This window comes from Acipenser ruthenus, chromosome 30 (genome assembly GCF_902713425.1).
Source record: "Acipenser ruthenus chromosome 30, fAciRut3.2 maternal haplotype, whole genome shotgun sequence".
Taxonomy (NCBI): domain Eukaryota; kingdom Metazoa; phylum Chordata; class Actinopteri; order Acipenseriformes; family Acipenseridae; genus Acipenser; species Acipenser ruthenus.
This window is the reverse complement of record NC_081218.1, coordinates 422,197-494,208: the sequence shown is the minus strand read 5'-3', so window position 1 is coordinate 494,208 and position 72,012 is coordinate 422,197. Positions and strand designations below refer to the sequence as shown.

Here is a 72,012-nt window from a genome sequence, read left to right as displayed (position 1 = left end):
ATGATTTGTGGAAATCAGGTTTAGAAATTTAGGATGGTGCTATTAAGACCAGCCACTGTTTAGACCACTAATGTAAACCTTATCATATATATATATACTGTATAACATACTCTATTGCAAATCCTTGGAACATTAGCTATAGTCTTATCAATTCATTGTATTTTCCATTCTTAGCAGGGTCCAAATTAAGAGGAAAATGACACTGCTAGATTTTACAGTCAGGTTCATGTCCTGGCTGTGCAAAGTTGCAGATCTTCACTAGGGATTCCACAGGGAGCATTGCATTGGTACAGGCACTCCTGCAGGTTAAGGAGGCAAAATTGTCAGGGACTGGGTCACCTCACCTCACTGGAGCGGCTCCAGTGCAGTGAGCTGTTGGGAGGGAAAGTAATTGGACATTCTAAATTGAAAAACGGGAGGTAACATAATTACCCATTCTATATGTAATAAATAAATGTGTTTAGAGCACTGGGAATTGAATGCTGAATAAATAATAGGGTTCTATAGCTGTTTTATAGTCAATTTTAATGCCCCCCCCCCTTAATGAGTTTCCCCTCTCTCTGTGTTCTTCCCATGTTTATAGTTCAGCAGACACGCCAAACTTTTGTTCCCTCCTTCCCACTCACATTTCTCCCCAGAATGTTAAGATTCTCTCTTTCTCTGCTCCCAGAAAAGTGATATCCACAATCTCTCTGCCTCCCTGCCTCCCTCTCCATGCTCCTATCACTGCTCAGAATACTGATGCTCCCTCTCCCCCTGTCATTCTCCTCAGAATACCTAAGCTGCCTTCTCTCTCACTCACAGCGCTCACTGAATATTCATCTACTGCCAGAACCACCAGCAGACCAAGGCATTGCTGGCAATGCCAGTGCAATGGACTGGGAACTTGATATGGCACAGCGGTCTTCATACAGGACTGACATGGTACTAGAATGGATTACCATGTTCATGTTTTTGATGACAAACTTTTAGGTGAACAAAAACAAGTCATCTGTACCATTGTTATGAGCGTGAGAGAATCGTAGAATACAGCTGTGGAAAAAAAATATGAAAAAAAAATCTACTATGTGTGGTCGTGCCACTGCTGCATTACTATTGAAGATAATTAGGCGAGGACAAGTGACTGATAAACATCTAGAATTGTAATTGAAGACTGCTTGAAGGAGATGGTCAATGCAATGCTAAAAGTCTTAAGCAAGCAGGTGATGTGTTTACAGCAGGAGGGTCTTGATATAATTAGTTGGTTAGCTACAATTACTTAAACGTAAAAAAAAGGCAATAAATGAAATGGATTTTAAGACCTTGGTTTTGTCCTTGTCCGCTCTACCGTGATAAGACTCTGGATAGAAGCTGAAAATGTAACTGCAGCCATTACCTCTTTAATAAGCCTGATTGTCTGAATGTCTAATTCCTGGCTTGTGCTGGCTCTGCGCCCGTGTGCCCCCAAATTAATTAGAGTTTTAATCCTCCCAGCGCTCCGTGTAATCACCTCGCTCCACTCTCACTGCCATTGTAAATGGGCTCCGAGCGGCCAATTAATTCCAACACTACCCCCTCCCCCCCCCCAACACTGGGGTCTAATCTCCCTGCCAAACTGAATTAATCTGTGTGATATCGAGCAATCCAGACTGCAAAGATATACCCCGATTGAAATCTTTATCCATTTACTCCGTCGCATGTGTCGAATAAACCAGGATTTAGTTTCCATCTGCTGAGGGAACGAGAAAATCGATTTGAAATCGGTGCGCTGCTTCTTCTACCGATATCTCTCGTGATGGTTTTCATTCAAAATGCGTCAGCCCCTCACCCATACGCTGCATGGTGAGCACGGCACAGAAGCTGAAAATATACTTCCAAGACCAGTGGGGTTCCTTCATCAGGTAAAGGTAGATGGGAGAAGAGGTAGTGTTGATTGTGGCTGTCCAACGGAAGAATCCAGAGCAACCCAGGGTGCGATCATGCAGCGCCACAGTTTGGTTCTTTTGAAGTCTCCCATTTAAGGTGTTAGTTTGCAATCTTTAGTCTTAGTCGTAGAAGCAAATGGAGTCAAAATGCAGAAGGACTGATGTGTTTAAACATGGCAGGTGTAATGAGTATAGCACGACTGAAGCATTGGCTCTGTAAAGATTTGCGAATTTTTAGTAAAATATTTTTTGGTACCACTTTACATTAAGTGTCTCTAATTACTGTGTCTTTACACAGTAGTTACTTAGTAAAATCATGTGCACTTGCACATTATGCACAGTTCCTATGTACCCAGTGTGTAAAGCAGAAACAACAACAGAGGATGATAAAGAACCTGCATAATACAATATTATTATCAAACAACAGGAATGGGAATATCCTCACCCTGTAGATATAACACCACTTTGCAGGGTTAGTGAGCTCAAGCAGCTGTTTGACAATGCTTTTTTCACAGGGCACGTACACGCACACTCACACACAGCTCTTCTGAAACCAAAATCTCATTTCTCCTCCATCTCACTGATTGAACCTTGCGTCAGACAGACGGGCACTGCAGCCCCTCAAGTGCATAACGAGCTGCAGCATGTACCCTAACCCGCCCTGAACCCCCCTCCCAGTACAGATCACTAAATAAGAAAGGGGTCTACTGAACTGATAGGACTTTCGTATATATGACTTCCAATGTTAAATCAAGGACATTCTTCCGTGGCAGTGCAGCACAGTGGTAGCAAGGGTAGCTAAAACAGAAGACCATCGGAAGAGGAGCATCACAATGCCACTAACGGGATCACATTGGCATCATTCGTATTCACTTTCATTGGGATTCTAAAGCCTGTGACAGAACGACACAGTTTGAATAACCAGCAGTCATGACAGCACAGCAACAGGAGCCGTTCGCCAAGATGTATGACTCAGAGTGAAAGCAACACTTAACTGACTTTTATTAAAAGACTAAAACTCCTGTCATATACAGTAATAGCTATGACTGCACAGCGATTATCTCCTTCTGCACTCTATGCATCCTTTCAGTTACTGCCTACGCTGCTTTACAATACAATACAACAGAAGAAACGGCAAAAACACTAGCAAACCACATTAACATATGGGAGCCATTTATTTCTTAATTTATTTTTTGTGGCACACTATCTATGGCATCAGCGATGGAAATAAGACTCCTATTGCACAGCAGTTTCACCCATTCCAGGTTTTACTACCAGCTTGATTAGCCACAGTGTGTCTAGGTAACAAGCTCAGGTGTGTCTCGTGAAACTCATAGATCAATCTTTTCCGTGCTTCCTCATTCCGAAACAAAATTATGTGACATTGTGACCTTTCAACTCTGTTGGCCCCAACTCCTCTGTGTTTGTAGTATTGAGAAGAAAAAAAAAGAAACATGACCCCAAGAAATCTCCTAACCTGGCATTAACCCAGAGACATCTCGATACTGAGGGAAAGCACTCATATTCTCAACGAATAACAAGGGGAGAGAAAGAAAGAGGGCGAGTGAGAGGGAGAAAGCAGGGGTCAAACAGGGTGACACAGACAGGGGGGGTCAGCAAAGTGACCCCGACGCCACCTCCCCTTTCAATATGTTACCACGGTTACTGCCGCACAAACAGACATGATGTGACTGGGAGGGAGTATTGCGAGTGATGTGGGGGAGGGGCTTGAGGGCGAGTGTGTGTTTATGTAATTACAATCTCTGTTTGAGTGCAGGTACAGTGCTGTAACTATGTCCCTAGTTTGTGTTCAATGATCTGCAAGATTAAAAATGTCCAGCCATCAACAGTCCAAAGCACCTTTGGCCATTGTTCCATAGTCCACTTTCTGTGTTCTTGCACATATTTTAGCCTTTTAGTCTTGTTCCCCTTTCTTAACAGAGGTATTCTTACTGCAACACATCCTTTAAGTCCTGATTTCAAGAGTGGCCTTCGTAGTGTTGATGGATGGACAACGACACTTGAGCCTTCTGACAGTTCTGTTGCCAATTCAACGCTTGTCTTCTTTCTATTCCTTAAGGATATTATCTTCAAGTATTGCTCATCGTTGTTAGACAGCTTTTTGGGTCTTCCAGTTCAGGGTTTGTCAATTACAGATGATGTTTCTCTGTGCTTGTTGATTATGCTTCAAGATACCACACCTTGAAAATCAAGTGATGTGAGCTATTTCACTCAATGTTTTTCCTTCTTTATGCAAGTCAAGGTTGTTGTAATAGTAGAAAATACTAGTGGAGGCTTTGAGTAAATTGTTGATGCTCATAATGCATCAGAGTAGAGAAATGCAACATGTCTAATAACACTTTTGCACAGCAGTGTGTGTGTGTGTATATATATATATATATATATATATATATATATATATATATATATATATATATATATATATATATATATATATATATATTCTTTTTTTAAGGTCACAAATTCATAATTAATTCACCACATGAACAGCAGCACATGCATTAGGATTCACAGACATTATTTTAAATTTTTAAGAAGAATGAAGTACGAATTCACCCATATTTGAGTGTAAAACATGATTAGGGGACGCTGTCTGTACAGCAGCATTTGAAAAGCTTGCTCAGTGGTTTGAGAGGCTCACCGAGGTATTTCTGTCTGTCCCAAGCAGACAAGGGCTTTGGCAGGGTTAGAAAGTCATCTGCCATCGTCAAAGGATTAATTACCAGATCCCCTCAAAGACTGATTGAAGAGTTTGCCGCGATTGAAAAAGCCATTACACCCCCCTTCTCCTCAAAACAGGCTGCTAATTGGACATCGATTGCAGCTTCAATCTCTTTTGAATATCTCCCTGCTATAATTGAAATGGAATTACTTGCTATTGCTTAAAACTAAAGGGGAGAAAAGGCTACATTAAAAGAACACAATCAAGGCAAACGTAACCCTCTTGACCCTTCTACCTTCTTTAATGACGAACTACTGGCCAGACATTGCACATTTTCAACAGTTTTTCTTTTTTTTTGGTTGCAAATAAGAACTCTCTATGCATAATACGTACAACAAAAAGAATGCTTTCCTGTTCCATGAATTGAATGACAAAACTGTACTGTAATGATGTGTGTTCTTTTTTTTAAGATGCGACGTCTAGAGTAAGCAGTGTTTTATACTGCCAACAACAATCATTCTTAACAATATAGTGTGGTCGCTCCTGTTCATCAGATTAGACCAAGGTCTGCGTGCTGTTACAGACACCAACACGAAGCCCTGATCCACAAGCAGAGGAGAGCTTGAAGCAGATACGGGAGATGCTGCAAACCAACGGCAGTGCATCAGGTCTAGAAACTAAAATGCTATCCCTCTTCCGTAATTACAAGATGTGTTTACAAATGAACCCCTGGAGTTACCAATGTCCTTGTTCTACTCCTTCAGCTATTATCTCATGATAACCGCGTGCGGCATCAAAAGATTAGGGGTTACTGGAAGCGAGATAGGATTTCTGGCATGCTTCTTAACCATTACAAAATCCCAGAACTACTTAATTGTTTGGCAAATAGATTTTTTGAAAATTAAATGAAATTTTTAAGGTCTGAAAAAGATTGCCGTTAATGAAAGGACTACAGGCTGTTTGGTTAAACCAGACGCAGGCAGATCGATAAATTGACTAAACTCGTTCTCAAGGACATCGGAGTCCAAAACAAGACAATAGAAATTTGACATTATCAAGTCGGCAGCAGTGTTGTTTAAACTATAGAAGCTCAGCTCCGTGCTGAATTTCAGCATCACACCACTGGACTGGATTGTAAGCAAAGACACATTCGAAACTAGCCCCGGTAAGCATGTTATCCCACTTAAATGGAATTACAAAAATGTATCTAGATATACCGCCTGTGGTATAAAATAGAATATTAAGATGAAAATGGTACATGTACAGTATTGAGCAGCTTGGGATCACCAATACATTTCAGTATTAGGGCTTTTTCTTCTTATAAAAATGAAGGTAAAAGGAGATTTTAACCTCATTTCACTGACAGGGAATAGAATCCATAACGACAACACTGCCCCTTACACACAGATAGCACTGTCCCACCTTGGCTTTCACTCACTGTCTAAGGACTGTTCTTCCCCTCAGTATTCTATACTGCCCTTGCAGAGCAGGTTTTAATCAGCCCGGTAATCTCCCATCTGATGGGGTCTGAACTGGGGGCTCGTCCAGGGTTAGGGAGGGTAATGAGAATGGTCCCAGTGGAGCAGGAATCTTTAGTGAGTAGAGAGGAGTGAGAGAGCATGGACAGAGAGGCCTGTCAGCTTTCATGAGGGGGCTTTGTCTCACACCGACACACACACAGGCACCGAACTAGGGGCTCTTCTGGGGTTAGGGGAAAATCAGAAGGGTCCCAAAGGAGTACGAATCATTGCGAGTGCAGTGAGAGAGCTGGGGATGAGGGTGTGTCAGAATCGATTACAGGGCATCCCTTCCCACTGCAGCTGGGGGACACACGGAAAACAACCTGAGCAACACACTCGCTGCAATGCCAATACAGGAGGAGGCCATTCGGCCCGTCTGTGCTCGTCCACTTTCTAGTAGCTCATTGATCTCAAAACTTTGTAAAGTTGGGTTTTAAAGGATCCAAGTGATTCTGCCTCAACATCATGGCTAGGCAGCCCATTCCATCCCCTCACCACTCTCTGTGTGAAGAAGTGTCTCCTTCAACAACATGGCTAGGCAGCCCATTCCATCCCCTCACCACTCTCTGTGTGAAGAAGTGTCTCCTTCAACAACATGGCTAGGCAGCCCTTTCCACCCCCTCACCACTCTCTGTGGAAAAGTGTCTCCTTCCCTCTGATCTAACTCTGTCTCCACTTATTTTCCAACTGGTCCTGGTTTCTGTGCTGCACTTAATGTATTGGTTAGAGTTGTTAGATGTTGGAAAAGATGCTAATATAATATACTCTCCTTTTTGTGTCTCAAGAAAAGAGTGGATTGTTCACTGTTATTGCTGCATTTACGCTTCCTCGCTCATTCATGCACATGTGCTGGATGTCTCTGAAGTCTAACAGCAAAACTCAGGGATATCGGAATTGTTGTCTGAAAGAAATAAATTCGCATGACTAGATATTTAGAAATACCAAAAAAATTAAATGACAAACACTGTGACGAAGTGTTTTTCAATGTTTTTTTTTTTTTTTTTTTTTTTTTTAAACCGCTGGTTGTCATTGAATTTATTTCTTGTCGACGGCTACCGTTTGTCGTTGAATTTATTTATTTAGTATTTCTAAATTCAGCACTGAGTGTTTAAAAGTAATAGTTGATGCCTAGTGAAATATCCCACAACTCAGTCCCTTAATTAAAAAAAAAAAATGAAACACACAATTAAAAGGTGAGCTGCATGTTTAATTCTGCTTGCATCCTGTCAGTCTGCCTGTCTCTCCTCTGACAGTGTTTAAGGTGATCTCCGCAGGCAGATTGAAATCAGTTCAGACAGTGAACCCAGATTCAAGGGAAGGTCTGATTGACATGTTAACTGTTATTAATGCAAGGGGGCACTCCCTAATCCTGCACTGTCACTTAGCATTGCTGAGGTGGAATCTCACTGTCAAGGGGCATGGGATTGACAGAAACCGGTTTGCATCTCTATACAAGACCACATACAAATGTGCTAGTGCCAAAAAAATAAATAAATAAATAAATAGACAGAATTCTGCCCCCTCCTGGCCAGTGTGGGGCACACCGGCTTGATCCCATATTTGTCTATCAATCTCTGTTATATTTATGTTATCCCATTAAAAGCCATTGTCCTTGTTTGAGGACAGGCTACTTCATTTTTTTGGAGCATTTTTAACTGGCATCTACCTGTTATTTTCATTTTCTCTTTAACTGTAATTTCACGCCGGCTATGAAGCCCAACACATAGAAAATTGAGCTTTATCATCACGGTGGCGAGGAAAATGACAAGAAATGTATCATTTTTAGGCTTCAGTTTCTTATTTTATATTGAGGTGTCATAAAGCTACATTTAGACTCAACTCTTGTGGTTAAGGCTGCCAACACCAACAATAAGGCACGAAGCCAACAAGCAGAGGAGAACTTGAAGCAGATACGGGAGCTGCTGCAAACCAACGTCAGTACGTTAAGTGTATAAACAAAAATGCTATCCCTCTTCCTCGGGTACCTTTTTGTTTACAAATTAACCCCTGGTAATTGCAATAGATAAACCCTTGTCCTTTATGGATGGGCATGTAGATTGATCATATTCAGCTCAAGCGTCTGAGACTGTTCTACACCTCCGAACACTAACACAAGCACAGCTCTAGCAGAATCTGTTTGGAGGAGATCAGACCTGGTCTCCAGGGAGCAAGCTCAGTGCGTGTGATTGACAGCCGTGGTTGGCCTGTGTTGAGGGGGCTCCGAGCTGGGGGTGAAAGGTCAAGCAGGGTGCCATCTCCCCAATCACCTCTCACCGTCGCACAGCACAGCGACCTCGCACCCTCATCTACATTCAAGTATTCATTAGCACTGCTGAGGAAAAAATGTACAAGAACTCTTCCTAATTGCTTCCTGCTCTGGTTTCAAATCAGATGCTGTTGTCATTTATGATTGCTGCATTATACAGTTTTCAGTAATTCCCTTCAAGTGATTTTTAGCTAATAAAATACCTCCATAAATGTTACCATATGTTTCAAATGAGTTATAGCAAATATTTCTCAGTTTCCATGCCTTATTCTCGAGAAATCTGTTACACTGGTACTTCCTAGGTCATTTCACCTCAGCTACTGGCTCCAAAACATGTCAGTCAAGCCAACAGGCAGTGCAGCCTTAATGTGTGAATCTGTTTGCATGATATATGTAAACACTGTACACAATTGTATCAGAAAAGGGTTCGGTTGGGGTAAAGACAGGGTTAGCGTTAGGGTTATATCATGCAAAAAGATCTGCACATTAAGTACATGGTAACTATACTGTTGATAAGAATTGATAAAACACCATAACCACACCCAAAAAAAAAAAAAAAAAAAAAAATTTGTAGAAATTTTAAAAGTTTGTGTGAAATCTGTGGTTTGAGAAGTTGCCCTTCATGCATTATAAAATAGATATAGATAGGAAACCGAACACGGTACAATTGGGAGGCTTGGTGGTCCAGTGGTTAGAGAAAGGGGCTTGTTACTAGGAGGTTGCAAGTTCAATCCCAGCTCAGCCACTGTCTCACCATGTGTGACCTTGAGCAAGTCACTTAACCTCCTTGTGCTTTGTCCTTTGGATGAGACGTAAAACAAACGAGGTCCTATTGTAAGTGACTCTGCAGCTGCAGCAGTTGTGATGCATAATTCACCCCCTAGTCTCTGGAAGTTGCTTTGGATAAAAGCGTCTGCTAAATGATTTAGATCCACTACAATTATACACGCAGTGACTGAAGGGAATATAAAATACATGTTATTCTGTATCACTGGTAGTCAGGTAAACACACCCCATTTTATTTTATTTTAATTTTCTCTTTAACTGTATTGCTATGATAACTTACCCTCATTTTGTTAAATGTAGTGTTTCTGCAAGTATAGCCCATCTGATGCTTTTATGACCCCTTTTCCTCCCTCACTGCCTGCGTTGCTCTTCATGACATTTCCAGGAGCCGAAGGAAAGCCGTTGCCCTTGGTTACCATACGGCCAGCTTCCTGACCTCGTGAACTTTCGGTGGCCGAGTGACCTTTGCTCTGCGGACAATGTCAAGGCGCGTCTGGTCAATGATGACCTCCAGACTGCAGTAAAATAAATTTATAATATCTGTATTCAAATATCACGAAATAAATTAAGCAAAACCCAGCTGACATTCACCAGCGTAAGGAATCTAAACGGTGTATGTAATCGTGTGTGAAGGAGCGACACAAGCAGAAGTTTCCTTTATTGATGCCAATAATCAATAGTCACACTTTTACAGCTTAATCGTTATCAGTAGACACAATGACGAGGCCACGAGTTAGACGCAGAAATGAAGCAGTAATAAGTTATCTAATCGCTTGGGGGGCATCTTCTATGCCTTGCCTAAATGTGTGTGTGAAGCTAACCCTTGTTTTTGCTAGCTGAGTTTATCTTTGTGTCAGCAATGTTCCAACCCAGATTCCCACACCCCACTTGCAGCTGTGCGGAGCAGTGTGTGCAATAATATTATTATTATTTCTTAGCAGATGCCCTTATCCAGGGCGACTTACAATTGTTACAAGAGATCACATTATTTTTTACATACAATTACCCATTCATACAGTTGGGTTTTTACTGGAGCAATCTAGGTAAAGTACCTTGCTCAAGGGTACAACAGCAGTGTCCCCCACTGGGGATTGAACCCACAACCCTCCGGTCAAGAGTCCAGAGCCCTAACCACTACTCCACACTGCTGCCCTACCTATATCCCTACACTAACATTTCATGGTGCAACTCCAACACTACATGACAATGGTAAAAATAATGTCAATTTTCATAGCGTCAACAAGATAGGGGAAGCACAACTACTAATTTGAGTCGCATAGGTTAACTGCTGCTTATGAACATACTGTTCTGTACCACATGCTTTTTGTGCACTTGTATTTGAAAACTGTTTGGATGTTTTTTTTTTTAAATAAAACTATTAGACTCAGACCGCTTGCTTACTAAATGTCCTGCTACTCAAATACATTACTTTACACAAGAAATGTGGTTCTAATTGTAAAAACTAATACAAAAAGACCAATTAAAAGAATAGAGCAATTAAAGAGTCTAATAAAAGAACAAAACATTAATAGAATAATGTGATACAAACTACCTGATGCAATAATGTCAGATGGCTGTACCACATGAATATCACCTGTTATTCCTGCTCGTTGTCACTGCATTTAATTTCCTATGTAAATTCCACATTTAACTTGCTGGCATCTTATTTTCGGAGGTTACTGAATTCTCACATACCGTTATGTTTGATGATTGATACAATTTGGAAAACTACACTGTACTGTAGAAGGCAATTATTTTGACTGCATCATATGACTTCTTGCAACTTCCTGTGATATGCTGACATCTAGTGGCAAGGTGTTGTAGGGCAAAACAGATGTGTACATTTCTGTAAAGCTTAAACTGCGTTTAAATATGAAAATATATTTCTTTTTTTGCAGAGACCTTTAAAAAAATAAATAAACAAAAAAATACCCCCCCCCCCCCCCCCCCCCCCCAAGTTTTGAAACCTATTCAAAAATAAGTAATAAAACACTAAAATAATTATGATCTACATTAACCAGTGTGATGACAACTAAAATGAATCAGAAACTTCTCACCAGCAACCCCCATTCTATTCTGTCTGGGATGTTTGAATATGTTTATTAACAAAGGAGTGCTATGAGAGGTGCTTTTCATTTATGTATTTAATATTTTAATGCAGATAATATTAGCTTTTAGGGGTGTGTTCTTTCAGAATAATAATTAAAAAAAAAAAAAAAAAAAAAAAAAAAAAAAAAAAAAAAACCCACAATACTTATAGCTGGTGTTTTGTGGTCAGTAGGGTGTTTGCCATGTTTACCCTGGTAAAGCAAGTGGCAGAAAGCTTGTGGCCCTCCAGCTACAATTTGCTGTAGGTGATATAATGAAAAACTACTTGGCCTGAAGGAGCAGCACATGCAGAAAACCGTGACGTAAACAATCCATTACTGGGGGGAAAAAAGAATATCCTCAGCAAGTTTCATCACAATCAGATCAACAGTCTTCCAGGTATGTTTAAAAATTGTACATGCATATTACACACACACACACAAATTAAGGGTGTTAGTTTACATTTAATTTCTTAAAATGTGTAAACTTTAGGATTAAACCCAACATGCATCTGTGTAGAAGACTGTGTGCAGCATTTAAAATGCATACGGGGGGGGGGGGGGGGACGGGACGGGACTATGAAAAAATATTATTATGAAAATAAATTGTCTCAACTCTATGGCATTCAAGAAGTTGCCCTGTCATTACTTAAGAAAACAAAAAGCATTAAAAATAGGTATTCAAATAGGAAAAACTTGTGGTACAATTCTACACACAGGGACCGAGGGGGGTTTGGAAGCAGCCCTTCAGAAGTAAAAGGGAAGGTGAAGAGTTCACACACGTCCCGCAGTAAAAGAGGACAGTTTGGAGACATTTTTTACAAGATTGATTTATTAACTATGATACATGTCACATAAGGCCTTAATGTTTTTACACCATTCCCATTGAGACAAATTACGATACTTTTAGCAAATAATAAAACATTATTTTTTTTTGTTGTATTTTTTATTTTTTAAATGCAGAACGGTAAACACTCCCTTGCTTGTTTTGCACGCAATCATGCACTATATTGAGTTGCCCCTTAACACCATCCACAAAACTGTTAAAAAGGGTTTTGCTTTTTTTTTTTTTGTATTTATTATTATTAAAATAAAAACAGAACAAGAAAATGTTTTCTAAATCACCAAGGACTAAAGGGGAGATTGTTAGGACTCTAACATACAAAGAAACAACCATTTTAATAGTTTATTTTTCATTTAACTTAAACAGACAGACAGTCTGCCACCATTCTTGCAAAAGAAAATTGCAGTCACGTACATTGCCTAACCAAATATCACATTAATACAAGTTTTCTTTCATTGCTTTAAACCTCAAAAGGAGTAAAGTGTTAATTAATCACTGTGTATGTATGTGTGTAATTATCTATATATATATATATATATATATATATATATATATATATATATATATATATACACACACACACAGAGAGAGAGGAGAGAGAGAGAGAGAGAGAGAGAGAGAGAGAGAGAGAGAGAGAGAGAGAGAGACAGCGAGAGAACATTTTACAGGAGGAGGAAAAAAATATTACAAAGTACCAACGAAAGCTTGGATGCAGCAAATTATCTCCCCCCCCCCCACCCCACCCCCACATCATTTCAAATTCAATTTCAAACCTTTTGTTTTTTTAAAGGCAGCTAATAAAAAAAAAAAAATACAAAAAGTGGAGATAACTAGTGTTTAACTTTTAAATACATTTGTTTAATTACAAGTAGTGTCTCTCGGTTGTATAAGAGTTTAGCAGACTTGCGATTTTCAAAAGATTATAATTGACATATATAGAACAGGTAGACTTGGTTCACATGGACAGGGAAGGGGAAGGCTTGGAATGTTTGGGTCAAGCTCTAGAATGATACAGGCAATACACAGCCAAGACCTCAAACTGTTCCCAAAGATACAATTCATTCAACACAGAGGCTGACAGCATACGGCATCCTCAGATAACGTTATACACCCAAGTGCACGCCCCATAACTTTACCAAACTTAGCAGACTGGGTGGCTATTTTCTGGCTTTTTGAATTAATTGTTGGCCCCAAAACGTGAAGTGTTTATTTGGCTTACTTAATTGCCATCTCCCTCAGTTTTGGAATTTTTAACTAGACAATTCCCAGGCATTTTGTAAATGCGTTCCTTCAAATTTGAGTGCCAGACCTAGCCCAACACACTGGGGATTAACAGCTGATATGTATTTTTTTATTATTATTTTTTATTTTTTTAAGTGGGGTGTACAAACGGTTGCTCCCAGCATTTCATGAAAAATGGCTACATTTGGCATTATTCAGACTCGTTTACAATACCAGACTTCAAACGATTGGCCCTGTACCCCACGTCCTGTAAGAAAAGGGGTTCCTATTATTGTGAACCCACATGGCTTGCCTGCTTGTGTTTTACATAAACTAGGACACAACTGGCAAAACAAAAAGTACAGCATCTTCATAGCAGACCCTAAATGAATTGGCTCAATGACCCTGGACAACAATACAGGTCCCCTCTGATTTAAAAAAAAAAAAGAAATTGTGCTAAAACGAAAACCCACAATAACAAAAGTGCAGCATTCACTAGATTATCATTAAGATCTCCAGCAACAGAGTAAAAGACATCTTTAATTTTCAAGTGTTTTACGTCTATGAAAGACCCACCAAAAAAAGATGTTTTAATGAGCACACGCAATGGATCTGAGTTGATATCCCACGTTCCCCAGCCCCTCTGTGTGAGTGAGTGTGTCTGTCTGTCAGTCAGTCAGTCAGTCAGCCCATGTCAGAGCCATTGTGCACATTGAGTAAAACAGACACTCTGGCCTAGTGGTTACAAATAGAGTGCAAACGTAAAACTGAATTTATTTCACATATCGTGCCCAATTCACAAACGTCTGTTGCTGCCCGTTTAAAAAATGAGAAAATGTACTTTAAATACAACATGATTTTATCGGGTGCCACACTACATTGCACCAATGTTTTGCTAGTGTCCATTTGAATTTTGACAACGTAATGTTTTGCTCATTTTTACATTTGAGTTTCAGGTTCTCCAAAAATCTCAAGATAGCAGTTGTCAGAGCCCAGGATTACTACTGCACGGCAGTAATTGAACCTTTCTATTGTACTCGCTCATAGGGAACAGAGTGTGACTGTCAAGATAGCATTGTATAGATGATACCCTTTCTGTAAAGCCATACGCAGTTGAAACCAGACTAGATAAGTTCTTAAATACGGTCTGCCCCTTTCCAGTAACCTGCAGGGAGCCTCAACACAATAATGCAAGACAAAATACTTCACTGACATGTGAAAGCAATTGAACTCTCAACATCAGGGATCTGCAGGGATTACAGATTGTGTTGTGATAATATTCACACAAACACTAATCCCCACTTGATTCCCTCTGCGCTGGGTCCTGTCGCTAAGCCAGACAACAGAGTTTGAGTTAAAAGCTAGACTGGTCCCGGTTAAGACAGGAGATGTTTAAAAAAATAAAATAAACTGCTGGATGATATTAGGACCAGCAGTTTCCTGTGTTCCTGTGTGTCAGTTACAGTGAAGAGAATGGGCAGGTCACCTGACAGTTATTCCAAGCAATTTGGGGGACTGGGTCTGAGGCGCTTCAACACAGACTGGGAAATCCCATACTGGTTTTTAATGTTAGCGGGCAGGACTAGAGTGTTGACACACACTAGTACAGTGGTTTCAGCGAAGGCAATGGGACCGGCAAATCTAGACTTACTAGAGTTTCTCAAAATCTCCCTTGTATTGTAGCATACAGATAATCTGTCTATTACTAGTTTACAGCACCACACTCGTCTCAACTACAGCGTATGAATTTGAACTCCTGCAATTTGTTTACCCCTCCAGTTTGTCAGGCAGAGTAAATCGTCAGTCTGTAATGAAACGTCCACTCATTCAAGACAGCATACTGAACAGCAGCAATGTTCAGTTTAAAAGACCATCTTTCTTTAACAACCAAAATCAATTCTCTTCCTTTAGGAGAGAGCAACCTTATTATTGCTCCCCCTTTCACAATGATTAAAAGCTTTTGGTTCCTATCTTGCTTTATTTTTATTTTTATTTAAATGATATGCAGATGATTGAAGAGCAACGCTACAAATTAAAAAAAAAAAAAGAACAAACTTGTATGGCTGCTTCATTCTTGACCGTCCAGCACTTGCATGGGTTTGAACTGAACTCTTAATCTATAGCTTCTGCATATCTCCAATTAATGAATGAACAAAAAAGGAAAAACACATTTTCAAAGCAAGGAATTAGATTGTTACACAAGCTTTTTTTTCTTTAAGTTCTTGGTTATCAAAGTTTGAATGTGATAATACAGAAGCATCTCACGACTGACGCTGAGACTTTTCATAGTAGTATTAAATAATAAAAAAAAAAGCCTGACCGACTCCTATCAACACAATACAGACAACTACAGAAGACTAGACAATTCATAAGGCCTTTTCCCTTTAAGAAAAAGCAGTGCAATTACACATGGAATTATCAGCCAGCAGGTGGGTCTAACGGTTAAATACACCATTAACAAAAATAATAAAGCAAAAACCAAAAACGGGAAGTCATTTTGGACACAATTTCTGAATTTCAGGCACATCTATACACAACCCTCCCTCCTTCTCCCACGCGCACACACACACACATACTTTCTCTCCCCTTGCCGATTCTCTCTCAATTCTACATCACCATCTGTGCTCATCACTTTACCCACTTTAAGAAACTCTACAGTACATACAAGACAACTGGACTCCATGGGCAAACAGATTCCCAAAAGCATTCTTTTACAGTAAACCTCGGCTGCAATACCAGTTTCCAACACAAGGAGGAGGCAAAGCTCTTTGCAGCTCACAGGTCACCCGGCAGCACTCCAGCAATGCAGGCGGAGATATTTTTAATATTGTCAAGCAGGTTTTCAACCGTGAAAGCAAGGCCAACCAGTTCCACCTTGAAAGAAATCTGCATTGGGTAAATTAAAAAAAAAGTTATACTTAAAACTGTAGTATATTATTCTTATTTTTATTTATTTTTTTTAAACTCAAATTAAAATGTTAAGCTCCTACTTTAAGTGGGTTTGCCCCTTTTTTTTTAGTACAATACTTGATATAAATATATAAAGTGGCAACAAGTCAGTGAGATTAAACTACTACAAAGACATCTTACCCTTGTGGCTGCTGGTAGCCTGGGTAGAATTAGACCCATCAGTGCTGTTTTAAGTGGGATAAATATGTGCACCGCTCATCACTCAACTGGATAAAGAAAAGTGCTTCAATCTGACCACAGCTTACACAGTGTTCCCCTTGCATAGCAGTTTGATGCAGGTTTTACTGAAGGCATGCAGTAAAACCAAAACTTTCCGTTTCCACTTCTGAAAACCAGGTTCCCAGAGAGTGCTGCCCTGTGTGTGCTAATCCGATCCTCCCCCCTCCTCTCTCAGGTGCATTCTCAGTACGGACATGGATCCGTCACAACTCACTTCCCTTTTTTAGCTTCTGAATTAACAGGTTTGCAACAAAACGGGTTACTTTTATAACTGCAGGCTGAACAAGAGCTTGTCTGAGAGAGACAATGCTGGACAAACTGAACCGGAGGCTTCTATAAAACCTGCAAGGGCTTAAATTGCTGTGGGTTATTATTTATTTATTTATTTATTTATTTATTTTTTTATTCACAGCCTATGACTCCCTAGATTTAGTAGCTCTGTGGCAATATCCTTTTATATAACACAAAAATCTATTATTAGTGCTTAAATGTGGTTCAAAAGACCATGTAGTTTAAGAGGGCTGTCTGAGGATTGAATTGGTTCTAGCCGTAAAGTCAATGCAAGCCCATCCTTGCTATGCAGTATATTGTAAAATACAAAATGCATTCCATCTGCACCTAGGGAGGCAAGACGATATTAAAACCTTCTAAAAAATCTCACTAGATTTATACAGCTGGATAGCTTTAATCCAAGGATTTTAATTAATTCATGTACTGTTCTTAGCAAGTAATTAACTTTTAGTTCAATTAATTCAGAATTAGTTATTTGTATGGGGGGGGGGAGTGGAATTAAATATGAATGAAGGCAGTTCATTATTTACTGCAGCTTTCACTGTGATTGTGTGTGTAGTGTAGTGATAACACAATTCAATTTACAATAAAGCAAAGCTGTCTGTTTTATCAAAGCCAGGTCGTAGTGCTCCCAAAAATACACAGAGGTAAGAAAAAACAAAAACAAAGGTTGTCGGACAACCTGAATCCCCTAAAGATATTTTAAAAGTGTATTATGTACCTAATGAAACTTATGATTTCCTAACTTAAGAATGCAACCAGATACATTGCAGTTCAGGTCCTCACGGTACATAGCAGCAAAATTCAGGGAGGTGAAAAACAAGCAAAATAAAATAAAACAAACAAACAGTTCTGGTAGTGAAAGGTTGCCGCAGTGTATGTCAGTCCTTCTGTCCAGTTCAGTGTTCACATCAGTCATGCTAACCTAGTCCTCCAAGGTCTTATATCTAAACAAACAGGCTACTAGAGACCTCCCCTTTAAAGAATGTGTCGGCTCGCAGAAAATCGACATGCAGCACTGCACTGCAGAATTGGACAGTCTCAAAGATTTGGGAGAAAAGCGTTTGGATGGTTTTTGCAGCATTATCCAGCTACTAAGCAGTTAATGGTACACGATTATTCTCAAAAGGAGGAAGGTATTTCAACATGCACAGAGTGTAGAGGGACGTTTTTACAAGCCACCAGGGTGAGGTTCACTTTTCAAATGGTTTGCCCAGCTTGAGATCACAATATACAAATATAATGAATCTGTGGCACGGGAGACAGGGTGAAACAAAGCCATGTATTTCTAATATTATTATTGTGCCTTACTTTATCATTGATGCATGCAGAAAGCTGGGAAAACACGTTTTCAAAAGTGCCTACCCTTGCCAAACATCCCACTCATTCTCAAAGTAGTGATGAAAAATTACTCTATCCAGCACACGCCCTTCCCCAAGAACCAGGACATCCAATAACGCGTTCCGTACACGCTATAATCCAACACCGGGATAACTCCACACTCTAGACAAAAAAAAAACAACCATCAAAAACAGAAAGTCCAGCTCTATGCTGTGGATGACCCCACAAGTTATAAAGTCCAACAATGTATTTTCCAACAATCTGAACTGTTTTCCGATACAAGGAGACAAGGAAAGTTCATAGTGTTTTCAAATCCAGATTTCCCTCAGAATATCCATAGGGGGACTAGAATAATCCGGCTGGGTTTTGGAATGCGCATTGGCGATCGCAGGAACAGGGTGTCCCACTCAACACATGCTGTACGAGTTCTTTAAATCAACAGCTAAAAGGTGTTCATTTATTTGTTGTTTTAAAAACCCAGCTAACAGTTCTGCAACAGATTTCTCAGGGTCTTACGGCTCAATTGGTTCCTGCAAAAAACAACCCCCCTCCCACCCCTGACTATTTTAACACTTGAGTACCAGCGTGGATGAACCCAATCTCCTCTGTTCTCAGTACTTGACAGCCTACAACACTTCTAAAGGAAGGCAGACAGAGTGTAGGGCATTTCTCTTCTATTCCACATCCATACACTTCAAAAGAGCAGTAGCTACTACAAGATGTGGATGCACCACGGTGACACAGTGCCTCTCCACCCCCCCCCCCCACCCCCGTGTATTACCCTGCACCAGAGTTCTTTACCCTGTTATAGACAGGTAGTGTTGTCTCTCTCTCCCGTTTCCTTTCCAGTATCATCCCATTGCCACTGCTGCTGAAGGAAGAAGGTTGTCAAGTGAACAGATAAAGAATGACGATAAAAATGATCTCCCGGAAAAAAAGAAAAAAAAAAAAATGTAACAGGATACAAGATGCGTTCATATATCTTTTGAACTTGTCCCACCCACCCCAAACGCTGCCTCTCAGGAGCTTGCTCTTTGAATGGCATGTGTACAAGTCTCTCTCGCTCTCCCTCTCTCACAGTGTCTCTTGCTCAGGTGGCAGGGTGTGAGGGTGCAGGGCTGGCAGGAGAGACTGCATGGGGGAGAGGGGAGTGGCAGGGGGCGAGTGGGGTGGGGATTGCTGGTGCAGGGAGGCGGCTGGGGAGGTAGAATAAGGAGAGTAGTTGGAGCTGGTGGTCATAGTGGTGGGGGAGCCTGGCAGCCCGCTGGGGGTCTCAGCGATGGGCTGATTGTAGAAGAAGAAATCACACTGGTGGATGAAGAGCTCGATGATTGTCTGGTAGGTGCGGGTGGCGGTCAGTGCGTCCATGGTGGTGAAGTCCGGCCGCATCAGTGTCGGCCAGAAGCAGATGGACAGGTTTTCACTAGTCATCAGGTTCTGACGGCTGTGATGGCTCACCCTGCACACAGAGAGAGAGAGAGCATTATAAAAGATAAAGCCCTTGATAGTAACCCTCAGCAGGATTTAATGGGAGAAATGTAATTCGGTATGTTAACGGAACATTATTCAGCAGGTTTCATTTCGACTATGAAGCAAAATTCGTTTAATCTATATATATATGGTGATGCAGAACTTGTGACCAGAGCTTGAGTTTGCCCAACATTTTACCCCAGGGTTTTCTCCCTAAGGTCCGATTATGGTCCCTGCAATAGGGAAGGAGAATCACCTCTTTACACCCAGAAGCTCAACAGCAAATGTCGGATAAAAGCTAGCCCCGCAGGTGTCCGCTTGAGTCTGGCCAGCAGGAGTCGCTGTGGCGACTCCCCAACCTGCTCAATGCCAGAGTCAACGTGATGATCCCTGAAATCGCCAGCAAAGACTGCCAACACTGCAAAGCCAGGCCGCAACTAACACTTCGCACCTACCAAACTGTCGTGCCTTTATCAGGTGAGCCACTTGGAGGCCTCGAAAAGGTTTGTTTTTTTTCTCCTTACTACTTCAGCTGATAAAACTATTCAATTTATTACTGAGTGAAAAAAAAACACAAAAACACGTTTTCCGAATTTATTTTTACTCTATCTGTGACCTCCTGTGCTATTCTCTGTGACCTAGGTTAACTTTATCTATACAATTTACAATTTTCTGAACTTCAGTTACTGCCCTTACCCACCTCTTCCACACTGAAGAGATTGAATTCTTCAGTAAAGTGTAGCTCGCACCATTAAGTACTGGGATTTGCTTGGTTGCCCTTCGTTGTAACTTCTCAAGTGCAAGAATGCATTTTTTAGTAGCAAGTTTTCCCAAAACTGGACAAAGATGGGAAAAAAGCTTTTCCACTGGATAATTTGAAGAGCACAAACATACAATAAACCACTCTGTCGTTGTTTAATTGTAGACAATGACCAGGAATAACTGGATGAAAATCAGGGGAGTCCAAGGACCACTGGTGGTCTTAAACAAGAATTATTATACAAATTCACATTTCATTTGTATACTGAACGGCTAGTAACACATATAATAGGTAAAGCATACATCTAATTTCTTTCTTATAAGAATGCTTTGCTTTTAAGTGTCTGTGTGTGTCCACAGTCGAAATCGATGCACTGTTGCCTTTGTTTTCGTCAGCATTTTTAGCTTTCTTGAAGTTCCTAAAGCTCTTTTCATTGCATCAAGAGGACTACTGACTGAATCAGACAGCTTTGTGGGAGATGCGAGTCATGTGACTTAGCTTGCCTATTATGACAACACCACTGCTGCCTATAAAGAAAATAGTACTGGAATGGCATTCTGGCTCCACTACCCCACTGTCCATCACTACCCCATCAGCAAAAGACCCCCTTCATCCACCCAACAGTTATCAGCCCCTCTATACTCACTTGTTCAAGTGACTGATGACATATTTGAAGAGCTCCAGGTTCTCCTTGGGGAACTTCCTCAGAACGTCCTTGAGTGTGTGCAGCTTCTGCTCCCGGTCATTGATTTCTGTGAACAGGAAAGAGACAGCAAGGTTCACCCACACAGACAGTCGAATCCTTCGTCATGGCAGGAACAGCAGCAACAGCTACAATGCTCACCCACACAGCCTGTCTGCACCCAGATATACCTGCATCACTACCGTAAACCTCTTAATAGCATTTCAGTAAAACAAGACTGAAAACCAGGCCTTTACCTTTGGTGGTTTCACGTTTAGGAATATAAAAAGGGCCCGGTACGTACTGTGTGCCTCCACAAGCTCCGCCTGCATGCTGTAAGGCACCAGTGGATCAGGCAACTCGGAGAAGAAGCTCTTCATGGCTCCAGCCACCGCATTCACAGTGAAGTCCTTCTCCACCAAGTCCAGACTGTGATCTGTAAAACAGCAGCACAGCAAGGAGAAGCGTCAATGAAACCGCCAATGATCTAGGAGACAGAGGTGTCCACACCTACATCTCCAATGCAGAATATGTCTCGCAAGCGAGAACTAAACCACTGGCTCACAACTCTGGCCCTCCAGATTCATTCCAGTCCAGGTCTTCAATCCAAGCAGGTACTAAATTAGTTGAGTGAACCGGTTAAGTGTTAAATAACTAGTTTAGCAGCTGACTGGATCAAAAACCCAAGACTACATATCAAGGGCTAGAGATGTGCACCACGGGTTTAACCCTTTACTGCCCAGGGTATTTCCCCATACCTATTTAATGTCTGTTTTCTCAATGTCAAATATATTGGACACTAGGCAGCAAAGGTTTACAACTCTGATATACCAACAGTTGGAGAAACCTGCTCGGGACAAGCAGTTCCAATACCAGAATCTTCGAAAAGGTAAAACATCGCATAACTAACGTCCAACCAACATTTTGACATTTTTTTTAAACCAAGATACAGTCGTCAATAGTAAAAGTCAATTTGGTACCACGAGTCACAGTATGTGGGATGCTTCATCAAATTCAGTCAGATACCAACCCATTGTTCCCCAAGGAAAGGAGATGCTTCTCACAGTAGTGAGGGTATGGAATGGGTCACCTAGCCATGTTGTTGATGCTGAATCACTTTAAGTCTCAGCTTGCTCAATAAGCTTTTAGGAACTGGAATGAGCCTAGATGACTTCCTCTCGTTCATACATTTTCTTACGTCACCACAGTGCTTTTAAAATGCTTCCGAAAGCTTTTTATAAATTATAGGTCCCAGATCTTCATACTGGTCATCCTTCATAATGACACGTCTGCCTCCTTTTTATTTGCAGCACCCGGATAAGCGCATTGCAGAAGTCTGAACCATGGCATTGAAGCTGCCCTTACCCAGATCAAACTGCCTCTGCAAGCTCTCCATCTCTGCCTTGTTCCCACTCACTCTGTAGATTCCTTCAGTGCTAATCCCTTCAGAAAACAGCAAGAACAGCATTCGGTTAATTGCATTCTAATGTGTTGTGGGATTGAACATTACCCTTCAAAAGGTCAACTAACCAAGGTTTTAAAAACAAGCACGTCAGGGACATGTCAGGAACATGTTTTCTAAACATTTAAATTTCTATATAATGGGAATGCTGGTAATCCCTCAGAAAAGCCAGGTATGAGGCCCTAATTGAATAGTATATGGAAAAGTCTGAGAAGAAATACTGAATATAGACTACTCTATAAATTTACAGCAGAACCCATCGTAAACCACCCAGTAAGATATGATACCCTCCATTAACCGATGGATCTTTTGAATGTTTTATTTACACACACTGCTACCAACTGAATGGTACTGATGGAAACTGATCAATGCACATTTTATTAAGGGTCTATAATTCAGATCTTATCAGGACAGAATGGTTTGGGATTTCAGTTTCACCTTTTGCATGCTGTCACTTCACGGGGGGGGGGGGGGGGGGGGGAAACCCCAAAAAAACCCAAAACTGCCCAGTTTAACCATGTTCAATTAAAACAAGAGAGCAAGTTGCAATCATTTTCAATGGTTTGCTTTGTCTAGTGTACGCGCAGTACAATGCTTTGGGGTTTTAGACACAATGACGTTCCGTTCTATAACGCCCCAACGTTAATAAAACAACTAGAATGTAGTACAACGACTCCCTTTGAGATGCAATATTTTCACATATCTGATGGACCCCTGGAACCAGTTCAATCAGATATGACAGGTTCTGCTATACTGCTATGTAAACAGTGAAGCTGACACCTTTATTTGGCCTGCATATTTCTGACAAGGTTAACCGTTTACCGCTTGGCTGACGTTTAAACTCAAAACTATTAACAGCCCTGGTCAAAACAGTCTGGAAAACAAAAAGATAATCAGCAAAACGAATTGAGATCATCTAAAACTCCATCAATTCCAAATGTAAAACAATAGGAAGAACTACCCAGAGGTGTCTGTCTGTCTGTCAGTGACTGGGAGGCTCTATGTGAAACCCCAGTGGGTTCCTTTTTGCACCAGTACAGAGCAGAAGATCATTAAGCCAGTACAAGAGGTTGTCTTTCTCTGCTCCACCAGCACGTTTTTCCTGTACAGTGAAATATCTGCCCCAGGACTAAAACTAGAAAAAAAAGCTAACAAACAAACAAAATGCTGCTCCCTGCCCCCTTCCACTCCCAGAGGTCCTCAGATAAGAGCTGAAGCACTCTCCGTTTCAAAGTTGTTTGTTCGGGGGCCTGTCGATAAAGTGAAGGCTACAAGCTGTTTGAGGAAATGAGCAGCATCGCAGACAGATCAGGCCGCATTGATTTCCCTTCAGCCAATCAACTACCCTAAAAGCTTTTATATTCGTGCAAGGTAACTGCAATTGCATAGAGCCTGAAGGCTTGTAATTGCTGCCGAGGGGGGAGCAATTCACAGACTTGCATTCTCAACGGGAAACCTACCCTACCACCCTCTCCATACTGCTGGGTTTGGAGAAACTTCCGAGAAACTGGCAGGAGCCGAAGGATGCGAAGGGAGCAGTGTGGCCAAGCAGCTAGAGCTGAGGGACTCGGAAGGGAGCAGTATAGCCTACTGGTCAGAGCAGATGGACTGGGTTCCAAGCAGTATTGCTTTCTGGTTAGAGGCAAGTGACTGGTCGGGAGGAAAACAGTGCGGGAGACAGCTTGAGAGACTGTGAGCCGGCAAAACATTGTCGCCTACTGTTAAGAGCTGAGGGACTAGGAGGGAAGTGATGTGGCTCAGTGGTTACAGGTGAAGGACCGGGAGGGAAGCAGGACTTGTTACACGATAACGTGTTTGGAAATCTAAATTGTTTTGAGAGGACGGCGCTACACCACCAAAAGATCAACTGGCACTATCAAATAAAGCCTCTGCTCATGGAATAAACAAACACTTCACTGTCCCAGTATACGGGACAAGCATGCCTAAAAGATATATCTACAAATCAGCAGACAAATACCTTCCCTGATCTGGCATCTTGTTTGCAATCCAGGAATTAATAAACAGCTGGGCCTCATCACGCAGCATCTGACTATCTCCTCTTCACTACTCACCCCTCACACTCCCTCCCTCTCTCTACCTCCCCTTCAATCCCCTTCAATGGTGCGTTGATGTGGTAAACTTACTTTCTAATGACCTGTAGATTGCTCCCCAGACTGATGATACAGATAACACATCACCTCGCAACCCTGTCCCTCCCCAGACAGTACACTGAACCACAGGGCTTCCCAAACTTGTTTGGCTCAAGGTCCTTGTATGAAATCTTCCTGATAGACAGGAAGATTTCATACAAAAATCTTCCACATAAAATGGTACATGCACGCAGAAACTAGAAATGAGTGGCCAATTAGTGTACCCCCCCAATTCAATTCAGTGCAGCAACTCCCCACAGCAGCCCAGGACGACTGAAGGTCATATCCAATGTGATGCTCTCTGTGGAATTCCCTGTGAAGATCTGCAACTTCGCACAGCCTGAACCCAAACCTGGGCTTCCTGGGCTGTGTGACCCATGCGGCCGTGCCTTTGCCAGGTGAAGCACCTGGGGGATCTTTGTGTAAGCGCTGCGTCTCCACTCAAACATTCACAACAAAAAAAGGTGTTTGGGCGGATGAAAGGTAAGAACGCATTTTTCTTACAGCCTCGGTTATTTATCCCTTCAAAATTATTCTAAAAACATAAGATTAAAAAAAAAATGAAATGGCAAATCTGTAATTACTAGAACAAATGGAGAGATTATATTATATATATATATATAATTTTTTTGTTTTTTTTTTTTAAAACATGATACATGCTCCCTCCCTCCTCCTTTCCCCTGACTTTCTTATAACCCCCCCCCCCCCCCCAACCCAACAACAGTGGAAAGCATTTTCCAGGTTGTTGACGCACTGCGTTTATTCCAAATAAACCTGCAGCTAAGAACATGTGCATTGACCAATTTCAGCTTCTCAAGCCTGCTATTGATTTTTCTTTCCCTGCACTTAAATTCAGCCTCAGAGTCCTGCAACTAAATTTGTACTTTTAATTATAGTTCAGGATTCACTTTTCAACCATGTAGCAGTGGTAGTGCGGTTTTATGTTACATATTTTTTAAATGCACAAAATTAAAAAAGAAATCACACAATACTACTTACAACCGAATGCACTGCACAGCTACTTGTAAGACTACTAATAGGTCTCTTACTGTGATGTGCTTTACTGAAAGCAGAAAACCAGACAGCCTCTTGGTTTGCTGAACTGTACCCTATCGCCGTGGAATAGGGCTCATATTGCACAACAGTTTGCTCCATCAGCTTTTACAGTTTTTCCATCTTCTCTTTAAATAAGAATCTTATCACTCAGGGACATAGAGGCGGTTGTGTGTTTGTACAGTATGTATGTGTATGTATTCACGTCACACTTCACATTTGTTTCATATTAAATCTGGAAGACTTGGTATTAACATTTCGAATAAGTTCCTGAGTATCAGAATGTGGGGATATTGTCTGTACATTTGTCCATCTGTGTGACCCACTTACATTTTTTCACATTTGGAAGACTGCTTATTAAAATGTGTTTAAACTTGAGAGTATTAGACAGTGGGAGTGCCGGTACATCCGCCCATCTGCATGCCACACTCTTGTGTTCAAGTTATTCCACATACTGTAAATCAGTCACTTGTACTTTATCTTGATACTAACACCACTGTCTTACCGAAAAGCATACAGCTTTTTAACACCATCACATGCCCAATTACAATGAAGCTAGTCATTGCTATTTCTGGTTCTATACTATTCTGTACATACTAGTGCTACATGGCTTGGTCAACTCTGATCATACTTTAACTTAGAATTTCCAGCTTTGGTGTTACTGCCAATTATTTTCATTATTTCCTTGTCAGCTTTAAAGCACACAAAGGAGCAGTACACAATTATTTTCTGTACAACAGTCAACCATCAATTAAACCAATGCTTTTCTAGAACTTGCACGTATGCCCAGTACATTGAGCCCTGTGCGTATACCCAGCAATGCCTCATATACAGCTCTCATAGTGCCACTGTAAACTCATGGTGCCCTGTGTAAACTCGGCTCTGCGATACAATGGAGAGCCCAAACTGCAGCAAGTCACGGAAATGTCACAAAAAAGGGAGCCACAAAGGATGCGGGAGTGCTTGCTGTTTTGCAGCAGGGAGTCTTACAGAGAGGGTGAAACTGTCTCTGCTTCCACTAAGAACACAAAACAGAGGGTTTTGAATTGATAGCAGAGTCCAGCTATTACAGCCGCTGTATTTGTGCAAAGCCGTTTCAATTCATTTCGGTGGGTTTGAGCTTTCAAGTTATATTCAAGACAGGCTGTCCTGTTATTAAGGCATCCTGTTGAAAATGAATAATTAGATGCATTTTAGGTGAGATGTCAAAGCAAATACAGATCATTTTGGTGTGTTGTGCAGATAGCCAACGGGTTCTGGACACATGACTTAACAGAGAACATCTTAAATCAGCATAATAAATTATATTGCCTGTGATGCCTGACTTATGGGCATGCAATTAAACCTCCATCCAGCTCAAAATCCCTGTGATAAAAAGTCACTTCAATTTCAACCTTGTACATGTGAATGCTCGAGTCAAGGAGGTCCAACAACAGCCTGGGTAATACCAAAATAGCAAGAATCAAACCAGATTTAGTTTAGTTAGTACTGCAGTGGGATTAATAAAACTGCCTGGCCATCCAAGGGTACCACGAAACAGTAGACATGTCAAAAAGTGCTGGGTTTTAATCTTCGGGAATGGGAGGGGTATTTTTATTTTTTATTTTTTTTAAAAACACACCCACTGTAAGCATTTCTACACAGAATTTTATTTAAAAACAAAAACAAAGTAATCACATGTTTGCTAGACAAACGTGTCTGTGTGCGTCTTGCTGCCCGGCTTATTTGAGAGCTGGGTTAGACAAAGGCCTTACACGCACACACAGACCCAGGGATCAAGCCACTTCCTGCCCTGCCCTGCCCGAACCCTCCTTCCCCCTCACACACACTCCCTCACCCACTCTGTCTTAACACTTGCTCTCTTGTGTGCTGAGAGAGAGAGAGAGAGAGAGAGAGAGAGAGAGAGAGAGAGAGAGAGAGAGAGAGAGAGACAGCACGAGAGAGCGAGCATGAGAGAGAGAGAGAGAGCACGAACACAACAGGCATAAAAATGAAAGGAAAAAGGCCAAACAGGCAAAATAGGAGGCTAAAGGAGGCAGACAAAATGAGATACTGGAAGAAAAATGGAGAAAGAATGTAAAGCCAGTGTTTAGGTGACCAAGGGCAAAGTAAACGACAGTGTACGGGCAAAGGAAATGCAAAAAAGAAACCACCCCCTGCAACCCCCCAATATTTTTCCCCAATCAGTGCCAAATCAAATGTGCAAAGCCATCAGTGCAAGCGCTTGATAAGTCCCACTTTATGAAAAAGAAAAAAAAAACAGAAAGTTTGATTGTAATAAGGTATGCGAGAGGAACTTGAAGCAGCAGGTTGACGATCTTGGTTGGGGTCCACAGGGAGCACTGCATTGATCGTAACACAGTGTGTGTCAGGGAGGGAAATTGGCAACAGATATTTCACAAGCGTCAGCAACTCAGACACCAGACCAGTCCACATTGCACTTTAATGCTTTACATTTAAGGTTATTGTAGCTAAAAACTGAATTCCATAAATCTTACCTGTTTGGCACTTCTATTAGTTACGTAGGTCTGAAATGTCCAGCAAATGTGCTGTTCTTTAGGTTAAAGAAAGTTCTCAGTTTGCATACTATACTCTCAGAAAGTATCTTCCTGAACAAAAAGGTAAGGTTGATGGAAATATTTTGTGAGCTACAATCTAAGCTACTCTCCTGGTTGACTGTCTATTTGATGCACTGATGAATTCCAACAGTATATGAAAGAAAATAAAACATTAGGAAAAGAAACGTGACGTGGAAGAGTCAAGCAACAGAGCTTTTTTTAAAGCTATTTCTGCAATCTCTTTTTCTCCCAATAGTATTCCTAGATTTTTTTTTCTTTTTCATTGCTCTGCAGGAGGAAACCTTCTGCTGTCTGACAGCTTTGAGAAAATATTTGTGTTTGTGTGTGTGTTTTGCAGAGCGAAAAATGCAGTTTGAATAATTCCTCCACAGCAACGATTATAATGCCCTATAACAAATGTATCGGATTACCTATTCCCATGTAAAAGGTGCCCAATGAAAATTAACGTCCTCGTATCGCACCTCTGGGGCAGGTTATTTTTCTTGATATTGTGTTTAAATTTCATATCAAACAAGAGTTGGGAATGAAAAACAACAAATAAGACATCAGCTCAAATCACAAAAAGAAACATGATCAGCCACTGGGAAAAATGAACAAAGGTTTTTTTTTTTCTTCTTCTAAAAATAGTGTTAAGCTTTTCTTGTCATGTTGATAGGATCAGAAGATTAGTAAGGCACTAATCTTCACTACTACTAACAGTTTGTGTCAGCGAGTACGTAAACAAACTAGACTGTGAACTAGGTTTACCAAAAGCATAAATTATAACCAGAATACAGTAACTAGGAATACATTCCAGACTCCTGCGAGACTTAAAGTGAAACCACAAATGCAAGTTTTGGTTTCACTAAGAATTATCATTACCATGTACAAGTAATCCCTTTTGAAACGAACAGTGCAATAACCTCTATACTCCGGGAAACTTGTCTATCCTGGCACGATGGGTGTGCCTAAAATCAATGTAAAACCAGACTGTGCCAACCTACATCAAGTCACGTGATTTTTCAAGGCTCAAGCATGTTGCTTAAATACATCTGCAGTAAAATCCTTGTTTACATCATAGAAAAATCACAATTTAAAATGAACCCAATCCATCCCCCAGTCCCCCGGCTCAAGGGTGAGATATGAGAGGTGTGGGAACGTCAGCTTGTTCTGTAGCTGGGAAGCTGAGTGTCTGTACAACCACGGAGCGTAGATACAAAACCAGCAGGCGAATACCAAACATTCCACTAAAGAAGCACTGAGGAGAGAGTCCAAGTACAGAAACCCGAATCCATACCCCTCTCTGTTACACCGCCTAGTTTTATACATGCAATCTGGCTTAAAAGGCAACCCCGGGACACAGGAAACCCCACATTACATTATTATTATTAGAATGTTGTAATTGCTTATTTAAAATTGTACTCGCTGAAAAAGCTACACGAGCTACAAACAGCTTGTTTACAAAGGGGTCCCAGGAGGAAGTTAAAAGACGTTTAATACTGAAGCTACGTTTTGTTGGTCCCTTATCTGGCCTCAAGCGTTTTCCCAGTCCTCTAAAACAAAATAAAAAACACACAGTATTAATAAGTGAGATTGGATTCCTTCAAATTTTCTAAATGTTTAAAATATAGGATTAAACACTTTAAACTTTTGGGAATGTTTGTGACTAATCATTTTTTTTTATTTTAAAGAACATTAACATTTAAGTGTATAACAAGACTGAATACATATTTTAAAAGTCACCGTACATACATCCTACTGTATACATGTATACATATCTTTCACAATGGCTAAATGTTTGTAGCGCTTCAATTTTTCCGGTTATTGTTTTTTTATTTGGTCCGGGGGTGTTTTATTTCCATTGTTATTAATATTTATCAAAATCAGTTGCTTTTTGAGGTCAAAGATCCACACCACACAAATACACTACATTTCAGTTTCTAACACTCACTGTTACAGTACACACATCTATCATACATAATTACAAGATGAACTTACTATGTAGAGGTGCAGATGTCCACCAAGTAGGACTGAGGAAAGAAAACCCAGGCCCACTGCAAACTGAACTACAGTAAACAGACCCCTCACAGGTAAACAGTGTACAGCTGTTTAACTTTTCAGGAATCACAACTCTGCAGCAGTACTTGCATACAATTTGTGTTTCATTTTATGGTTTCTTCAACCAAATCCTCATATTCCTTTACATACTGGCTGACTGATTTGGTTTTACACCCCGCTGTAGCTTCACAAAACACAAGTGTAGGTTTTCAAAACTGACGCTAAGCACGCCTGTGTTCCGATCATGCACAGACCAACGCCGCAGTGCAAAAATGATGATTGGACCATTACATCTTTTAATACTGCAGGCACTCTGCAAACAAACAGTGTTTAATGCAGTAACCGCCAGAGCATGATTTTTGTTTAATACATTAAATGATACATTTACATGTCTTGGCGACATAAAAACTAAAAAACTGTGTTGAGCTTTATAGCCAGCGTGAAACTTCACTGGTCTGATTAGAGACATGTCTAACTTGACTGTCCTCAAAAAAGGATGCTGGGGATATATATTGTAAACACCATGCCCTTTTAAACTCCTATATGATTGAACACTTTTAGAATGATAGCATATTGATTTAGAATGTATCAAATTACATAACACAGCTTTGGTTCAGATTTTCAGCTTTTTTTTCAAAGAAACGTATTTGGAACTTAATGGGTTATTGTGTTTGAGAGAATGCCTTTTGAACTAATAACAAACAAGAGAAACAAACTTGAATCACACACACACACCACCACTCTTACCTGTCGCTTCGATGTATCTGATGCACTTCTCAATGAAGAGAGGAATGGGCCGCTCTGCCGATACCACGTTGACCAGGGGCACCCCGAAATAGTTGCTCTCCATAGGGGGTTTGGTGAGAGAGTGTCGAGGCTTGGGCCTAGTTTTCTACGGGAGAACCAGAAAAGTACTTCAGTGTCGACTATGGTTCATGACCAGTGCCCAGGTACCGTGAAAATGTAACGGGCATTGACAAAACTTTAAAAGGACAGATTTAGGAAGGTTTTGTGCAAGTTCATCGAAAGGTTTGAACGAGGCTGTTGGAGGGTGTTTCGTTCATTCATTTCAGAAGTCATTGATTGGTTTCGTGATAACTTTTTTGATACAGACTTCCTAAATTCCATTACATGAACCAATCATTTTTTGTCACTGAATTAATTTCAAGCCGTGTTTGAATAATCAAAAATTGGTGCCAGACTGACTACTACGTGACCATTTTGTTGTTTAAACAAGAAAACAAATTTTATAAATTTAGCCACATATTAACTGCACTTACTCAGACACCTGAAGAGCCATCAGGGCATTGCTTGTACTCATGTAATACAGTTCTGAAAAGCCAGCTTTGCAACATTTCTCAGGGAATGGCAGTTTATTTCAATGTAAACACTGAAGGTATTGAGAGAGATGTCTGTTGGCATGGCAACTGTTTTCTGTTTATGTTTATACTCAAGTGTGTGTTGACCTGCGGGTGACGTCACCCCCTTTCTTCTGTATTCTTTAACATTCTCCCCTCATTCTCTGCTACCGAATCCCTCGAGCATTGTGGTATTAAGTATTGATCCTTCCAATTGTTCTTAGGCTGCCGCATTTTACACCCATTTGTATTTTGTTCTGAAAATTCTGGGCTACTCGTGTAATGCTTACCTTTCATTAAAAAATACTGTCTGTTAATTTGGGTTATTCTGTTTCAGAATGCATTGAACACATCAATCATCACAATTAAAAAAAAAAAAAAAAAAAAAGGGAGGCTTTAAAAATCCTGTTTCTACCCCTTTGTTGACGTTAGCATTGTCTTGCAGATCTATCAGTTTCAGTGATAATAAGAGGAAGAAACCTGCACAAGCCTTGATTACCGCTATTAAAAGCTTTATGCTGGAATACAAGTTTATGACATTGTCAAACGTTGACCTATTTCTACGTATTCACCTTCCTTTTAATGAATGATTCATTTTTTATGTAACTCGCCACAGCAGGTAGCCAGGCAACTGCCTCAACGTCACAGAAGGATTGTGTTTAGGAAGCACAGAAAGAACTGCAGTTCGTTTGTATTATGATTTAAAGTGAATGTGGGCTACTTCAAAATGAGATCTGGTTTGTTTGTTTATTAGAACACATTTATGATATACTGTGCCTCACTTGGTTTTATGTCAGAGTGCTTGCAAATATCATACATTAGACAAAGCTCAGAACAGGGACAAATAGATTTAAAAAAAGAGTTTTAAAAACTATATAATATTTTTGTATTTTTATTTTAATATCACTTACTGTTTTCAGATTAAAACAAAAACTTGCTTTAGAAATTATACATTGATCCAAAAGAAAACATTCATAATCTTACTACAATAGTACTGACAACCAATTATGCGTCTATTGCAGTAAGAGATCTTTATCTAATCTGTGCTCAATGTACGGCACTGCCATTGTGGGGTTGCTGTATAATCTACATGGCCGAGGAAGCATAAGATTAAAAACTGATCTTTCAGTGTCCCGGGAAGAGAAAAGTGCTCTGGCTTCATTTAAAAAAAAAAAAAAAAAAAAAAGAAGAAGTGTGGGAGAGAAAGAACTGTAAACTAGGGAAAAGGTCACAATCTATGGGGGATTATTTTTAGCCGATAAATTGTTAGCTGAAAAAGTTCAAGGTTAATTCTTGCTTCTGGTAAAATCACAAATGGGTAAATGTTTGCTTCTGGAACCCAGTGGAAGCATTTCCGCTCCAAGCTCACCCTGGCAGAAGTCTAATCCTCCACCACCTCCCCTTCTTTCTCTCTGGCTGCCCTGTGTCAGGCATGTTGCTCACATTCCTCAGCAGCTGGGGGGTATGGCCTGCTCAAGCTGCACGTTGCACAGACACACACACACACACAGCAGTTCAAATTCCACTGCGCACACACTCACAGGTGTTTAGAACAAACTGCAAACACACACACAGAATGCACCTTGAACTGGGCTGACCCCCAGATGCACAAACACAGAAGTTCAAATTCTCTGTTTAAGCAAATGATTCATACAAAAGATTAAAAGCTTGAGTTTAAGCATTTTACTCCAAAACATTTTTCCCACAAGAAAAAAAAAAAAATTAAAAACTAGAAAAAAAAAAAATTGTAATTTTTACAATTACTTTGGGAGTAAAAAGATTTGAGGTCCTCTAATTCCAAGCAGGGGCATTCCATATATTGTAGTTTTTTTGTATGGGTATTTTTTTCTTCACTGTACTGCACTGCTGCATTTCAAAACGCTTATACACACCCGGTTGATTTTGTGTTGGTGTTGCAAGCTCTCACACACTGAAGATTTCCTAAGCATTAGACGCAACAAGCAGCTGTCTGATCTCAAGGCTGGCACTGTCCAGACTTCAACAGCGAAGAGAGCAGGGTTCAACGAGTTGAAAGGAACTCAAAAGGAGTGAAACAAGCTTGATTTCCTTTAAGAGGAAATACCTTCAAATATCATTTTAATGGGTTTTCCGTTTATACATTTCAGATAAACTTTACTGCTTGTTGTGGTCAGTCCAGTGTATCGATCCTTCAATCCAAAACCTCACGCTGTACCTTTTAACTGTTGGTTAACTATTAAACACTCAATAGTGCTCAATTTAGAACTACCAAAGACCATGAAATAAAGTCAGTGACAACCGTTTCATCTCTTTTTCAATGTTGAAATGAGTTTTGATTCACATTATTATATCACTGGGTCTCCCATTAAGTGGTACAGGCTGAGTTTGCCCAAATTATGCATTATCCTTATATAGGTGGCTTACCATTGAAGACACTGTGAAACGTTTGTCATTTAACATTACGTTTTTTTTTTGGCATTAATAAACAAATAAACAAAACAGTAAGGTTACTTTGGTGGTCCTGCGAAGGCTCTTGAGGATGTTCCTCCTCTTGGGGTCCTCTCCCTCGTTCTCGATCACCGAGTTGTCCCCCTTGTTTGGCCCGCTCTCGTCCTCTGCCTTCTTCCTGGGCGGTCCACCCAGCTCGTCGTCGCTGCCGATGGAGAAGCTGGTGCGGAAACTGCTGAACTTGCCCAGCCGCTTGGATCGGTCTCTGTACAGCCGAGGCTTGGCGCTAATGGAGGAGAGCTTGCGCCGACGCTCCAGCGAGCTGCTGTCCACCTCGCTGTCCGACCCGTTGCCCCCACCATTCGAGTGTGCCTTGTTGGTGTTGCGGACTGTGATGATCTTGCCTTGCGTGATGCCGTCAGGAATGGAGTAGATAGTGTCCTCCTCGCTGGGCCGAGGCTTGGCCACTGCGTCCATGGGCTCTGCGTAATCTGAAGGATCATAGCCTCCGTCCCCAGGAGCCCATGTGACCGCTGATGGGAGTGAGCGCCTGTGGCTGCCCGGATCCATGAAGCTGCTGAGGTTGACTTTGCGGAAGTCGAAATGGCCCGCTGGCTTGGGCCGGACTGGCGGTGGCACCTTGTTGTTGAGCTTGCTCTCAAAGGTCCTGAGCTCCGAGATGAAAGAGGTGGTGTCGCTGGCTTCCAGTTCGCAGGTGGATGGGAGCTTGACCCCGCCATGGGAGGAGAAGGTGTTGTCCTCCCGGAGAGAGGCATAAGGCGAAGGGGGCTCTACGTCATCCTCAGAGTCCAGCAGGGTGGTGACCGGGCTGGGTGAGCCTCCTCTGGGGGAGTGGACACTCTCGTTGGTGCTGCAGGCCTCCGCCACATTGTCGTACATGTGAGTGGCTTCCACTATAGTCTTCTTCTCCACCACATCTTTGAAGAAAGAGTTGAAGAGGTCTACTCTGTGCTGCTGCTGCAGAAGCAGGCCCCCACTGCCGTCACAAACCACACTGGCAAACCTCCCTTCGATCTCCTGGGCTAGTTCTTCGCCTTGGCTTAGCTGGTCCCTGGCTGCCTCACAGTCAGTCAGCTCAGACTGGCTCTCACCAACGGCTAGGAGTTGCACAGGGATGATATCCTGGATCTCACAGAGAAAAGCGCACAGCGTGGCGAGCGAGGCCTTCCGCTTGGCAGAGTACACTACGATGTAACCATGCACCAGCCGGCTCTTGCGCACGCTGAAGGAGGAGTGGTAGGAGAGGATGGAGAGGTCGATGCTCTGTCGCTGGCCACATACAGACAGCTCAAGGAGGACTGAGCTCCCACTGCTGGTAGATGACTGGGAAGGCCTGCAGTGCTGGGGAAGCAGGAGAGGGGACAGGAGCTGGTCCACGTCGTACGAATCCCCACACATTAGACACATAACGACGCGCAGGTCTGCTTCAGGGTTCTGCAACTGTTGCTGCTGTTGATGATGCAAGTCTTTAATGCTGGGCACTGGATGGAGAGATGGGGAGCCACAGCCACCCCCACCCACCAGGTTGCGGTTCCGTTTCGAGTCCAGCAAACTCTTCAAAACCTGGTTGATCTGCTTCTCATTCACACTGCGGCCGTAACCCAAGCCTGTTGAAGCAGGGTCTAAAAAAACACACTGCAGCTTGCTGGCTACCTGCTGGCCCTGGATGATCAGGCTGTGGGTTGTCTCTCCACCTATGTCTCCTATAGAGCCGACCCCACGCTTTGTGACCAGGAAGAGTGTCATGGGGAGCTGTGCCATGTGGTTGTCCCTCCTGCCCAGAGTGGATTCCCGACTCTTTTCTATACTCTCCAGGACGTAGGACAAGGACTCCTTGGAGTTGTAGAGGCAGAGGCAGCCATGGGGCTGGAAAGAGGCTGTCTGGAAAGAGTTAACAGGTAGGCGAACGTTGCCTTCAATGGGCCGCAGTGAGAGTTCATACATCTTACCGTCCAGCACGTACCTGTCATCATTGGTGCAGAGAGCCCGGATTTCATTGGCTAGTTCTCGGGCCAGCCCGTCCTTGCCCAGGATGACCAGGTTGATCCTGTCGGCCTTGCTGTCTCCCGACGGTGTATGTGACTTGTGGTTCCCGCTGTCCTGATGGTGGGGCCGCACCTGAAAGCGAGAGGCCAGAAGCTGCTCGATCTTGCTGTCCCCACAATGCGAGCTGCTTGGGCACGTCTCCTTGGTGGGATGGTAGACAAAGTGGATGTGCTTGAGGACCAAGGCATCCCGCTCTGCCTGCAGCTTCTGCAGGGCCTTGAACCTCTGCTCCTCGCCCAGGACCTCCTGGATGGCCCCCATTTTCTCTTTGCTGGGCTTGGCATCCACCTCCAGCTCATAGAAAAGCTCTGAATATTCCAGGAGCAACTCCTGGAAGTCCTCCTTTGCCCGCTCGATGATTTCCTTCTGGTGCCGGTTGTAGATATCAAGATACTCTGGTTCCTCCAGCCACTGGTAGAACTCTTCATTCATGATAAAGCTGCGCGCTTCCTCCCAGGGCTTCCCAGCCGTGATGAAGGGAGACGTCTCCAAACTCTCTTTGAAGAGCCGCCGCATCTCTGCCCGCTTCCGTTCATTGCGCAACCTCTGCAGGTGGGCGTCATAGACCTGCTCAGCCACCACAGTGTCCAGCAGGTCCAGGGGGATGCGCTCGTCCTCCACGTTGTCTATGTGCGACGTGGCGTCCCACGGGGTCTCGTCTAGGACCACAAACCAGTTGGAAAAGTCTCCCTTTGTCTCTAGTAGGTGCTGGACCCGGCTCCAGCTGAGGCGGTCGATCTCCTCCAGCTCGGGTATCAGGCAGTTCAAAGCTTGGGGCAATGTGCCAAGGTACATCTTGCGCCGTTTCTCTATGTGTTCCTGCTTGAGCCTGTGCACGTGCTGCAAGAAGAGCTTCTTGGCCTTCTGCGTGCCTTCCAAGAAGACATACTCCTGGTATTCTGGGGAGGACTGCATCCTCCGGCTGATGTTGGGCCAGTTTTCATTGTGGTTCTTGACGATGCGGTTCACGAGCCACTCGTAGCGGTCCTTTGAGGTGGCGATCTGCTGGCTCTGCTGCTTGAGTGCCTCATAGTAGGGGATGATCTTGGGTTTGCCCCTGCTCTTGTCTATCAGCTGCACCAACGTGAGGAAGGCCAAGTCCACATTCACGTTTGAGCGCGCAGACGTCTCCACCACCTGCAGATTCTTTTTCGTGAGGGCGAAGGTGTGAGAGTCCTTGATGTACCGTTCCACGCCTTCATCACATTTAGTCAGCACCAGGACTACGGGCTTCTTGGTCTTGGCCAGCTGGTTGTGGAGGTTGTTGATGAACTTCAGCTGGTCGTCGAAGTTGCGGTTCATTCCACGACTTACGTCCACACACAAGAGGAAGCCATCCACCAGAAGCTTGCCCTCGGGCATCTGCTTCTGCTCAAAGTCCTGCTCCAGCCCCAGCTGGTCTGTGCAAAAGTACATCAGCTTTTCTGCCGAAGCCAGTTTGGTGGAGGCGGCCCGCTTGATGTAGGGTTGTAAGGCTGTGCTGCGGTGGGGCTGGAAAGTCTGGTCATCGATAAATTCTGTTTGCTCCACCACGTGCATCCGGCACTCCCATCCCTCCTCTACCGGCCTCATCACTTCCCCCCAAAAGAGGAAGTGGTCGTTGTTGACCACTCGGCCCCCAAAGTCACTGGTGCTCAGCACCGAAGTGTGGTCTAGGTAGAAGTCATCGGCACTGGGGCGCACAAAGCGGTTGCAGAGGCAGGACTTGCCAACCCCGCACTGGCCCTTCTCCTTCTCCGTCCCAGACAGACCCACCACGATCAGGTTGTGGGTGGGTGTCCGGGCGTCTTGCTTTTTCGCCATCATCACCGTGCACTGTCACTCATCCTGACTGGCTTTGAAGCGCTTGAGAATACGAGAAGAATGATGTGTCCCGTTTCCATGCAACTTTTCTTTTAAATTTCAAGGCGCAGTGTGGTTTTGGTTTGAAGTGTGTTCCTTTTGGTGTTCCGTTAGTGTTGCAGTTTTTGCAAATGAAGGGGGGAGCCGTAGTGTCTAGGATCTAGGGATGTTGGGTGGGTATTGGGAATAGAAGGGAGGGAGGGTAGGTAGGAGTGGGGGGAGTAAGAGGAGGGAGAGGGGGAGGCTGTTGGGATTACGGACACAGGCAGGCAAACGCTGTAGTGTGGCCCATCTCTTCTTCTTCAAGGTAGTGCTGATTAAGAGCAACAGCAAACGGCTTCAGTACTGACCAGACTGAATATGTCCCTAAGGAAAAAGTTAAAGAAAAGAACATTAGCGAGTTTGAATGAATGTTTAGAAGAACAAGAGAAATACATACTGGCAGTCCTAACATGATTCATGTCTGTTTGGAGTCCACCTCCCTATGATGGCTGGGTGTTAGTGTGGGCGAGATGTTTACGGACAATATATTTTTACAAGTTTAGCTGTTAAGAACATAAGAAAGTTTACAAACGAGAGGAGGCCATTCAGCCCATCTTGCTCGTTTGGTTGTTAGTAGCTTATTGATCCCAGAATCTCATCAAGCAGCTTCTTGAAGGATCCCAGGGTGTCAGCTTCAACAACATTACTGGGGAGTTGGTTCCAGACCCTCACAATTCTCTGTGTAAAAAAGTGCCTCCTATTTTCTGTTCTGAATGCCCCTTTATCTAATCTCCATTTATGACCCCTGGTCCTTGTTTCTTTTTTCAAGTCAAAGAAGTCCCCCGGGTTGACATGGTCTATACCTTTTAGGATTTTGAATGTTTGAATCAGATCGCCGCGTAGTCTTCTTTGTTCAAGACTGAATAGATTCAATTTGTTTAGCCTGTCTGCATACGACATGCCTTTTAAACCCGGGATAATTCTGGTTGCTCTTCTTTGCACTCTTTCTAGAGCAGCAATATCCTTTTTGTAACGAGGTGACCAGAACTGAACACAATATTCTAGGTGAGGTCTTACTAATGCATTATAGAGTTTTAACATTACTTCCCTTGATTTAAATTCAACACTTCTCACAATATATCCAAGCATCTTGTTAGCCTTTTTTATAGCTTCCCCACATTGTCTAGATGAAGACATTTCTGAATCAACATAAACTCCTAGGTCTTTTTCATAGTTCCCTTCTTCAATCTCCCATATGATATTTATAATGCACATTTTTATTGCCCGCATGCAATATAGAAGACATATTTTAATAGGGCCTTGTGGCCGAAGCACACCATGTGATCGCCAAGTCCAGATTTTCTAAAATTCGAAAATAAATGCTGCCCTAGATATACTGTGAATATTGTATTTGACATCAAATTTCTCAAAAAAAAAAAAAAATATTTGTGGAGTATAATAGGAATTCACACACACAGTTTTGGGAGTACATGCATGAAAAAAATAATGCATTTTATACTAACTTAAACCCTATATTTTGAAAAGCCAGTGTCCAGAATATTACTTGCATATAAACAATGTCTGTCACACACACAGGCAGATGCAGGCCGGCTCTTTACTCTGGCTCAGCAAGCTGACCTCAATGAGATCATCAGAAAAAATGAAGGGTTAACCTTTTCAATACTAGAATGTTGGAGCATGCTATTTTAGCAACACCAAAACAGGCAAGTAGATGACTTTACGTCACGATGCCATAGGATTTACAAAAAAATCAAGATTAGATACCGTTTTGAGGTACCGACAGGCCTAGAAAAAATGTTATCTCGTATAACCTATTTCCTCCATAATTACCCAGCACAACATTCTTCAACAACCAAGTGTGGTCATTTAAAAGAGTTGAATCTATGCAGGGGCGGGAATTATAAACAGTTTGCATCACGGTTTGAGCCATTCCAGGTTTTCACTGGGTCTTAGACATACCCGTGTTACACTGGTTATTAGGGCTCATTAGTAAAATCTGAAAAGATTAACAATTAACCAGCAAACCCTGCTTTGGCCAGATTTCCACAGAGCTTCTCTGAAGTCATTAGCAGTGGTAATGATGGAGGAATACCCATGTGCCCATTCCTGAACAACTTGCAGACTTGTCCCATCAAATCCAAGTAGGCTGTCTATGGTGAAACCCTTTTGGCAGTGTGACTGCAGGTGTGTCCAAGCCCTACATGCAAGCTCTGCCTTCTAGACAAGATCACTGATAAATAAAACTAACAAAACGACCACTCGAAACATTCTGCTTCACAGTATAAGAATCCTCCAACATCCCAGTCTGCTCACTTGATCTGTTGTATTTCGGCACCTGCAACTGCAACTTCTTCAGGGATTTTAAGCAGCTCAGCACAAATTAAAGATTAAAAGATCAAAATGATAGATAATCTAGATTTGCTAACCGGACATTCCAATATAGTGGCTTACACATCCCAGTAATGAGACAGGGGAGCACAGCAGAGACTTTCTGCAGGGCTTGCATCTTTTTTTAATTTTTTTTACTTGTGCACTGCATAGCGGAAAGGTAGCTATTCAATATCTGGATGAACTAAGAAAAGATGCTCATGTGAACGCACAGCTTTCTAATGTACGCGGAATGTTCAAATTAGTAGTACTTATTTGAAGAAATGTATAAAAGGGTAGTTCCGCTAAATGTACGTTAATATACAAGAGGAGACACAGTCCCCATAGAGGACTTGTTTTCAGAAAGCTCTGACTCCCATCTACGACATTTTATACAGAATTGATTTGCACAGAAATGGCAACCAGAACCTTTGACAGTAAAACAAAAAAAAAAAAAACAGTACGACAGCAAAGAAGGGCGTATCCAAAGTGTAAATACAATAAGCCTTGTTAGAAGCATCTGCTATAGCAAGAAGTAATTTAATATAGGTAATTCCATTCTATTTGAATTCATAGCTGATGGGTCTGGAAAAATAACCATTCCACTCCAGGGTTCAAAAGGTAACACAGGCTTGGATTGGAATGACTAAAATCGCTGGATTACAACACAGTCATGCCCGTTAGTCTTCCTCTTTGTTCCATCAACAAGCCAACATCCTGAGACCATCAAGAGCAAACTAGAGGAAGCAAATGACAAGATTTGCAGGAGGTAGGGTGAAGTGAGGTAATTTGAAGTTGCTTATATATTGGAGCCTTTCATTCCATTCCATCCCATTACTAACACGTATCCTGCTGAGGTTAATATCTCTGAAGAGACCCCGTGCTGCATGAACTCTGGTTTGTCCAGCAATCCTGGAAGGATGGCCCACGACAGACACTTCAGTAGCCGTGGCTCTGCTTTCTTTTGGATAGATTTTGCAAATTGGATCAACTACCTGTCTCCCAAGTCGAAAAACTTGACTGACCAGGTATTCTGCGTCAAAGATTTGTCACTTTGTTTACCTGTGTGTGACAACAACCTCCATGACCGAGTTCGTGAGATTTGGAGCGTGAAGGGCTGACAGCATAACGTGTACAGCACTGAGTCCCATTTAGCATGGGTGCAGGTAAATATGCAGGCATGCCGACTGGTAAATCATTAAAATCAAAAGCAATATTGCTCAATAAACAAAAGCATCAAGAATAGTAAAAGCAGGAGGTACAGGGGGTTATTTTAATGACCTAAACAGTAGAATATCTTTCACTCTGTATTAACGTAGCTGAGTATTTAACCCCAGGGGTAATGTATCGAACCCCATGGTTAATTATTGACCTCTTATGAAACTTCACAAAGTACAATAAATAATTCACTGGAAAAAGAGGTCTGTGGGCAGGTTTACAAGTTTTAGGGAAAGTGGTATTAGGATATCATTAAAGTATTGCATTTATTTTATAGGACGTGAACCAGTGTCCGTGCACACCTCAAGCAAGCTGCTTAACCACTATGAAAAAGAGCGGAAGAGGAGTGCATCCCATAATAGCTCACTGGGCTTTCTCCTCACACGTGATCCGGGTCACCAGGAACAGGGCAAAGGCTGGACGCAAACCAGCGATCACGCAAGCGAGTAACCACCATACAAAAATGCCAGGTTGTAGAGCGGTTAACCTCATCTCACCGACAGGGGTCAGAATCGAAAAGTGTGGGCATTTCCAAAGTACAGATCAAATGCAAGCTTATTTTAAAATGATATAACAGACCACACAAAGCAAGGAGCACTACACAGCTCTATTACCCTGTAATCCACTTGCACTGGCTGTTGGTCGGCATGCAGTTTGCAGACAATCCAACAAATTAAATCCCAACATTTGTCTTGAAACGTTGAGCTCTTTGACAAAGAGGAGTCAGACACAAACAAGCACTCACATCATTGTGTTGAGCACTGAAAATGCATTCCCCTGGAAAGAGCCCTCTCTCTTTCTCTCTATTACTCTCAAGGGATCCAAACTGCATTAGCGCAAAGCCAGGGACACACAGGGAATAGGAAGCCTTCACAGAGAGCACATTTACTTTGCTGGAAGGTTTATAATGGAAAGAGGTGGAGAGGTGGGGACACATTCACTCTTCTCTTGCATCGACAGCACATATCCAAGGTCCTGTCTGCTTTATGGATATTAAAGGATGATCCCATGGCGCTTTCCACAAAAGAGAGGAAAATACTGACTCTAGTGGTCTGATTACACTGCTTCCCTTCCCCCACTGCATGCTAATATACACCAAATCATTCATGCAGAGATACACACACATACATTTTAAGCTTCAGTGTCTTAAACACATTCCCTGGCCTACAAAAGATTAAAAAAAACAACATGTGGCAATGGAATACCCCAAAAACTGATTTCTGTATGCTTCATTTTGTCAAATTCATAATGCTACTGTATGCCAGTCAATCAGCATTAATGAAGTAGATTTGCAGCACGGTTAGGCAGAGGTAACCACTCCAGTCTACTTCAGAAATGTAATAGAACCTGCTGTATATAATTTGTATCCAGGTCTTGAAAGTAATTCGTAACTTAATTACACCACCTACTGTCAGCAGTGGCTGATCAGGAGACCGCAGTCATGTGAGGGCTGGGATTTAAAGGGAAATATCACCTTTGTTGTACACAGGGGTGATTCATAATCATGGGATGAAATACATTACAGAACACATCTTCTAGGTTTTGGTTTCTGGTTTACAAGCAGGCGGGGTCATGGTAGACAGACAGCTTTGATGAATTTGTGGACATCTGTACGAAGTCATTGGAAGTGATAACTGGTTTATGAAATCACCCTGCAAAAAGGTATACATCTGAAATACCATTTTTTACTTTTTCAATTCAAGCTGATCCGGGCTCTCCCACATTCCTCCTGAACTCCCCACTGATCGTTTACCCGAGTTGAGTGAAAACGACTCCGTTTTCATTCAATGCCAGTTTGACGGGTGTTGGCGGTTCTTTCCAAGCAAGCCTTGCGGATAAGGTTGCATTAGTTTCTAAAAACTGAAAACGATTAACGCCATTGCTTTGCTTCCGATAATCCTAACAATTCTGTGGAGCTTTTTGTTACAAAAAAAAAATAACACACACACCAACAACAACAACAACAACAACAACACCACCACGAGAATATTAAAGCATGGAGAAACCTGCTCAACCGGGATGTGGGTTAAATGCTTACGCCCACTCGTCACTTGATTGGTCAGTGTTGTGACGTACTTCTACCCATCCCGCTTTGGGAAAATGTCAGGAAAGAAAAAAATAAATAAATAAAAAATCAGGGGCAGCTCAGGATTGGCAGCCACTGCGGGTCGGCTAAATAGCATGGAAACGCAGGATCAGGGGCAGCAGGGATCTGAACCCGGGTTGAGTGGTACATGTGAGCACAGCAGTGCAGTGATAATATCTCTCCTTGCTTAGCACACAGAAATCCACAGACAGGCTCCAACGTGCCTGCCACTGAACAAGAGACACTTCTGATGCACAAACAGGGCAGGACCAATTTACTTTTATGGACCTGCCTCGCTGCTTTGTACAAAGGTGACTGGGTGCACATTGGGGAGGTGTGCAGCATTTAAAAAGACAACACTAACAATAAGTAGCAGATGAGTTTATTGCATAGCTGTTTTAGACATTCCTGGCTTAAATCAGTTTAGTTACTCTTAAACCTGTGATCTGTCCCTTCCACATATCCCTAGGTTCAGATACACTCATCTACTACTGGCCAGTCATCTGGAATATGAATAAATGAGGAACGACATGGGGGTGGGGGGGGTGGGGGGGGGGGGGGTGGGACACTGCTTCTTTATCCCCCCCCCCCACCCCAGAAATGTGTTTCTGCAATGATGCCGGCCAAGACTAGTACAGCATTCAATGTGGTTCCAATCTTAGGAATCCCCATTAAAGAAGCACATTTTATAGGTACAGTGAAGAGCAGGTTGATCTTAAACCAGGGTATCGAGATATTCAGTGAGCAAGGGGTCTAAATCCTCCATCAAGTCTCTATTAACTCAACTGCATACTGGAGGATAGTGCATTTCAATTTAGAAGAGAATGCTAACATTTTGTCCCACCACCAAGTTCAGTCTTGTATTAAAAGGTAATTTTATGCTCATTCATGTACTGGTGGTTTCATAGAATCCCAATTAGCATTGATCTTTGACAATTAATTATTAAATCCCTAAATTCAATAAAGAGAACATAAATGTGCTTAAAATATTCGTTTTGGCCCTGTTACTGTTACACACACACTCATGTTCGTTTATAAGGACTTTGCATTGACTCTCACTATATTTTTTTATTTACTATTCCTAACTCCAGTCAAACAAAATTCCAAACAGGGTGAAAGTCAACAACAAACAAAATATTTGGGCACTTTTAGTTTGTTTTAAAAAAAACAACTGTTTAAAAACTACATGGACTTGGCCTGTGTCCTCATAAGGTAGGTTTTGTTAGACTTTCCTTCCTTGACCCAGCAAGCACTATAAACCTGCCTACACACACACACACAGTTTTATTTCATTAACCCGAAAGCCTGAATGGTGAATGTCTGTCCAGATACTGCCGGATCTGATTTGCTTTTGGAAAACGGATTAGCACAATCCCTGTGGATTACTTCCCTCCCTGCCAGCTTGCGGACTCGATAGATTGGATTGGCAGAAAGTTGGGTAGAGCTCTACGCTGCAATTGCCTGCTGTAAGAGAGATTCAATCATGTTGGGACCACAAACTCTCCTCACATATCAAAACAGCAATCTCCACTCCAATCATCGACTCCAAGCACTAAACTGGAGCATGCAAGAGCAAAGTGATTTTCCTGCAGAGCCCAGCTTTACCGGACCACATGCTCTTAGAATCGTACAGAAGCAGATGGATCGCGCCTGGTTACTGTCTTGTACGTTATGTGAATTAACGTGCTGTGTGTTCTGTAAAGATTTTTCACACTGAAATAAAAATGACGCACCTGGAAGTTCATAACAGTTGGATGCGCCATCTGTTTAATATTTCAGTTTGTTAAAGTACAGAATTTCCCCTAAACATTTAACCATTGTAAACAGCATGCATGGCAAATATCCTCTTCAGTCCCCTCGAACACCACAGAGTTCACACAAACTGTTTTAAATCTTCTACAAATTAAACCAAATAATCATGTCCGAAGAGGACATATAGGTGAGCTGTAGTGTGTAACTTAAACATTTACTCAAACTGTTGAACAAATGTAGCCTCATCCACATTCTCTTAAAATAACAGAATTGGTGGCCGATTACTTTTTTATTTTTTAACTGGTTACAAAAATGTCCCAATATATTAGTTTAAACGTGTTTAATCCTAAACTTTAAAAAACATCTAGGAAAATAGATGCTAGTGAAGGTCAGCTAAGGTTCCCATGACGTTTTCATGAGCCTTTTTAAACAACTACTGCGTGGTATCTTCAGTATAACACTATAATGAACATTGAGCCAAGCCAATGGCCCCTCCTCCCTGTAAGAAACAGCTGTGAATCGACACCGCCCCATTCTTGAATGTTTAACCAATCAGCAGTCAGACACCTCCCGCAGCGAGGTCAAACCTGATGTCAAAGAACTCTAAGTGGGCAGGGCGTGTTTCAAGTTGTTTCCACCAAGCTGTCATAACCAGCAGGTGTGACTGCATTCCACGTTTATATATACTTGGAAAAGAATTTTGTAAAAACTTGTGTAATGCAACCCAAGTACAGCAGGTGACATAAAACAGTGGCAAATTAAAACACAAGCAAGATCTGGACATTTGGAGATGGCAATTACTTAAGACGGTCACTGGGGGTGTGCTTGACCCCGGGGTACATGTAATCAGTACATTAGAAAAGGGCAGTAAACTGCGAGCTGCTGGCCATTAAGAACACTCCCCATCAATCAGTCTCTTGCAAGTAACAGACAACCTGAAGAACAGGCTTGCACACACTTGGAGTGTTCATAATGCAGCTACCAAACTTACAAATTAAATAACAGAAAGATCATAATTGACCCTACAAACTGAACTCAACAAACGAAGCCAACGTACTTCTGTCTTCTGAAGGGTCTTTAGAAGTGGAAGTAATAAAGATCTTCTGTAGTATACTGTAGGCTGCAAGCGGTACTGCTAAAGTCATTTTTTTTTTAATTCAGTCTGTTTTTCCAGAATTGGGGTCCAGCCTTCTGCTGTTTAATTACGGTCACAGATAATTATTTTTCTGATAAATTATCAGTTTTAGTACTTATTTATTGGGTTAACATTTAAAATGGCAGAAAATATAAACGTTGTATAAAATCAGGTTTGGGGTAAATTACTGTTTTTCAATTCTAATTTAAAATCAATTCCCAATTCCAATTCCCTTTTAATCAATTCCAGCACATCCTTGATCCAAATCGCAACTGGAGCAGTATTCTGTTAAAATGAGCTTTTCCAGAGAGTAGTGTTATCGAAGCAGATTTAAGAAATATCTTTTTTTTTTTTTTTTTTTAACAAAACCAGGAGGTTCAGCTAGAAAAACCATCGAGAATCCCTTGAATAGAAAGGAAATGTACTCTTGAAATTCAGAGCTGGGTGAATAATAGACCATTTCTCCACGATATTCACAGTCAGCTCTGCATACTCATTTTAAAAAGGTGTAAAATCCATTCTCTTCTTACCCTTCAAGTACCACTTTCATGGCTCCATTTATCATTGTGCAGCTGAACCTTTCACCTGTATGAGACATACACACCTTTCTTGCAAGGTTAAACAAAATGCAAATCATCTTTAGGACGTACAAATTCTTTTTACACAAGTAGACAAATACGCCCAACCAAAAAATGATGCAAAAGACAAAAACCAAAAGCTTGAACAGTCTGTACTGTTTATAATTGATGAATTCTCCTATGGGGTTTCTAGTTTCTTAAACAGTGTTTTGTGTATGCAACAATGCACTGGTATGAAGACTTTTGTCACAGAGCTACAGTAAAGGTTTGAACATGATATGAATGAGATAGCTCTTTGTCTAGTGCACAGCCCCCCATGCTCTATATAAAAACGCAAGTCATAGACAGTGTTGCTTCCTGGACTGCGGCTGCCTAAATTCTGTCCAAGAACTCTGCAGAGAGCGTGGCTGCCACTAAAGTCTTGCCCTGCCTACAGTACTGTAATTACAGACCTTGGTTTAATATGCAAGACCAGGCTTTACGCAGAGCTAATGCCAACTAATCTGGCACAGCAAAAAAGGAAACCAAAAACATATTAATGAATTACTAACTTCAAATAAAAATACAGCCACCCCACTGTTTAAGGCTCGTCTAATGTATTTGTTCCTGGTTGAAACATGCTGTAACCAAACCTACTCAAAGAATAGCCACTTGTATACTGTAACTCCTCACTAGATAAGTCTGAAAACGTGAGGGTGGCATACAGACAGCAGACTGGGCACATTCATACACTCCTCAATTCTAATGGTTCTTAAGAATGTCCTTTTATAGACAGACAGTCAGACTTCCTTTAACCTCAGATTCAAATATTCAATTATTTGAGCTAAAAGTGGTCTGGCAAGTTTATTGAACCAATGATATGCTAAGTGTGATATACGCTTTCTCCACTGCATCCCACATGCACTGCAAATTACCCTAAAAAAAAGGAAACAGCTGCAGCAACTTCATTTTGTGGATGTCTCACAATAGACATATTTACAGCAACAAATGTTTGCTGTATATAAACTGAATTGAGTAATTATGCTAAATTATATGAAATCTGTGAATATTTTTCTTTTTACAGTCCTGCAGCTCCAGCATGAAGGGTCATCTAGAAAACCCACGTACAATGCAAACAGCAAGAATGGTGAAAAATAAAACTAAAACCATTTGTCTATCCAGACATATAACAGCCTGTGGCGAATGCCAATTATGCCAGTAGTGTAGGAGTCCTAATCTGAACACCAACATACTACAATAAACGACTGCAATTGTGCCCGATTTAGAAGCTGCAAGGACCCACTCTAGAGCCACAGTGCTTTCCTGTGCTGGCAGGTTGTGCGACATGCTTCATGTAAAACATGCATACAAGATTAATCATGTTGTGCTGGCGAGCCACATTCATTTAAAACAAACAAGACAGGACAGGTTTCAGCAGCACGGATCGTAACAGCCTGTCCCTTGTTTCATTGTTACTTTACGAGTGGGTCCGATTTGGGATTCTGCAGATTATTAATGAGCAAGCTGCTTGCTTGATAAGATTTGCTTTTTTACCATTCCCTTACTACTCTGTGGTGTTTGCAATCATTCAGAGTACGCATTCAGTTGCCATTTTTCTCTAAATCTTGTCTGAAGAATCCGAAGTGCCAAACAGTGACTTTTCAATTCAGTTTGCGCCACCTGCTCTAGATATCTAGATATATATAAGGAGCACCAAAGCAAAGGAGCCCAGAACCAATCAGAATGACTACGCAGGCTATAAAATAGAAATAAAAAAATACTGGAAAGGAGAGAAATGTCCAACTTTCACAGAATGGAAGCATCTAATGCTGCATGCATTACAGTTGGACAGGCTCTACCAGACAGATAAAGGGAACTCAAATTACTTCCTTAATGAGCGACCCATTTATAAATTAATTTTAAAAATAAATACAGGATTACTACAGTGGCTTCAAAAAAATGTTGTAACATTTGTTTTGCTATTCCTATTCTGTAATAGTTATTATTGAAGGTATGGGCTGCGGGTTTAGATTTTATACATATATGAATGCTAAAGTTACATATCTGAGTATATGTTTGTATTATAAGGTTGCATGGATGCTACTTAAAAACTGAATAAAAATATCTATAAAAACAGATGGAAGTCGATTGTTCATAACCTCCAACTGCTGCAGGCATAGCAATGCCTATTCAAGTACTTGCACATTCTAGAATTCCCACAGTGTTATTTATTGAATGTTTACATTTATTCTAATAAACTGAAGAGTCAGTTATACTGCAGTAACACTAATCCGTTTCACTTAACAAGCCCCCCCCTTAAATCTAGTGAAGACACTGAAAAACAGTACTGGAATGATGGGATGTACAGTTGGACGTATATTATTCATTTTTAAAGAATGAGCATGCAGCGTTCTGTATACAATGCAACCCCCCCACCCCCTCTTTGTACTGGGCCAGTCCAGATGCACTATTTAAAAAGGGGGGGGGGGGGGGGGTATTTTAATGAGTTTGCACACCAGCATTGTAAACTCACCCTTCTTTGTACAGTACCTGACTACAGCTCTCCTCGCAGTCTATTGAAAGCAGTCCCTACGGTTACATCCCATCTGCAACTTGCCAGAGACAGGTTGCCAACATGTCAGGAAAGATTAATGCCTTTAGAATCACATCCTTACACAATAAAGACAGAAACAAAAGAGGATAGATTCCTTTAGGACTGCACACTGCAATGTTAGCACTGCCGGTGACAATACTGCATTAAATAATGCAATACCCGCCCCAGCAAGCTTTTATAAGAATTCACCTAACAAGATTCAATTAGATGCCTGTTTTCAAGACCACACAGCGTTTAAATAAATATATACAGTAGACTCCCGTTTCACAAGGTTTAATACAGCACATTATCAAAACGTATTAGTGCAGAAATCACCTGATCTGTGGGGAAGCAGGTATTGGTGCTCTTGTATCAGTGCGGAAATCAGCGTATCTGTGCAGAAGTGGACAGTCATTTCATTTAATTCAATTAAATTGAGTACAGTATAGTGCAAGCCAATGGACAGTACTGTATTGTAGTTACTGAAACCAGTGACAAGCTTAGTCTGGCAGTATGACTATGAAGAGCAGTTATGACAATTAAAAGACTTTTTTTAAGTCAGCTCCTTCTGAACGTCAATTACGTACAGTATATATTTTGACAGTTGTTGGGACATTATATTTTATTTGTATTGTTGCATTTTTCGAGGTTTCAATTAATAGCGCAGGGATTTCCCAAACAGTAAACTCAATTTCGGCTAATCCGGGTTTTTCACTAATTTGGGTTCAAATTGGTCCCAATCTGCACGAATATATTTTTATATTTATTTATTTATTTATGTGTGTGTGTATATATAATTTAATATAAAATTTATATATGTACATATATTTTTTTTTTGATGGGGTTTATGAAATATTTTTGGAACCTTTTTTTCTTAGTAATTATTATTATTTTTTTTTTTACTGTTTGAATATTCTTCTAACACTGGTCTTTTCAATTGATGGAGACAGTGGCGGATCTAAATATTGCCGCCAAGTTCATTAAAATTTGAGAACCAAGGTTAACCAAACACTGCATGGCATTAAGATCCTCCAACATTTAGATCAACTGATTAGGGTAACACTTTACATTAAGTGTCTCTAATTACTGTGTATTTATTAGGGATGGGTCAGCGTAGTCGAATACACGAAAACAAAAAAACAATTCGAATAGCATTTTACATATTTGAGTACATGAAAAAGTCTTACTACTAGTAGAAGCAAACGCATGTTTTTTTAAAATGCCGACGCTTGACAAGTGTTCAGAATCACTGTTAAACCCTGCGCGTTCATGTGAATGAGACTGGCATATTAAATTAAAGACCCTAATTAATGCTTGTAACAGCAAAGTTCTACAGTAAGCGTATTCTGTTTGAAATTGCAGTTCAATGTAAAACATCTACTGTTGACTTCCTGTGAATGGATGGAGTAACGTCAACATTTGCACTGACCATTGAAAGTGCAACCAGGTGGGTTCCTTGTTTTGAGTTATTTACAGGTTACTGAATAAGCGAAGTGACTTGAACTAAGACATCTCGTCTTGGACTCGGATGAGGGAACTTCACTTTACTTAGCGGCTTACACTTATGATGCTGTCTGCTGTAGCACAGATACAGATTTGCCTTTTATTCTGTGTAAGCGCACACGTATTTATTAACTACTATGTAAATACACAGTAATTGGAGACACAATGTAAAGCGTTATTATTATTATTAATTTCTTAGCCGACACCCTTATCCAAGGCGACTTACAATTGTTACAAGATATCACATTATTTTTACATACAATTACCCATTTATACAGTTGGGTTTTTACTGGAGCAATCTAGGTAAAGTAACTTGCTCAAGGGTACAGCAGCAGTGTCTCCACCTGGGATTGAACCCACGACCCTGCCGTCAAGAGTCCAGAGCCCTAACCACTACTCCACAGTTATTCCGATTGGACACCAATTTAACATACATCTCCTGATGATTACAAATGGATGTTCTCTATAACAAATGTGACACTCTCAAAAGCCTTTTCTTAATATTTCATCAACAATACACTGTATACAAGCGGCTGAATACCTGTAAAAATGTACGTGCAACATGAAGACAGACAACAGGCATGTTCAGAGATTCAGATACACTCACAGCTAGTTGCACAGAGACCAAAAAAGCCCAATGGCAAGTTAGTCTGATAGTAGTGCTATTGGGCAACTTCCATTATTAGATGGGGAATTCTCAAAATCATAAGCGAACATGCACCAATATTACCTTGCACTGTAAAGCCCCTATTTAAACGAGTTTCCAAGACAATACATGCTTCGGTGTTAAACATAATCAAATGAAGCAGGTAACACCGTCAGAAAATAGGAGGCACTTTTTTACACAGAGAATTGTGAGGGTCTGGAACTAGCTCCCCAGTAATGTTGTTGAAGCCGACACCCTGGGATCCTTCAAGAAGCTGCTTGATGAGATTCTGGGATCAATAAGCTACTAACACCCAAACGAGCAAGATGGGCTGAATGGCCTCCTCTCGTTTGTAAACTTTCTTATGTTCTTAACAGGTTTTAGTATGTCAGAAATCTGCATAAAAACAAAAATACTGTAGCAGTGTGAAGTGGAAAGGAACTTCATTTCTTCAACTTCTTTTAAGGGTCACATTTAGTTTAAGGCTTTTCGTCTACTAAGCAGGTCGTGTGCTGCTTGCACAAGACAGACGCGTCTCTTAATTCCAATTTAAACACGTTTTATTTGCTGAACGCTGATAAAGGTTTTGACCTAAGCATTTGTCCTATTTGACTTCTAGTTTTACAGGCTTGACGTCACTTTTACTTATTCATTCCTCCACAATTGGGCTTGTTTGTTTGGCATTTTAATCTACAGCATGCCCTTCCAAACATATGTACAGCATGTTTGGTGTTTGCTTTATGAGTGAATGGAAACCTTGGACATATCAATGTGTAGCTATTGAGAGATTAAAGATGGAATGTTTTGCAACTCTGGGAGGTTTAGGGACATTAACAGTGTTAACTGTATAAAACTGCACTCAGCTGAGGTTTTCAGCTTCGTAGCTATTTAGCAATGTCTGTGCAGCAATAAGAAGTCACTGATGGAATCCTAAAGGTGTATATCAGATCTCACGATAGGAGTTATCTGACCAAGTCCCACTTTAGTACGTAGATGTTTCAGAAGGGATTACCTGCTGCTCAATATTTTACAGTAATATCACTTCTAGTCCGACTGTTTCCAATGGCTGCTATGATGTATGAATTTGAACCTAACTGAATAATGTTTATCCACATTGCATCGCCGGTTCCACTCCCATCACAAGAAAACTGGCCTGGTGGTATGTCCTTGAACTGGAGCGGGAATGTTCCCCACAGTATCCGTGTGACAACGGCCTTCATGACTTATTCACTTTGGGAGATCGGGAGAGTGACGGATGGGAGAGGAGCATCACACTTGTATTCCTGATGCAGAAAAATACCAAATCATTCAAACTGTCTGATTTGTATTCTTAACATCCCATTTACTTTTATTTAAAAATGATTCTGCAGCTCTAAAAGAACAGGTACTGTCTCTGAACCAGTACTGTCTGTGCTCCTGGACTGTGAGATCTTACATGTATTATTTTGGCCATGTGGTCTTTTACAGCGAGGACAATGGCTGTTTTTTTTTGGGTGGTGAAAATTTTGTACAATAAAGGAAAAGAAAATGTGTTAGTATCATCTATAAACCCTCTAAATACAAAATAGAGCCATCGTGATAAAGTGCCCACCCTGTGCTTTATTTACAGTATCTACCAGTAGAAGTTTGTGACAGTCAGCCTTCTTTATAGCCCCCCCCCCCCATTCCAAGACTCCAGAACTAGGATCACCTGCGTTGGATAATTACATGCTCTGAATTTTTTTAGTAAATACATTTTTGGGAGGGGGATCAACCTTCCCAAACATGTTTTGCATTTAACCTACAAAAAGATCAAGGTTGGGGTCAATTCCAATTCCATTTTCTTTTTAAAATCAATTCCAATTCACATTCTCTCTTATTCAATTCCAACACGTCGTTGATCAAAATTTCTATTAGCAGTATTCTGTTAAAATGAGCTTCTCACAGTGGCAACAGACTACTTCAACTGAAGTCACTGTTAGTCAATTAAATTGGCTTCAAATAAAAGCAGCTGAACAAATCACAAACACTATGCCTCTAAAATATCAACTCCGATTCAAAAGGAAATGGAAATTGATTTCAAAAAGGAATTGGGGGAGGGGGAGGAATTGACCCAACCCGATCAAGGAGGCATTTATTAAGGAATAAATCATGCAACGTTAGGTGTCCCAAGCCAAATGAGACCACTCAACGAGAGATGCGGTCTATTATCTAAATAATGACCGTTGCGAAGGGCATTAATGCCATTATAAACTGAACAAATGGTTGAGTATGAAGACATTTTTCAAATATTTTAGTTTTTTTGTATTTTAGGCTGCTTGACAATTATGTTGCCATTCAAAACAGGCTAATCTATTTCCATCTCTCCTCTCTTTTTTTGTGTGTGTATGTGCTCTATTTTTGTAAATGAGGGGTGTCTTTCTCTGGCAGAACATCTAATTGTCGCCTTTCTACTCGCGAGCTGAATCATTTCAGCTGCTCAAGTGAGCCGTGCAGAGATGCTATCGGTTAGTCCCTGGTTTACACAAACAGCTTCCAACCCGCTGGATTTAAACCTGTGAAATTGCCTGATAATTACGCTGTGCCGCTTCCGAAAGGGATAAAGGGATTAAATGCATTTTAAAAAAAAAAACAGCTATTATAAAATCAGTAGATGTTTGACAGTGGCTTTAACAGAAAACAATTTCGAGACGGTGAGGTTTTTTTAGAATTAGGCTGCAGTACTCCAGACCCTTCCACCATTCACCTCGAGTCAGATCCGATTCGGGACACAGGTGAGGGGAGTTCTCTAAGCCCACATCATAAAACCTCCTCACAAATTCAGGCTTGTGACTGCACAGCTGTGATGGGAGACTCTTATGTTACCTGCCTGTACTGTGCTTGACTGCAGCCTCTCTGTCAAGAGCACTAAAAATGTACATTTATATGTCAATTAGTAATTGACAATATTCCTGGTTTATAATCCTTTTATCATTATACTATATTTTCTCTAGTATTGTACTTGAAACTCAGCAACCCTGCGTGAACATTGGTTTTATGGGGAAAAAATGCTGAAATCTGAGTGGAAATTTCCCTTTTGACCAAAAAACCATCAGTTACTCAGGGATGAAATCTCAGCTCAGTCAAGCCATTATTCCCACCAACAGACAGCTTGCACAGCTGTACACAACCATAAAAAGGACTCATTTCTTTGAAGGGCGATTGACATTAAAATCTTTCTTAATGTTAATTCTTCAAGCCAACATTGGTCAAACAAATAAATAAATAAGACCTTATTGGCACTTTTAAAATCTTTTTTTTTTTTTTTTTTAGTACGTCAAGTTGTTTCTGGATGATGGCCCGGGCATTCCCTCTGTTTAATTACCCCAGAGCACTGATCCGTGGTATTTCAGTTTCCTGGCTAAAGCAGAGGATGGCATTTCGACTTGGCTTGTACAATACACTAAGCTACAGCTGACATGAAAGCTGTCCATCTCAAAGAAAGGATTGCACGAAGCAGTTCTAGTTCATTCATATCAGAGACAAGAAACTCCTAGCACTTGATGAAGCTGGTGTAGTGCAGTGCAGAATCCACTATAAAAAAAACAAACAAAAAAAAAAACATTAACTACAGAGATCTATTGACAAATTGATTTGTTTGGAACTAAATTTCCATCCATTATGCTTTACCTGCCTGTAAAACCTGGAGGTATATATAATCTCTCCGGATCCCCCATCGCCCCTAACAGATAACAGTATTTAATATTACGGTTGGAAACAGAATAGGCATTACACCTTTCGCTATTTATTTGTGCGCCAGGACAGATCCCTTGAGGTATAACACTGGGGGAGATTAATTTTTCATTAATGAATTGTGATTTCGTTATGTAAACTTCACACGTATAATGGCAGTTGATATATCTGATACCTTATCTTTACACAGACAAACAAAGTGACTAATATTCAGTTGCAGGGGAGGTGCAGACAGTTTGTTACTGAAATAATTTACATAATATTAAATACAAATTTAAAAATATCACTTAATACGTGCAACCCGTGTTTAGCATGCCAAATACAGCTCTTAATACTAGCAGCACTAAATGTCCCCGATTTCAAGAGACAAACCAATCAAATTTGGCGTTGAGAAGAGATTCCTCACCCATATTCTTGTGTACCTCTGGATTCTTAATGGTAACATTTTCCAAATACGAAAAAAAAACAAAAAACAAAAAAAACCCTGTGGTTCAAGTTCTGTGTGTTGGGTAACTTGATACAAAACCAAATTCAAAAATAAACTAGGAGTCTCACTTTTAATTATCTGAAGGTTTACATTTTATGATTGGACACGTTTAAAACGCTATTGGGAACGAGACAATTCCCTTGATAAACGTTGCTGTGGAAACGTGCCAGATATTTATCGGGATTCCTCAATAAAGACATTCTTCAGCAGCAAATGCTGCGATTTTTATTCGGAGGATCTGCTCCTGCAGTTACACACTTGTGATGTGATGGACTTGGTACGTTGGAGTTTCGCAGCTCAGTCTTTTGATTGGGAATGTTTGTTTACCAGAAAAGCCATCATAAGAAGCTCTGCATCACTTTCTATGCATTCCTGCAGCAGGTATCTGTGTGTGTACAGCACTAAATCACATACCGAAAAGACCGCAAAAAGAAATATTTAACGCCAAATAAATTGGCCCACACTGCACACTTTATAAACACCAAGGCTAACACTCTTTACATCAACCTAGTTAGCAGAACAGAATGCACCACAGACCCAAGAGCTAGGCTACTGTAGCTAGGACTCTCAGAAAAAATGTGAAATCGAAAGTTTTACAAAAACATTTTCTGTTTTCAGAGGCCACAACGCCAAAAGCACTAAAAAGATTTATATTACACATTCTCTCTCTATTTCATAGACACGCATGCACATCCTTTTTAGCGCCAAGTATTATTTAGGTTTGCAATTTATTATAAACAAACGATGACTGCTGTTGGCTGGTCCTGTTCGGCAAAAAAACAAAATAAAAAATAAATAAATAAAACTTTTGTAAAATAAACATATGCATTCCAAGTTGCGGTTAACAGAGAGAAATCACTCAACTCAAATTGCATAATCCGATTCCCTTTTTCCAATTCAAATTGGCTGTTTTGACCAAGTGATCCATCAAAACTGCTTTATGTTAATGCAATCCGAGACTGCTTTTACAAAAAAAAAGTGCGATGGGTTTGTCAATCACCCTGTAAACACTTGAAAGGTCTTGACTGGAAACCACGACCGAATACGTGGTCTGTTGACCCTTGGATAACCCCAGATTGTGACAACCAACCAACCAACCAACACCACAGGAAATCTGGACAACCCACAAAAAAAGGTTTAAAAGATCCATTCACATCACAGCCAATTTCATGTTGTAAGACAGATCTTGACACCCAGTAAGACTGTACGATCATACCGCCCAATTTATTCCCCCTATTTGCACTTGTGTTCCACCTTATAACTAGAACGCAACTACAGTTAGGAAGGAGAGTGACTATAGGTTTTTTTTTTCTTACATGTTTTAATCCTGTTGTCTAATTTATAACCATCCAAAATGGCTGTATAACACAAAACACATGTGTAGTGGTTAAACCCAGGGATGACGTTGGACGGAAGGTCATTCCTTGGCTATTAAAGGCTCAACTTGCTAAACAGTAAACAGAAAAGCAAAGTCAATTTGCAACTTCCGTAGTGCAAACACATGTCGTCAGCTTATTTTTGTCCATGGGTGAGAAGTTACATTACCAACACCAAAAAAGGTTTAAGAAACATGACCTATAAAGCAAAACATTAATTCAAATCTGGAAGTACAGGAGTTAATGTCAACATGCAGCAGTTCCACAATTCAGAAATAATATAATCAAATAAAAGTAAATCCAAACCATCAGAATACTGAATTCACTGTCTAAAGCTATTGATGAAATTAAGACAATAATGAAATCAACAAAATAATTGTGGAAAGAGTGAAAAATGAATTCCTGCAGGAGACCGTGAAATGTGCTCAGAAGTGTTGTTTTAGTCAATTAGTCAAGCCAGGGGGGGATACCCTGCTTATCGTTTAGGTAAACTGTAGCGTTCAGTATCCGCTAACCAATCATCTTCTGCGGACAGGCAGAATAAATGATAGATCATACAGGCTGTGCTTAGCTTGTCAAACGGGTATGGGCTGGCCTCCGGTGTTAGTCCAACAAATGTGCTTTCTGTCACAAAAGGTAAATGATCTTGTCTGCCATTTAATGTCATCATTACCCTGGAGACACTGCAATAAAACCACAACTCTGCACATTGCTCAATCAGGCTGATGTGAAGTTACCTTTGCTATTTTACACAAACAGCTTCCAACCTTTGCCCTCTTATTTTTTAGTTTGCACAATAAAAAAGGTTTAGTCAGTATGATAAAAATATATGCAATAATACATCACAATCAGAAGGCCTTTTCATCTTTAAAGAATTTGTCTGAAATAAAATCAATTGCCTGCATATTTTCATAAAGTTATTGGTTTCAATACGCGCCCTGCACACAGATTGAGGATCCACACTAAACTGTGTGTGGTGTCTACAAGCACACAAACCAGAAACTACAGGAATCGGATACATTTAAATATCTTCTAAAATCATGAAAAACCCCAACCTCACGTCAATCAGGAGAGGGGGGAAGTGAAAGTGGTACCAAAAACGCTTAAAAAAAAAAAAAAAAACTTTTAAAAAGCTGGCTTAATCCTACATGACGAATAGGGTTACTTTCAGTATCTTTACAACTCCCGTCATGTCATTACGTTGACTGATAAACTATATATACAAGCGGTCGTAAAATACAGGGCGGTTTCCATTAAACTTTGAGCAGTGTGCTGAATTTTCTTCAACCTTGACGTCTGACTAATTTACTACAGGCATGATTCATTTTCATACTCTTCATCCCTCTTGATTATGCGGACTGTGGGCTCTGAAAGAATGGACCTCTCTTCATTAACTGCGCTCCAGTGCGATTCTCTGGGCTGCAAAATCCACGTTCTGATGAAACATTCTTCTTCTTCCACTGCAGAAGTTTCTCACTTGTAAAAATGTAAGTGTGATATAGACAGACAGACTACCAAGGCACCTTTACAGTATATATACAGTATATATAGAGTGGTAGCAAATTCTTACATTTCTATTGGAGGATTGCAACACGCTTGCGAGATTTAAAACGAGGTTACAATTAGAAACTGAGAATCTTTTTCTTGCTCACGAGATTTAAAGCTATATTACAGTTCGAGAGGGAGTATTTACACACCTGTGGAATTTAAAACAGAATTGCCAATTGTGGTGAAATTAAAATTATATATATATATATATATATATATATATATATATATATATATATATATATATATATATATATATAACCGTGATCCTAAGGATTTTGTTGTGGAAGACAGCAAAGGAAAGAAGGTACAATTGAAGTGTGCGGGTACTGTCAAGTTACTAATACTATACCTAGACAGAAAAACGCCCAAGGACTTTGGAAAGTAACCGAAAACAATAATTTCATACAGTATTAAAATGTGAAAGACCAGAAACTTGAAAATAGCTGAAAATAAGCACAGAATGTACACGACACCCTTAACTTGTCCTCAGCTAGTTCTGCGACATGGTTCTATAGAAACAGTCTGCCATGTCAACAGGGTGATGTTTGTGTGACAACATCGTAAAGCCTATGGAGGTATCTCTTTGCATTGGGATCATAGAAAGGGCTAGAAGATAGCTGGAGATCGTGCTTGGTCCCCAACCAGGCACACAGGAGCAGTATGCTACAATACTGCAGAAAAATGAAATGATTGTCAGTACCACACAGTAGGTTATGTGCTCTAATATAATGTAATGCCCCTCTGCATTCATGCTATGCGATGTATGGAATACTTGCCTACCTAGCCAGTCGTTGCTCCTATGGCTTCCCAGATGTTTGCCTTCCTCTCAGCTTCCTTGTAGGAGATAAGGGAGGGATCAAAGACTTCAGGGTGCTTGGTCAAGCATGTGTCGTCGCCGCTTGGCTGCGATTGGTTAATTCACAGAGGTTACGGCTCTGGATTTGATTTGAGCAGCACCGCGGTGTTCATATCTCTCTGGTCTGTGCAGCACCATTCAGTAACAGTAGCGATACTGGAGGTAAAATGCTGTCCGATAGCCAAAGGCATCACGTCCCTATTGTGAGTCCCAGCCTTAAAAGTAATTACAGAGTAACACACTTCATTTGAAGATAGCATATTGTATTAAGTATTGCATTACTTTTGATATTGAACCAACAGAAAAATCAACACCCTCTTTAACCGAATGCTTAATGTGATCCAGACATGATTATTATCCAGAGGTTTTCAGTCTAACATGAATTCCTATTATGAAATTCTTGACACATTCCGAAAGACTTGTGTTAATCCCCAACATTAATTCATTATCAACAAGCTCTACAGTGAGACTTCAGTCAATGTTAGAACAAGTTAATTTCTCCACTATGCTTTTCACATTGAGTCAAGCTGCTTGCAGTCTCCCCAAAGCGAGATACGAACGTCACGATTCAAAACCTATGACGATATGAATCATGACACGTGACGGTTCTGACGGGCTACTACTGGTGCATAATAAGATCAAAATGATCATCTAATGACGAGCCATTTTGTTAAATTAAATGAGTTAGGGGAGCACAACATCATACCAACTACCTAGTCTTCATCTAGAATTGATTATTGTAATGCACTTTTTTCTGGTGTCCCAAATCGTGTGGTATTCCGCTTGCAATTTGTTCAGAAAACCGCCGCTAGAATTCTGACTAAAACCAGGAAAAGTGAACATATTACCCCTGTTTTGGCCTCTCTACACTGGCTCCCTGTGCAGTATAGAATTGATTTGAAGATTTTGCTGTTAACTTACAAGGCCCTGAATGGATTAGCACCTAGTTATTTGCAGGAGTTCCTGACCCTGTATCTTCCAAACCGCACTCTGAGATCACAGGATGTCACAGGATATAAACAGTGCTATATAAATGCAATAAATATATAATATACATTCAAGAACCACTTGGAGAACTATAATGAGCGCTGCTTTTGATCTTGTATCACGATACAAGCGATACATACCTCTATTACAATACACCATGTAAAGAACTACAGTCAATCGATACACCCTTCAGTACGGTGTGCAATCACCATATCTACTTGGATAATAAAATCGCAATGTGAAGATACTAATCAAGCACTGTAGGAATGCAAAAAGGACTCAGCCTTATAAAGAATGTATCCATTTTCCAACCGAGTAAAATGAAGGGCTATTGACCACGATTCCTTGTTAAGTGGTCCTCTCGCTTCAGCACCTTTGCAGTTTTAGGGTTTGGGCAGAGTCTAGTAACCACAGACAGGTCGAAAGAAACATGGTGATTTTTCATCACAAGATGTTAGACTCTGACAGACATATGTTGTCTGTCTAGTTGCATCAAAGAAAGCTATTAACTGCTTTCTAAAACACATTATACTGGACAGAAGAATTTGGTACCCAAGGACATTAGCCCCTCAAATCCCCAATATTGCAAAACAATATTGCAAAACCCACAAAACACAGTGAAGTTGTTATGCACAACCTCTGCTCTGCTATAAGGAATAGTCCAGTACACTGTGGAGTTTACTGCAGTACAGTGGAATTCACAACTCTCATGCATACGGCAGTGGCAGGTATCTGTATAAAACGGACGTCCACATCTACAGAGCAGCTGTCCTTGAGCACTGTATATAGTCTTACACACGTAATACTGTGTGACAGTAAGCGAAAATCACGATTGCATTCATTTACAGCTAACCTGGCTGTCGTTCGCAAACTACAACGATGCAGAGCTTGGCTAAGCGAACAGTCAATTAATCAATCTGTCTCGCAACAGTCTGAAATGCTAAACAGCAGCGGCTGTTCAGTGCATCGGTTTCATTGTTAAACCAGTCCAATCTTCCCCATGATATTTGTAGACTTCAGCACCTATGCCCCTTTCACGTTGGTATGCTCTGCCCGGGTCAGACCCTTCCCGGGTCGGGACCTGGTGTCATGCAGGTCGGGTATGTGATTTCACACTGCTTCTGATAAAGCAGGGCTGACCTGGGTGACAGAAGTAAATACACCACCTGCATATCAAGCCCCGGAATCAGCTTGTTACTGACGCCATTTCTATTTTAACCGAGAGCACTAATTCAGGTTTGGGATCAATTCCTGTTTTCCTGTCCTTTGAGGGACTTGGAACTGACATTTTAGAGTTATAATAATTTCATTTTAAGCAAATTTAACTGACTAACCGTGACTTCTAGTTAAGTTATTTATCGCCACAGTGAGAAGCTTGTTTTACCAGAACACTGCTAACTGCAATTCTGATCAATGTCGTTTTGCAAAATATTAAGGAGTGAATGGCAATTGGAATTGAATAACAGGAACTGACCCCAGCCCTGAACTACTTGTGGTGCACACTGCTTATAATCTCTTCTGGTTTTTAAAATCAATGTTTCGACCCTTAAGCTTCAGTAATCCTTTTCTAGCTACTGCTGAGTCTGACATACACTTTCTAGAAAGATTACTTCACTTTAAATATCACTGAATGTACTCTGAATGCACTGGTACCCTCCTAATGCTCTCTGCGCAGGAAAGACTGTCCCTCTAAGAGAAGATATCTATCTCCGTGTCATTCACCTGTCCCACTGCAGAGAATTTAACTCCATGTCTTACAGCAATTACTCCTAACTAAAAAATAAAAAAAGACCATCTTTCTCCAAGTAAAGAATGCATGTGGGATTAATTTGTGCAGACAAAACATGAACCAGGTGGCTTGACTATAGTGCTGTAGCTTCAGTGATGTCTCCAAGTCAACGCTACCGACGGGAATTAAAAAGGTAGGAGAATGTCTTTTTAAAGCTTGGTGGGCGAACAACGATGTAATAATATTGCAGTCACGCCACTATACGTAATGCAAAAGATCATCATTGTGACACATCACCATACACTGCAGACTTGTAATAACGTAGCAGTTAACACAAGATACAGTGAACCAATAAATCATTTTAGAAACACCAGGATTAAAAATAGTCAAGACAACCTTTATCAAGATGTACATTTAACCCTTAACTATTAAAAACACTCACTCGGGCTATATTTATAAATAGTAAAATATATAATTCATTGTAAAACACTTTGACTAGGTATTCCTCAATGTCTTCATAGTCAAAAGGTCTTTACTGTATTAAGCTTTTTATTATTTATATATTGCCCTGTTTGTTAATTGTGAATCATAATTGCTTTTAAACCCTAGTAAATAGTGCTCCTAAAACGCGACTGCGCACTAATATTTAATCATTTCCACAAAATGTCATTTCTAGTTCAAAGTTGTCTCATTGGTATAATCAAAAGACTACAGTTTAACCCCTTATGTTAGAACTGCAGACAGGAATCCACATCTCTTACTATGCAGCGTAAATCAAAGAAAACCGCACAGCTTTCTCGGGTCCATTTATTTGGAATTCCCAGTTTGAAAAAAAAACAGGACAGCACTAAAATATACTTGGAAAAACACGCTGGAGCAGTAGACTGGCTGCAATAGCCATTAAAAAAATCAATGTTAATTCATTCATATATCACATTAGACGCTAATGCAAGATCCACAGGGAAATACTAATGCTATGACATGCCCTGACATGCAGGGTGGGGTGGAATAATGCATTTGACCAGGAACACTATGTAGCAAAAACTTTTTACAAATGGCCTTTGGTATTTTAAATATTTTAAAAGCTATAGATCCACCTTCTTTAGGAGTGGTCACGACGGACTGCAAATTGTAGTGGTTTCTAGTTAATCTGTTTGCGTTTGTAAAAACGAGTTGTCGTCAGCAACAAACAAACAAACAAATATAGGAACATATTTATTGTAGAAATCGCAACAATGTTGCTTCGTTGTTTGACGTTACAAGTACAAAACTGCAATGCTCTGGAACGATTTCGTAACATTTGTAGAAACTATATTAGATGAAAGTTGTGTCGTTGAAATATGGTTGTTTTATTTATTTTAAATCAACCACCTAATAATAATAATAATAATAATAATAATAATAATAATAATAATAATAATAATAATAAACCTCAAACTTTCATCAGCCAAACAAACCTAGAAAGGCCGCTGATGTGAAATCTCTAAACAGACGACTGTGCGTGCAGTCACAACGATTAGTTTTTTATTCTCAGTGTTTCGGGGAATCTAAAGACGTTACGTAAACACTTTGAAGCAGCTCAGAGTATATCAGCGTGTGTTTGTTTTTACCAGAATCGCTCTTGTTTTAGTCATATGATAGAGCAAAGATTAGGTTTGTCCGACGCATCTAGGCTGCCTTGCCCTCAGCTTCCAGGCCTATTGTTTTCCCCCACAGTGCAAATACCCAACATCAACTCACTTATTCTCCCCGCATAGGGTTGGAGGAGTGAGCGATGGCCTCAGTGTGTGTGTGTGTGTATATATATATATATATATATATATATATATATATATATATATATATATATATATATATATATTAACTTAGTCGTTACAATGCAGTCTTGTCAAATGACTTAGTTTTCAATAATGTATTAAAACGCAATCTGTATAGTACTCGCTGACTACTTTAGTAACAATATAAAGACAATAAAAAAATACATTAAAAAAAAAAACAAAGAAAAAATAAAATCAAGCATTTTACTTTCACTAGCGAAAGACGTAAGACGATTTATGGGGCGTTTTTAATTCTGACACACACACACACACACACACACAAAAATACCCACAGCGGTCTTTGCAGTTCTGAATTTGAATATTTATGTAAAACAAACGCAAGTACAATGCATACGTGCGTTAAACATCTCTCTTTAAATTGTGTTAATGCACTATTCGGTCTTCAGCTAGGCCTAGTAAAACAAGATACACAAGGTGGAGAAGAATGCTGTATATTTTTCACCTCCCTTGATTGAGCTCAGAACATTTCAAGCGTTCTTTAGAAATCTCGATAGCTTAACAATCAAAACGAAGAGTCCTGGTGCAACAAAATGTACTATTTAGTCACCAATAAACAGGACGATTATTATTATTATTATTATTATTATTATTATTATTATTTTCTCCAAAAACAGGTAGGCCTGTAATCATTAAAAAAATACAACCTCATTATATTGCACTCTTAAGTGAGTGCGAGGGGTTTCGCTTTTATAACACATTTTTTTGACCCAATCATAATCATCTCTTTACAGCAATTTCATTCCCCGACTACCTTTCGTTGTACAGCGACCAGTTTTGTAGTTTTCTGTAAAAAGGTAACAAAAACGAGCATACATACCATAGCATGCCTCTCCTTTTTTTTTCGCTTGTGTTGTGTCCGCTCCGCGCACCAAACCCCAACCGGTTCGATAAATAAATTAATTAAAACAAAACAAAAAAAAAAAAACACCTCCAAACACAAAATATCCTTATTTCCTGTTTTGCTTCGTCCCACACTTCACAAGATCTCAATTTCTTTGTCAATTTTGGTACGTTTGTAACATTTTTAAAATTTCCTTTTTTTGTCTTCTTTCTTGGTGTTAGAAATCCTTATGCACCTTTGAGACCTCATCCACGGGATAAATAATGGAAAAGAGGGGGGGGGGGGGGGGGGCGTACAGATACTTGTTTTAATGTCTCGTCAGCGGGCACACCACGTTGTATACTAGCGATTACTTATATTGTTGTTGTTCATAAAGACGCAGTGTATTTTAAAATGTTCAGGCTACTGTGGTTGTCTTGCCCTCCCTTTCGGTACGCGTATCGCTGCGCTTTGGTTTAGGGATTACTCTGCTTCCAATAATGGCGGAACCTTCTCCCGTCTCTTTCTCCTTCGACTGTAAAAGAAAAGGGAGACACTGAATCAGACTCGCCCAGTGGCGCATGCACTCAATTACAACACAAAACCAACACAACACGCACACGAACACACACTTACACGTTTAAAAACACGCAATTCAAAACGAGCATATATTATCTACTGTGCTAATATAACGGAGAGAGGCGGGGAGTTTAAATACCTCATTACGTTTATGACGCATATAAAAATTGATTATTCTGTCAATCTGAAAACCAGTAAAATATTTAGAATATCGCCTGGATCTGTTTTTATTTATTTTTTTATTCAAACCAACCACCGTACTGACAAATGTGTCTGACAAATTATAACTACCGCGTTTGATTAGAAAATATATCTATACCCCATTTGATTTGTCCGATACTGCACGCAGTAGTATTACAGTACTCAGAGAAAATAGAAGATGTGGAATATCAAACTATTGAATTATAAAGAAATTTTGTTTTCTAGCAATTCAAAATTAAATGTTACAATATAAACAAATAATATATACACACAACACAATTGTGTAAACATAGGTTTTCAATGTTATTGCATTTATTTTATTGTAAGTACGCTGTTTAAAAGGTACTCACGTTTACGAATAAGCGTTCCCTATACATGTTTTCCACGGTACATTTGCATGGTGCAGTTGTCCGCTTTTCCCATGCTAATATACATTTAACATACCTCGCTACGCTTTATACAATGTTTACCTATGTTTTACTATTATTTTACTGCGCTTTATTACACTTGGCTATGCTTTTACTATGGCAAACGTTTAAAAGGGTTTCCATAAATTGTTTAAAGATGTAGTACTATAGCGTCCAATAATGTAAAATTTTCCTCTATATTGATTGACCTCTGTTACCGTTCTTCTTTTAGTGAACGTTACTGTCTGTAGAAACCAGTGTGGTGTTATTTTGTGGTAGGCGTTAAAAAGTGGTACACCGTGGACTGCGCTTGCCCGGGCATGCGCAAATGATTTTAGCTCGGAAAACAAGGAACCGCCCATATTTTTAATATATATATTTTCTTTTTCACATTTCATCAAACGTATGTGACTTTAACTGAAGAGCAACAAATGGGATTATCTAAATTGTAAACATATACGATTTTGTGGGCAAATTACACTTTGTCTTATTCTTAGTGATTTGTGCAGTAGTCAATAAGTAGTCAACAGTGTACCATTTTCTGATGCTAAACGCGTCAAGTTTTGGTACACTACCACATTCTGACGACATACCACTTTCTGGCCCTACGCACCTTAGTAGTGGCTTTATCTTTTAACTTCATGCTAACTGGTGCAGCCCAGTGAAAAGCCCTGTTTGCTTACATTCCCCAAAGATTTTACTTGTTGAATAATAAACAATTAAAAACAATTTACTTAAACTGTTTAGAAACCTACATGATACATTTGTGTGCATTTTGAAAGAGGAAATTATATTTTGAATAACTGTATGTTTGTCTTTTAAAAACACAGAAGGATAATGTAAGCATGACAGTGTGATTTACATAATGCTCTGTAGTGTATGTGTATCCTTATCCACAGTAAACAGATTCAGAGCCGGAAAATACAGCTCCTGATTGCGAAATACATTAGCCTGATGATGAAATCCACACAATACACATCATTAAAATTAGAAATTCCTGGTTTGGAATTATAGCATTATAATTTAATGCATAGGTAGGATAAGGGAAGTATTATAAAACTACAGGCGGGTTACTATGGTGACGGTAAAGGGGTGTGTATCTGGGGACTGTATTCAGGAACTACTATTGAAAATATAAATACAAGTTTTGTTGTATGTTAGGGGGGTAAGACGGTGCTTTTGTTTTCAACGCTATGACGGATCTTAAAGGCGTCATTTATACCATAATTTGTCTCGCAGAGTTAGACGTATAGTTATAATCTAAGGACTTTACTTGCCAGTCTTGTTTTGTTGCAGTAAATGGTGTACTTTTAAATAAATAAATAAATAAATAAATAAATAAATAAATAAATAAATAAATAAATAAATAAATAAATAAATAACTCTTTCCTGCTAAAGAATTAGCACCCCCAGGTGGTCATACCTGGAAATAGCAAGTGTCACTTTATTAGGAACCATAAAGGACAGAAGCAGGCACGTTATGAGGCAATGGGGCATATTTTCAAAGCGTTTTAGTCTTTATTAACTCCTATTTTTTAAAAAAAGTTCACAGCAACAGGATGGGCCCCTTAGTAAAGCGTATCAAAGTATACGCATGGCAGTGTGCTAAAGCACAGGTGTGCACTATAAAGCACAGAGAGATACGGTAAAGCATATGAGATAAAATTTGAAGCATTTATCCTTTTACATTACTGATCCTTGTTTATTGTGCTGTTTTTTTTTTTTTTACTTTAACCCATATAGTACCAAATACATTTTTATTTGAAAAAAAAGTCAGAACACAAGCTGTATATATGTAACACATTCTCAATCAATATGCTACCAATCTAAAAGTCTTCAATGTTTTATCAGCGTAAAATAGGCATACTGACAACATATATTCATAGCGCCCTATTTGGAGGACAGTCAAGTTAGTAGTGCCCGGTACCAAACCAGTAAAATTTAACGACTGCTATGAAGCTCAACACAGAAAAATGAGCAGTAGCATCACTGTGGGACAACGCACAAGAAAAGTATCGTTTTTAGACTTCTGTTTCTTATGTCGATGCGTCATAAAAGCACAGTATTAGAGAACATTATCCATATAGTTAAAGAGGAAATTAAAACAAAATGTAGCCAATTAAAATGATCAAAGAAAAATGTAAAGTAGCATGTGCAATGGCGCTTACTGGGCAAATTAAAGATATTCAGATGTTTCTATTACCGGTTTGCAATGTGCTTATCTACAGGCGCTTCTCGAGGGTTTTTGGACTCTATTACCCAGCGTGCTTTCCGGCTGACCAATCAACACACTGTAATTGAGCGCAGGGAGGTGTAGTTCAGTGAAGTTTCCGACCAACGAAGCTGTTGACTGACAAACTAAACGAACTACAATTTCCACAATGCATCGCCCCAAAGGCCTTGTCCGGATTTCCTGCCTGGGTAAGAAAGCGGAGGTCTAAAGCGAAGATTCTTGGCGAAAAACATAAATAACCTTATATTTTAGACCAGAAACAAAACCATTCCGTTTCTTCTGCGACGTCGAGGTCCACGTAAAGCGTTTACAAAATGGCAAGTTTTTTTTTTTTTTTTTTCCAATTTCATTTTTGCGTCTTTCTGTACAAAGGCAATTTGTTATGAATGGGGGTGTCTGTCATATGATTTTATTTATTTATTTTCCTCGCTATTTTTACCAAAATAACCAAGTCAGTGTGTACGGCAGAAGCTAGCGACGTTCACAGAATCGTGCTTCACAGATTGTGTGTTTTTTGTCTAGGTTTTCCTGAAATGTAGACTATTACGGTCATTTCCCATATAGAGCATTTGGCAGGGCACGAAGCCTAGTACTAGAGAGGAGGCAGGTGGAGCAAGCGAAAAAGACACTAGTGTTAATTAGTAATTTGATCTGTATAGTATTTTTGTCCGCAGATTATATCATAACATTTGAATAGTAATTAAATTGAGATATTGACACAGAGTGGTTTTAGAATTAAATGTTACTAATTGATTACGTACTTGGTTAACGTTCAGTGAGCGTTCACATTTATTTCCAATTTTATATATATATATATATATATATATATATATATATATATATATATATATATATGGTGATTAGAAAGTAAGTTTACCACATCAGCGCACCATATCATTGATGAGGTAAACTTACTTTCTGATCACCCTGTGTGTGTGCGTATGTATGTATATATGCATTTTCTGCTCATTTTTTTTGTCACCCAAACTGCAGATAAAAAAAGGCATTTGTGTGCCACAAGGCCATGTGAACTGTAACCTTTTTTTATTTACTTATATTATGAATCACATTGAAGAAATCAAGTAATCAGTTAGATATTTGTGTACAGATGTCACCCCAGTGAACACACGCACAAACTAATAGCGTCAGTAAAATTGAGGTTTTTCTGATTTGAAGACTAATGTAAATATACAAACCTTTTTTTTTCAGCAAACTTTTTGTACACCTCTTTCTTTCCCCATGACTTCCGTAAAGCAGATGGGGAGTGCCTTTTAAGTGGTGACTTCACCAGTGCGATGTGTAACGAAAATGATGAAGGGCTAAAGGATATATGGTGGAACATGTATTCATATAAATCTATTTATATCATTTAAAAAGCTAGTTGGCAGACAAGAAATAGCAGGCAGCTGCGTAGTGGTGTATCACTTACAAAGTTGAAGCAAAATCATGGATATGCGTTTGAAATCAAATCACCCCTACTTGATTTCTGTGAAAAGCTGTTTTTCAACTCTTACGCCCACTTACTGCTTCTGAAATGTGAACCCTGCTGTAATCGTAAGGCAGGAAAAGGAGGGACTGGAAAGTAACTTAAAATTGTCCTTGCAGGCTACAGTTGTGGGGGGTTCGCTTTCTGGCTCGTATTGAGTATGAAGTGATACAGAAATGCCTTGTAATTGCGATTACCATAAAGACATGATCGATAATCTGAATGATATCACAATAATCATTCTTGTATCAAGACTTTTTCATATTTACATTTTTAAGGTGTTGAATAAATGCACATTTGACTGGCCAACACGAACTTATAGTGGTTTCAGGAATTTTTTCTTATAATAAACAGAATTGCAATGGCACTTTTAAAATCCATAGCAATGCGTAATCCAGTCACAAACTTGGATTTTGTGTGGTGATTGCATCATCACAGAAGATCAATTTCATTTCCTGAGGCAATTAACTTAAATCAATTGTATGAAGTCAGGGTGTTAGTAGAGTTTAAAGAATTGTAAAGAATTTTGCCTATGCGTTTTCACTTGTCAAAAATATGCAGGTCAGATAGTGTAATCAAGTACTGGAGGGACTACATATGCTAACGTTTAGCGTTTTAAACATGCAGGAGTGTTAGCGAGTGACTGACCCCTATCTGTTTGTGCTTTCAGATCCGATTCATCCTGATTCAGAACCGGGCTGGAAAAACTCGTCTTGCCAAGTGGTACATGCAGTTTGACGACGATGAGAAGCAGAAGCTGATTGAGGAGGTGCACGCAGTGGTGACCGTCAGAGACGCCAAGCACACCAACTTCGTAGAGGTGAGGTATTCCCTGCTTTATAATCAAATCTGGAATAAAGACTACATGCCAGGGGAAATCCCTGAAGGGTCTCCTCTACTCAGCAAACAACATAACATGCTTGTAAATCTGTGTGTTTATTCTGCTGCTATCCTCTGTGAGAATGCATATCCATGAGGACAAGGATATAGGTCAAAAGCCTGCATGTATGTTCGCACTGTATCTGTGTCGCCTAGCTGTATATTCCTACCAGGGTTGGGGTCAATTCCTTGTTTTTTTTATTCCATTTCCAAGTACTTTTAGGAATTTACCTTGTGATTTTAACACATATTGAACTACTTATCCAGTTGTGATAAAATGTATAAAGGGCATTCTGTAGCACAAGGTATTGAGATCAGAATCTATGGATGTATGGGGACATCTACTTTGTAAGTAAGTGTTTCACACACTGTTTTTATTATATCAGTTTTGTAGTTTTTGTAATGTCGGTATACTTTACAGAAATTGACAGTTCATTGCAACTATGGTTTGAATAAGGCTGCACATACAAATTGAAAAGCCAATATCCATTTAGCTTGGATAATTGCAGTGTTAAATAACCCTCGTAATTATATTTAACAGATCAATATTTTCTCACTTGCAGAGTTCTATATTCAGCATGCTGGCGGGCTATCATTTTCCATATGAGAAATTAGAAAAGAGAATAAAGCCACACCAGTACGGCTGACCCTCCCTCTCTTTCCCTTGCAGTTCAGGAACTTCAAAATAATATACAGACGCTATGCCGGCCTGTATTTCTGTATCTGTGTGGATGTGACTGACAATAATCTGGCATATCTGGAGGCTATTCACAACTTCGTAGAGGTAAGGGCTGCTGTGTTCAGTGATCCCCATGTATCACTAACAACCCAAACTGCCTGTCCTTATCAAAGCACCTTCCAGACAAACTGAGTGCTTTCGAAACCGAGGAATTGCTACAAGCATAGAGCAGAGGGAGGCTGTTATGAGAGTGTAAGATCCTGTTTCTCTGCTTTACCAGCACATAGTAGAGGGAGGCTGTTGTGAGAGTTTAG

General features: G+C 40.4%; 2 protein-coding genes across 3 annotated transcripts in view; one reads left to right on the top strand and one right to left on the bottom strand.

The window, feature by feature from the left end:
* Positions 1 to 12,666: 12,666 nt before the first annotated feature.
* On the bottom strand, positions 12,667 to 65,950 carry LOC117396267 (rho GTPase-activating protein 35-like). 2 transcript variants are annotated; one of them, XM_059004930.1, is made up of 8 exons: positions 65,871 to 65,950; positions 65,232 to 65,769; positions 34,174 to 38,385; positions 31,073 to 31,217; positions 22,410 to 22,487; positions 21,349 to 21,480; positions 21,009 to 21,114; positions 12,667 to 19,591 (listed from the first exon to the last, which is right to left on the bottom strand). In XM_059004930.1, the coding sequence occupies exons 3-8, from the start codon at positions 37,981 to 37,983 to the stop codon at positions 19,207 to 19,209; spliced, it is 4,656 nt and encodes a 1,551-aa protein (XP_058860913.1). In that variant the 5' UTR covers positions 37,984 to 38,385; positions 65,232 to 65,769; positions 65,871 to 65,950; the 3' UTR covers positions 12,667 to 19,206. The 2 variants fall into 2 exon arrangements, with proteins under 2 accessions (XP_058860913.1, XP_033850625.3); XM_033994734.3 differs by lacking the exon at positions 65,871 to 65,950 and having other exon boundaries at positions 65,232 to 65,857.
* Positions 65,951 to 68,806: 2,856 nt separating this feature from the next.
* The window catches only part of LOC117394955 (AP-2 complex subunit sigma), a 4,878-nt gene continuing 1,672 nt past the window's right edge, over positions 68,807 to 72,012 (top strand). The window contains exons 1-3 of the mRNA XM_033993730.3: positions 68,807 to 68,971; positions 70,811 to 70,960; positions 71,690 to 71,803. Of these exons, the coding sequence (XP_033849621.1) occupies positions 68,969 to 68,971; positions 70,811 to 70,960; positions 71,690 to 71,803 (267 nt within the window). The 5' untranslated portion in view covers positions 68,807 to 68,968. The remainder of the gene's footprint in view (positions 68,972 to 70,810; positions 70,961 to 71,689; positions 71,804 to 72,012) is intronic.

What these genes read in the sequence shown, in the direction of transcription:
- LOC117396267 (XM_059004930.1), bottom strand. Translation starts at nt 37,983, where the DNA reads ATGATGGCGAAAAAGCAAGACGCCCGGACACCCACCCACAACCTGATC. An exon ending in GCCTTCGCAGGACCACCAAA is followed by an intron (nt 31,218 to 34,173) that starts GTAACCTTACTG and finishes GTTCTCCCGTAG; the next exon opens with AAAACTAGGCCCAAGCCTCG. An exon ending in CAGATACATCGAAGCGACAG is followed by an intron (nt 22,488 to 31,072) that starts GTAAGAGTGGTG and finishes TGTTTTCTGAAG; the next exon opens with GGATTAGCACTGAAGGAATC.